We start from the raw sequence: 72,089 nt of genomic DNA, 5'->3' as shown, positions 1-72,089 counted from the left end.
ATAGGAGGCAGTTTCCCTAAAATGACAAGTGATGGGATAGAGCCCTGTAGAATCCAGTACTATTCTATTATGCAGAATGCTCTGGAACTGGGGGTTTCCAGATAACAGATCAGATCTTTCTGTAGTATAGATCTTCACACCATACATCTACTAGAAAATAAATAAACCCAGTAAGCTGGTTTTGCTACCACACGCTATCCAGAAAGTTCAAAATTACGGCAAGGCCATCAATTTTATCCAAATAATCCAAATTTTAAAAAATTATTTCCTTTTTCTCTGTAATAATAAAACAGTAGCTTGTACTTGATCCCAACTAAGATATAATTAATCCTTATTGTAGGCTAAACTAGCCTGTTGGGTTTATTTAATGTTTACATGAGTTTCTATTATTATCTTATAGTATATCTATTAGTATTATTACAGAGAAAGAGGAAATAACTTTTTATTTGCTTAAAATCGAGAGCCTTTTCCGCAACTTGGAGCTTTCTGGATAAGGGGTTTCCGGATAACGGATACCATACCTGTATTTCTAAAACACTAAGAACATATTCAAATGAACATAAAAATACAAATGAACACAAAGCCATGGGGGACTTTAATCATGAGAAACTGGACGCGCTCCATAGCCATGAGATGTAAGCAAAAGGATGGTCGTTCCTAGGCTCAGAAATGGCTGCCTGGAAGGGTTAAGGAATTTAAAATTAAAAAACAAAAAAAGAAGAATTCAACTCACCTTCATGAACAAATGATGATGTTCTGTTGTGAGAGAGAGAGAGAAAAGAAAGGTGAATTACACTGAATTACAGCTGTGACCTAATTAAAGGGATATTGTCATGGGGAATTTTTTTTTTTTCAAAATGAATCAGTTAATAGTGCTGCTCCAACAGAATTATGCACTGAAATCCGTTTCTCAAAAGAGCAAACAGATTTTTTTTATATTCAATTTTAAAATCTGTCATGGGGCTAGACATATTGTCAATTCCCCAGCTGCCCCAAGTCATGTGACTTGTGCTCTGATAAACTTCAATCACTCTTTACTGCTGTACTGCAAGTTGGAGTGATATCACCCCCTCCCTTTTTCCCCCCAGCAGCCAAACAAAACAACAATGGGAAGGTAACCAGATAACAGCTCCCTAACACAAGATAACAGCTGCCTGGTAGATCTAAGAACAGCACTCAATAGTAAAAACCCATGTCCCACTGAGACACATTCAGTTACATTGAGAAGGAAAACAGCAGCCTGCCAGAAAGCATTTCTCTCCTAAAGTGCAGGCACAAGTCACATGACTGGGGGCAGCTGGGAAATTGACAACATGTCTAGCCCCATGTCAGATTTCAAAATTGAATATAAAAAAATCTGTTTGCTCTTTTGAGAAATGGATTTCAGTTCAGAGTTTTGCTGGAGTAGCACTATTAACTGATGCGTTTTGAAAAAAACATTTTTTTTTCCAATGACATGATCCCTTTAAAGAGACATGAAAGGAAAAAAATGTTACATATAAAATATGGCCTTAATGTTAACCCTTTATAGTCGATAAAGCACAACTTGCAAATCTTTCTTTTATCTCCCCGTTGTCTCTACATCCTCTGCTAAACCTCTGCTGATGATATGGAAGTGACAGTGAAAATAAATGAAAGTAATGATACAGATTAACTGATGAAGCAATAAGGAGGTTCCTCACCTACAGAGCTTACAATATATGTAAGCTATTAGCAGTGGATTTTCAATATGTTGGGTGACGATCCACTTTAGTCAGCTTGTAATAAACATAAATGTATCACAGTATCTATCTATGATGGCAAATTTGGGAGGTGACAGCCAGCTTTTGTTTTTAATAGACAGCATACCTCCCAACACTTTGGAAATAGAAAGAGGGACAAAAAGATTTGTGGCGCAGAGCGTGCAATTTTTTGGCCACACCCCCTAGTTGCCATGTTAATTTTATACAATTTGGCAGGTTATGAAAGTTTAAACACATTTCTGTGGTTTTTATGTGTCATTACAATTTTGCTAATGAAGGTGAACTGCCATTTAAACTGCAAGTGACAGTTTCCCCAAGAGACCTGCTTATCTTATATAGTTACAATTGCGTCTTTGCTTATCTTAAATAGCTACAAATCTATCTAAGTGCACCGGCCACTTATTATGGGCTCTCTGCGAAATGCCAAATAAGTTTTAGAAACTTTTTTTGGCCGCTCAGTGCAGGAGATCAAAGAGAAAGTCTGGACAATTCAGTCCCAATCCAGGACTGCGGGACTGTCCCGTGAAAAATGGCACAGTTGAGAGGTATGCAACAGCAACAGGTAAAACTTGCCAGACCATTGAATGCTGCCTGCTGATTGGCTGCGATTGTGTTACTAGACTGGGCTCTTTGCTATTAATACATTCCCACACTGTTTTTCATTTGTTCCTACTGAAAGAGGAAGTTCACCTTGAAACTTTTAATAGGTTACATTTTTTTAGCACACATGTATTTTTGCTTGCACGAGACCTATTGAGAGCTTTACTTCATGGGACTTTATATACACAGTTGTACCTTTCTATTACAGCTCCAAAGAATAAAAGAAAAGACTGCCTGTCTCATAAAAAATGCATAAAGGATTAGACATTTTGCTCCAGTGAAACTAACCAAAATTGTGGACAAGAAGCAGCAGGGACCCTAGCCTACTGACCAAGGAGCATCGTGTCTTTCCATTGAAAGCTTGTGGACAAGCTGCAGGAACAGTACCCAAGTTTGTTTATAGCCTGTGCAGAGAAATACCATAACAATGTGGCAGCATCAGTATTCACCTGTACTAAGCACAATTCAGCAGGAACAACCCCCTAAGTTTGCTAATAGCTTGTACAGAGAGATCCCATAAAAAGATGGCAGCATAAGTATTCCCTCTACTAAGCACAATTCAGCAGGAACAGTCCCAGAAGTTTGCTCATAGTCTGTACAGAGAGAGCCCATAAAATGATGGCAGCATAGGTATTCCCCTGTACTAAGCACAATTCAGCAGGAACAGCCTCCTAAGTTTGCCCATAGCCTGTACAGAGAGATTTCATAAAACTATGGCAGCATAGGTATTCCCCTGTACTCTGCACAATTCAGCAGGAACAGCCAACTACAGTCACGTAACTAGAGGGGGCCCTGGCTCGGGAAAAGCAGCTGGCCCCCCCTGTCCCCCTCCGTACGCCCGGAACTGCCCAGGAATCAGCCCAGAACTGCCCGGAATTCATGCTGCGCGAGCTGCCGGTGGGCCCTGAGGGGGTGCGGGCCCTGGCCCAATGGCACCCCCTGCTCCCCCGGTAGTTACGCCACTGGCCTCCTAAGTTTGCCCATAGCCTGTACAGAGAGATCCCATAAAACTATGGCAGCATAGATATTCCCCTGTACTAAGCACAATTCAGCAGGAACAGCCTCCCAAGTTTGCTCATAGCCTGTACAGAGAGACCCCATAAAACTATGTCAGCATAGTTATTTCCCTGTACTAAGCACAATTCAGGAGGAACAGCCTCCTAAGTTTGCCCATAGCCTGTACAGAGAGATCCCATAAAACTATGGCAGCATAGGTATTCCCCAGTTCTAAGCACAATTCAGTAGGAACAGCACCCTAAGTTTGCTCATAGTCTGTACTTAGCCTTGCCATAGTACTAAGCATACTCCATTCTAAATCCCTTTCTATACAAACAAGCAGAGCAGAAGCTTTTGCACCATCTCCGTGTTTATTTATCTTTATATATCAGTTCACACTCTCCATATTTTGAAGGTTTTCAAGGCAACTGCCCTGAGATTCTTCTTCGGGGTTAAAAACAGAAGTATAAAAAAATTCTATATATTTTTAGGTTTAGTATTGTGTAACCACAGAGATTAGTAGAGAGGCAGGAAGGGCTGACCACGGTATCCACGCTTCTGTTATTTGGAAATGACGAACTCAACGGATGTGGCTCGGTCCGACCTGTTCCTATTTTACAGACAGTGTTGGGCCACAGCATTATCTTTCACATTCAAGTTTACACCGAGACCCAAAGAAGTTCCCAGTTATTAAAACATGAAATTCCTTGGGGAGACAGTAAGGGGCAGATTTTTCAAGGGTCGAAGTGAATTCGAGGGAATTTTCGAAGTAAAAAAATTCAAAATTCAAAGTAATTTTTAGGATACTTCGACCATCGAATAGGATACCACGACTTAGGCTTCGTTTCGAAGTAAAACAGTTTGAATATTCGACCATTCTATAATCAAAGTACTGTCTCTTTAAAAAAACTTCGATTTCAATACTTTGCCAAATCAAACCTGCCGAAGTGCTATGCTAGCGAAGTTTTTCGAAGTTTTTGGAAGTCGAAGTGAAATCATTCGATTCATCGCTGAAATCCTTCGACTCGTTCTTTTACTTAGACCGCAGGATTCGATGAAAAAAACTTCGATATTCGAAGTCGAAGTATTCCGATTCGATGGTCGAATTTCGAAGTATTTTTAACTTTGAAATTCGACCCATGATAAATCTGCCCCTAAGGGTGAACTTAGGAACCAAGTCAGAACCAAATGGGGGGTCAATAGAATATTTGGTAGGACGTCTGGGTGATCAAGGAATATGCTTGAGTCGTCACCCAAGGGATTAGAATGAAGGAACAAGGAAGATCTTTAGCTGTTCCCCAATGAGGAACTGAACAGCATGTAGTACCAGGGGAATACCCTATGAGAAAATTAAGTTCCTGTAGAACTTTATTTAGTATGTGGGAATTTCTAAGTTTGTTTTATGGTACAGGTATGGGACCTGTTATCCAGAATGCTCGTGACCTAGGGGTTTCCGCATAACAGATCTTTCTGTAATTTGGATCTTCTAATAGAAAATCATGTAAAAATTAAATAACCCCAATAGACTGGATTTGCTTTCAATAAGGATTAATTATATCTTAGTTTGGATCAAATACAAGCTACTGTTTTATTATTACAGAGAAAAGGGGAATCATTTTTAAAATTTGGATTATTTGGATAAACTAGTCTATGAGAGACGGCTTGTCCATAATTCAGAGCTTTCTGGATAACGGGTTTCCAAGTAACCTATATCTGTATCTCCACGTAGTATCTGTAAGTAGATTCTGGGGGCTGCTCCTACTGCAGCTATGCCTGTATAATTCAACCTTCTTCAATTTTATACAGCACAGACCAGACCTTCATTATCACTAGTTACAAATATGGTAAATACAAGTGCGCCAAGGGATGTGATGGGGGTGTAGAGATAAACAGAATAATGGAGACTTAGTTAAAAGTTAAACTGCATGTTGCTAGGCGGACAATCAGAGGAAATTAGAAAATCCTTTGCTATAATCAATGTTTTATTGATTTCTTTATTGTTTAAAATTATCTTTCTGCCTGGAATATCTAGGGGCAAATTCACTAACCTCTGGAAATTCGCCAGCGACAGCTTGGCTCTCATCACCACACCACGCGAAAATTTGCCAGGACAACGCTTATTCACTAAAATGCGAAGTTGTGTCCAGGGTGCCGAACGATGGCGAAGTTTCGATAGCGCTAATTCTTCAAGCAAAGCAAAGTTGTGCTAGCGTTGGCTAATTTGCATACGGCGGGAAGTTAAATTTTAATAGACGTATATGTTGCAGCAAATACATTACACTACACAAGATAGAGTTGTTATATTCCCCTACACATGAGCCCAGTGTATAGTTTAGTTGCCATATGTTAGGAAATGTAGGGGGGGAAGCCGGGTACCCTAAAAAAAATTATGATCTTTTGCAGCCTATCACCCTGAAAAATGAAAAGTGGCCAGCGTTTTTTGTGACTTAGAAAAATGTTAGAATTTTTTTTGAGGAACTCCTGTCTACTCTATTGCCTTTGCCTGGTCTAAGGTGGCGAAGGCAAGTCTGGCGCAAGAGGTAACGTTCATTAAAATCTGCATCTTAGTGAATTTGCGTAGTTACATCCATTCGCCTGGTGTTATAGCGCAAAGTATTGCTACAGTCTAATTCCTTCGCTAGCCTTCGCCCGTTAGTAAATCGGCAAAGTTACGAATTTTTTAATATCTTAAAGCGGCATGGTCTTTAAAAGTTGTGACTGTTACAATTTTTTTTTAACCTTTTAACCATTTGAGGGGCATGGCACATTCGTTTTAGGGTGGGCTCGTGTCTAGGGCATTAGAGGATCTCTTTTGTCTTTATTTTGATTCCTTGGACATTTGTAATAATCAATGGCCACTTCAAGCATTTGCACCAACATCTCTAATAAAGACATACTGTATATAGGACCTATATGTACCCTCCCTATTTAAATGAACCTAAATGTAAGTACTAACAAAGTTTCGCTAGGCAGAAACGAACGTTATCGTCAGTTCGCTATGAAATGCTCGACGAATTAACGCTAGTGAAATTTCACCACTGTTCGGCTGCAGAGACGCAACTTTGCATTTTAGTAAATTAGCATAGTGGTGAAGTGGCGCAAAGTGTGGCAAAGCCTTTGCAGTTAAAAATTTACCATTTAGTAAATTAATCTAGTTCCCAGCCTCACATTGAAATATTTGATGAGGGTCTAATCAGACAAAGAAACATATTAAATGAAAATTAATACATTTACAGTATGCTCTTAAAAATTTTCTAAGACCCTAGCAACAGGAATGTAGAAAACGGAATTGTAAACCCTCAAAACCAATACATATAAAATTGCTCCTCTGAGCACTTTTGCAAATTACATTATTTTCTTTTTCTGTTTTTCAAGATATTAGTCTTTTTGCACCTATAACCTAATGAACCACAGCTCCATCACAAGATGTTCCTCTGCTCACTAATCGGATTTTTTGCAGACTGTAGCGGGTTGGGCAGACTGAAAAGCAGGTGGCGGTGTTGCTTAAAAGTCATCACTTTAGAGGTGTAAAAAACTGCTATATTGAAACCTGGAAATAAAATAGTGTAAACTGCAAAAGTGCTCGGAAGATTTAACATTCATTTGTTGATGGCATTTCCTGCAAGTTTAGGCTGAAGAGATGCAGAATATAAAGACATACAGGAAATACAAAATAGGGACCAACACCCAGCTGGCATAGGTTACCCCCGTCTATGACTTACTGTACTTTACTTTTACTGTACCCAATTGGGCCTTTTTTTTTTTTGGACCTGCCAATGCCCAGAATTGACCCCCTGCTACTTCCCACAACACAAAGGTGCCAGCACTTAACTAATTGAGGTTCAGTCACTTTTATTCATTTACCTGCAGGAAAATTAGAGATACAGTCCTGAGAAATCCCCTCAAAATTCATAAATATTCAAAAAATTTATTTTATCTCTCTGTATTATGCCCAATCAAATGACAAGGGCTGATCTGCGCCTGGAGTTCAACATTCATTCTTGAGGATCAGGAGACTCTATCCCCATTTATTCATAGATATACATTTAAACTTACTTCCTTTTCTTAAAACAAACTTCCCTAATACACTTATGACATGTGACTCTGCAGGAACCAGGCTGAATATTAATAGTATCTCTGACTATTTTCTACTCAAAATTTGGGGAAGGTTTGGGAAGAATTGTAACCATTGGCAGGGTGCGGGCAATGGGAATCCAGAACATTTTGTGTTTCTTATTTACATTTTTGTTCTGCAGGTAGCAATATAAACTATAAATCGGTTGCTAGGGTACCAGATCTGGGAGTTGTTTTCCAGCTCCAAATAACATTGGCATTCATGCCCACACATATGCACAATCACATGCACACTCACATACACTTGCACACTCACAAAACATTAGCTATGACCTCTAAGCTTTATTTAGCTTGCAGGAAAATGTTGTTGGCTGTCATGTGATTTAAACTCAGGTGTTTGGCCAAAAAAAGGACAAATCTAGAAAGAAATTTGCATTGGCTGAAACTCTAGGGGGAATTTGGTTGCTCTCAGGTGCCTTTTGCCCAACCGTATTCCCCCCCACTAACCTGGATTTTCTTGGAACGCAGTTTCCCATTCTTCAGCTTTCATGTGTTCTGATACAATGGTCTCTTTATAGTCACAGAATGTTATGGGACTGAATATTCTAAGGTGAATATATTAAAACAGGAAGCTGTTACTGCCTCATAAACACACACACACACACACACGTACCATCACTTCCTGAAATAAACCGCACAGCCTGCAATGAAACTCTCTATGTTCATTGGCTACACACACACTGTACATGAGCAATATGTGCAGGGCTGCAGTCAGAAATCGAATGACAATATTTCACCCCCACCCCACTGATGGCCAGGACCCTCTATACAAGTTGAAAAAAAAAACATTGGTGGCCAGGGCCCCCCACACACACGAGTTAAAAAACATTTATGGCTAGGGCCCTTCTACACATTCAAAAATACATTTTTTAAGAAAAACCTTTAGTACAGAAGTTAAAAAAAAAAAACATTGGTGTTCAGTGGATCTTACCTTTAAATTTCATCATTCTTTTCCAATGTGGCTTCTTCATTCTTTTCCGTTATGGCTTCTTCATTCTTTTCCGTCGCAGCTTCTTGTTCTTTTCTTCATTGTGGTTTTCCAGAGTGGTCTTCTTTGTTCTTTTCTGTCAATTCTTCTGCAGCATGGCTCCCCTGAAATCCCTCGGGCCTTGGACAACAGTCACCCTTGTGCCCCCTGATGGTGGCCCTGGATATATGTGCCTAGAAAAAATATATGTGACAGGGCCCACTGGGGCTGCTGTCCAGGGCCCCCCTGCGGACATCCTGCCCCCCCCCCGTGTGCCAATTCTCTGCACAGATGAGCCGATGCGCGGTGCTTCCATCCCCTTATAATAGTTAATGCTCCATCTCCCACACAATATTTCAGTTGAATAACAATTAGTAACATAAATAGCCTAAATCACTAGGGGGGGGGCAATAAATTAGTGATCACACAATCAATCCTATTGCTAAAGTTTTTTCTCCAGGCTGTTGCTCTATTTAGGATGGACATTTACCAGCTCATGGATAAAAAGTAAGGCAGAGATGCCCACCATGTTTTTTACCTTTCCTCAGAAGATTGGCACATTTGCAGTAGAAAATATATTCTGATGTCTTCTATTGCACTGGGTTATAAGTCGGCGCTAGGTACGCCCTGGAAAGGTAAGGTTGTGTTAACCATAGCCAGGGTTAACCACTTTCTATTTCTACCATGGAACAGTATCCAACGAGTAAATGCTGAAATTACGGTACTTTCTCAATCAGTTTATTCAATATCAGCTGTACTGTCACAACACTCAAGAGGTAGTACTCACTACCTTGGTGAACAATCCCCAGCACAAGACAAAGCTCACACAAGTCCCTCACTCCAAGGATCTCTTTATCCTTAGGGCAGAGACACACAGGCAGATTCTGGGAGATTAGTCGCCCAGCAACAAATCTCCTCTTCTTCCGGCAACTAATCTCCCTGAACTGCCTCCCATGCCTTCCCGCCAGCTAAAATGTAAATCGCCGGGGGTTGGCACTCTGAGCGATTTGTTTTCTGAAGTCAACAGACTTTGCCTCATGAGGAAACTTCAGGTGATTTCGGAAAACGAATTACTTCGATTGCGTTCCTGCCAGTGATTTACATTTTAGCAGACGGGAAGGCAGGGGAGGCAGTTTGGGGAGATTAGTAGCCCCGAAGAAGAGGGGATTTGTCGCCGGGCGACTAATCTCCTCGAATCTGCCTGAGTGCCCTGACCCTAACTCAACCACATTTACACCACAGGTTACTAACCCTTACGAGCCTCTTTGTTGGGGCCTCTGACTGCTCTACTAACTACCCAGATCCTGCCTCTCAATCATTGAGTGACCATTACACATCTATCCTTGCGCTTACATCTCCAAATGGAACCTGCCTCCATCCCAGGCCCTCCAGCACCAAACCTCCTCCAGGGGAGAGCCAAAAGTGCAAAGTACATGTGTCTTCCCTTTTATAAAGTGGAATCTTGACACCCCATGGCCAAAGATAGATGATTGATATATAGATATGAAAGAAAGATAGACTGATAGATCGATAGATAGATGATAGACAGATACATAGATGATGATTGACAGATTTAGTAATGGATATATAGAAAGATATGATACAGTAGTAGACAGATAGATAGAGAGATGATACAGTAGATGGGCCAAGCTTGAGGGCACATGCCCCCGAACGCAGTGTGCGCACAGCATCGGAGGGGAGGGAGTTAGGAAAGAGCACCAGAGGAAAGGACAGAGCGCCGGAGGGGAGGGAGGCAGGGGAGAGCGCCGGAGGGGAAGGAAAAGGGAAAAGCAGCAAATATGGACTAGGGGTAGGCAGAAGACAGATACCTGCTCAGCGCCCTAGGCAGGTGCCTCTTCTGCCTACCCCTAGTTCCGGCCCTGGACAGAGCGATAGATTTAGACAGACAGACATACATACATACTAGAGATAGATAGATAGATAGATAGATAGATAGATAGATAGATAGATGACACAGTAGAAAGAAAGAGACTGCTCTGATATTATTCTACTTATTAAAGTTTTGAGAAAGGTTTTTAATTTCTTCCTAAGCAGAAGAACATCAGAGCAGCCTCTTTCTTCTTTCTGACAACTTCCTTGACTACTTGGTGGTCAGACTGGTGGGAAATTGACCAGCAGGTGATGTTATTGTAACAAAGTTCATTCATATTAACAGTACATGTATCGTTTAATATATTGGAATAAAAACAAAATAAATAATGAATGCACATTGCAAAATTTCTAAGAATAGCCCCATCATCAATTTTACATTCACTTTTTTTCAAAGGATTACTTATCCTTTAAAGCAATATTGCTCAATAAAACTTTCCTCAAATCTCCTGCTTCAAATTGACTGCTTCAAAACGCAAAAAATCTTCCAATGAGAATCCCAGCTGATCTGTAAAATCTGTTCTTTGTTCCTACAACTAGAGTTGGAAATATTAAGCCCAGTTGCCCAGTTTCCCAGCACTGAACAAGTTTGTCCTTTATCCCCGTGTCCAGTGTAATACAATAAAGACAAAAAAAAAAAATCACACAATAATCTCTGTATGTGAGATAAGATGCCTGATATAGTGCTGGGAATCAGCTCATTGGTCGATTCTCTTGCATGTTTTTTGTTTAAAGGGGACCCGTCAAAAAAAAAAAAATATTCGAAATCCTATTTTATCTATTAGTCAAGCAAAATGAACTTTAATTACACTATATAAATTATTTGAATCTTGCTTCCTTCAGTCTGGGAATTCATTATTATAGCAAGCAGGCAGGAGCCATTTTGTGGACACTGTTATTAAGACAAGCCTTGTATCATCTCAGAATCTTGTTTGTGCACCAGAATAGGGGACCTGATGTCCATCCCCATGCCCTGGTTACACAATTAAATGGTTAAGAGTACAGGGGAATGTGGGGAGAGCAGTGACATCTAGGAAGTGCTGAATGGAAAGTGAAAGTAATTGTCTGCCCCACCTCTATGCCACTGGCATAGAGGAGTGGCAGACAATATTTGATTGACAGCTGAGATTTATAAATGAGCTTACAACAGCTATGAATGCTTTAATAAAAAATAGAAATTGGATTTCATGTTTAGTTTGAAAAGGACTTTTATTATACAGATGTTTGTGTCTGGGTGACAGGTCAACTTTAATAGGATTGTCATATGTGAATTGGTTTCCATGTGTAATTATGTTTTTTCTCAACTTCTATAGAGAACTATGGGGCGCAGTGGGACAGCTTTATTGCTGATTTTGTGACTCTTTAAGTTAATTTAGTAGATTATAGAATGATTAATCTAATTCTAAGCAACTTTTCAATTGGCCTTTATCTGATTTAGTTGGTAAGTATTAATTTCTACGGATCATGGCTCACACCTGCATTACATAAATCCCTAGTTATTGTCTACATCATTTATTTGAAAGATTTACAAATCACATAATTTGACCACTGCAGTTTGTTTACCATTACATTTATGTCTGTCAGGCATCCGATGTCAAAACAACCCCATCTCTGCGAGTAATTTGTGATCAGGGAAATTTAGATAAATCATGAAAAAAATCCCTTGTTTTATGTTTGCACACAAAAGTGAACTGATAACTTCATACACTACAGCTCGGGAGATTCCACTGCTAATATTAGTGTCCTAAAGGGCTTTTCCTGCAGTAGAAAGAAGCTTCTGTCAGTCTCGCTGATAGGGATGTAGCGAACTGCCGTTTATGTGTTCGCGAATGCCGTTCGCGAACACCGGCAAAAAATGCGAACAGTTCGCGAACTTCGAACATCCGAAAATCGTTCGATTCAAACGATCGAAGGATTTTAATCGTTCGATCGAAGGATTTTCGTTCGAATCGAACGATCGAAGCCATTCGATCGAATGATTTCATTCAATCCAATGGCTTCGATCGTTCGATTCGAACGAAAATCCTTCGATTTTAGCGATCGAAGGAATCGAACGGTCGAACGATTTTTGACGCGAACGTCGCGCGACGTTCGCGAACATTCGGCGGACGCGAACAGTCGAAGTTCGCGCGAACTAGTTCGCCGGCGAACAGTTCGCTACATCCCTACTCGCTGATCCTTTATGGGGGTGTAATCCCTTTGTGACCAAATACATTAGGAATTTAGTAGGCAGGGAGTCGCTATTTTGTATGTTTGGGGTCCCTAGTTGGTACATTAGGTGGTGCCTGGGTTAGGGTACCAGGGAACAAGAGTGAGTATGTGGGTGAGATGGCAACAATACTTGTGCAGGGTATAGGCTTATGGTATAGAGCTAGGACACTGGTGGCACAGAAAGACATGGAGCCGCTCCATTAACTGGCTGGACATGGCTTCTTCCCTTCAACCGTTTCTCCTGTTTAACATGTCAGGTTAGGATTATTGAGACTGAACTAAGGGCAAGTAAAAGGGTACTGTGATACACAACTGCAAAATGCTATCAAGTTTTCTTGGGGCGGTTCACCTTTAAGTTATCTTTTAGTATGTTATAGAATGATCAGTGCTAAGCAACTTTTCAATTGGTCTTCATTATTTTATTCTTATAGTTTTTTAATTATTTGCCTTTTTCTTCTGACCCTTTCCAGCTTTCAAATGGGGGTCACTGACTCCATCCAAAAAAAAAATGCTCTGTAAAGCTACAAATGTTTCTACTTTTTATTACTCCTCTTTTTATTCAGGTCTTCTACTTTTCATATTCCATACCCTGCATGGGTAATTTTGGACCCCCCCACCAAATGTGAGTTAAGCTGACCATAGACGTGCAGATATAGTACGGATATAGTCGTGCGGGGACGAACAATCCGAGATTGATCGTTCGTTAAATACAATCGATCCACCATCAACACAAAAAGTATGATCTTAAAAGATATCGTTTGGCAGAGAATGGTCGGTCGAAAGTAATCATTAACATAAATACAAAAGTTGTTACATTACGAAAATGTAAATTCCGGAACTGACATAATGTTGTGGGCGGGTTGGCGTGCATTTAAACGAAGGATCGTTTAAACGAAGGTTCTCAGCACAAGGGGAAAAATGAGTTCTTTCTATACTCACAGAGCAGCACTTGCAATTGCACTGGTCCAGAGCCGGGTCAAGCCGGGCAGGCGCCCTAGGCAGCCTGCCCGGCTGCTGCGCCGGCTAGTTGCGCGCTTCTGCGCATGCGCAAAAAGACGCTTCAGTGCATAGATGCTTCTGCGCATGCGCAAATCGACGCATGCGTTTGCCTACTCCCACAGATGGGCGGTCGGCAGAGAGTGACCGGAGTAGGGGTAGGAGTAAGTACGTGCCTGGCGCCCCTCCACCTTTGCGCCCTAGGCACGTGCCTACTCTGCCTACCCCTAGTTCCGGCCTTGCACTGGTCTGTTCTTTAAAAAAGAAAAATAGATGGAAGAGGTCAGTGTGGAGCAAAGAATGGCTTTTAAAAAGAGAAACCCTTTCACACATGGCACTACTGCAAGAACTGAGGGAGCACAACCCTGAAGATTTCAAAAACTACTTGCGGATGTCTGATTCATGCTTTGAAGTTCTACTTGAGGCTGTGTCACCTCTGACCAAAGACAAGACACTGTCATGCGAAAATGTATCTCTCCTGAACAAAGACTGATAGCTACACGAAGATTTTTAGCAACAGGAAGGACATTTGAGGATCTAAAATTCTCTACGGGAATATCTGCACAAGCACTTGCCCATATAATCCCAGATACATGTCGTGCTATTGTGGAAGCCCTCAAGCAAGAATATTTATTGGTAAATAACCATTTTTTTCTACACTAGTTTGATGTCCTAGAAAATGAGCAGCCAAAACAACGTGGTACGCTGTTTTATATAAACAATCCAATAATATAACAACAATATAATAATAAACTAATAATACAAGTGCAACAAAACTAGTAACTTCAGCAATTACAATGGGCATTCATTTATATATATATATATATATATATATATATATGTATATGTATATATATATCTCACTTGCCTCCCCCCCCATTGTATGCAAAATTGCTTCCATTTGTGAATCCAAATAAATATAATAATATAAACAATACAATAATATAACAACAATGTAATAATAACAAACTAAAAATGCAAACTAAAGGTGCAAATAAGGAAATGTAACTTTAGCAATTTAAATGGGTATTTACAAAGTGGTATATACACATCACTTGACCCCCCCATTGTATGAAAACTGGCTTCCAGTTGTGAGTCAAGGATAGATGAAGGGGTAGATGTTCGTGGGTTGTTAATTTGAGGGGTACCATTAGGGAACGGTGGGCAGGGTGGCTAGTTAAGTACATGACGATGGCTGTGGTTTAAGTGAAACAGGATGGTGTTTTCTTTGGAGACCTTTTGCTAGAATGTTGGATATTTATAATTCAGAAATAAGCCTTTGGTCTTCATCCATTCTTCTTAGTTTGGATGCTACTGTGTAAGAAAATGCTTCAACTCATCCCCAGGCTTGTGAAGGAGTGCTTCAACATCTGATAAAATTTGATTGCTGAAATCATCAATCCTTTGTTTTCGCTTTCGATTTTTGGTTTTATTACCGTCAACACCAGAAGAATGGCTACAAGTTGCTAAGCAGTTTGAAGACTACTGGAACTTCCCAAATTGCGGTGGTGCCATTGATGGGAAATATGTGCGAATTAATCCACCGCCAAACTCTGGATCATATTACTACAATTATAAAGGATATTTTAGTGTAATACTTCTGGCAGCAGTAAATGCTAAGTATGAATTCATCATGGTTGATATCGGAAAAAATGGGAGGGTATTTGATGGTGGTGTTATAGAACAGACTTTGTTCTACCAGAAACTGAAGGAGAAGCAGTTACAATTGCCATCAAACTCTAAAACAAAAGAGGGCCTAAATTTTGTTTTTGTGGCTAATGAAGCCTTTGCCTTGCATGGAAATTTAATAAAACCATTCCCACAGAAGACACTGACACCAGCAAGGAAGATTTTCAACTACAGACTGTCAGGTGCAAGACGAGTTGTTGAAAATGCCTTTGGTATTTTAGCCAATCGATTCAGAATTTTCCACACTACTATCAATCTGTCTCCCCAAAAAATAGATATCATTATGTTTGCATGTTGTATACTACACAATTTTCTGAGATGGAACAATGCAAATAGTTATACTCCTTCCAATCTGATTGATCAGGAGGACATACTTGCCAGAAATGTTATTCCAGGGGAATGGAGAAATGAAAACAATTGATTTATTGAACTACAAGGCATACAACAATACTAGAGATGCCAAAAGTAATAGGGACAGATATGTTGATTATTTTACTGGTGTTGGAGCTGTTGACTGGCAATCTGCTATGGTGTAATACTGGTTTTTGCTATACTGTCTGACTGTAAAGCCAAAAATGCACACACATATATATATATATATATATATATATATATATACACAAAAACAAAAAATGCAGCTCATCCATGTGTTGCAATTAAAATCAGTCTGGTGCATGGGTGTGTGGCTTATATCATATACTGAACTAAACAAATTAACCCAGCACTATCATTATACAACTTTAAGGAACAATTGGATTAAAGAGAACTTATCTGAATTTGGCAAAAAGAGACACTTTTGGTTACATGGTTTGTACAAAGTATGCATAAGCTGATGCGCCCCGCCAAGGCAGTGTCCATGCATCAGTCCTACCCAAGTGAAAAAGGGTATTTTCCTTGGGAGGAGAAAGACCATACCTGCTTCTCTCTTTATTTGGCATGACCTCTTCCAAAGAAACATTCAGCATTATGGGCTTTTAAGTAATCTGTAGGACTGTGTTTAGAGGGGTGGGGGTTGGGAGAGCAAGCATTAAAGGGAAAGCCTTTATAGGATATACAAATATATATATATCTATATCTATATCTATATATATCTATATATATATCTATATATATCTATATATATCTATATACAGGGCCGCCATCAGAAATCACGGGGCCCCACACAACAACATTTTCTGGGCCCCCCTCGCCACGCCTCCCCTAACCACGCCCCCACCAGTACAAAAGTCCCATGGACATTTGTGGCTAGTTAAGAAAACCAGGCAGGGCCCAAGAAAAAAAAAACTGGCGGCCTACTAAAATTATATATAAAAACACGCCATTCAGGGGGATGTCGAAAAGCTACATTGGTGGCCGGGGTCACAAAAAAAAAACACTGGTGGCCAGACCCTTCTGCAAGCCAGGGGGCTGTATGGAGGGTCAGGGGCAATCATTGGTGGTCAGTGACTTGCTGAGGGGCCCTGCCACCAGTGTTTTTTTGTGACCCCTGGCCACCAATGTAGCTCTTTGGTATCCCCCAGAATGGGTTAGGTGCCCGCATTGGGGGTTCAGGGGCCCTGCATTGGTGGTTCAAGGGTCCAAAGCCCTGCAAGGGGTTCAGGGGCCCTGCATTAGTGGCTCAGGGGCTCTGCATTGGTGGCTCAGGGGCCTGCGGCCCTGCATGGGGTTCAGGGGCCCTGCATTGGTGGTTCAGGGGCCCACAGCCCTGCATGGGGTTCAGGGGCCCTGCATTGGTGGCTCAGGGGCCCTGCATTGGTGGCTCAGGGGCCCTGCATGGGGTTCAGGGGCCCTGCATTGGTGATTCAGGGGCCCACAGCGCTGGATGGGGTTCAGGGGCCCTGCATTGGTGGCTATGGGGCTCTGCATTGGTGGCTCAGGGGCCTGCGGCCCTGCATGAAGTTCAGTGGCCCTGCGTTGGTGGCTCAGGGGCCCTGCATTGGTGATTCAGGGGCCCACAGCCCTGGATGGGGTTCAGGGGCCCTGCATTGGTGGTTCAGGGGCCCTGCAACCCTGCATTGGTGGTTCAGGGGCCCTGTGACCCTGCATTGGTGGTTCAGGGGCCCTGTGACCCTGCATTGGTGGTTCAGGGGCCCGTGGCCCTGCGTGGGGTTCAGGGGCCTGCATTGGTGGTTCAGGGGCCTGCGTGGGGGTTCAGGGGGTCGCATTGGTGGATAGGGGTAGGCATTGGTGGTCAGTGGCACTTACCTGTAACTGGGGGGTCTCTCTTACACACCCTCACATGGTGACTTCTTCTTCTGTGCGGTCTTCTTCATCTGCGCTGTCATCTTCTTCTGCGCTGTCATCTTCTTCTGCGCTGTCTCCTCCTGCATCCGGCGGGGTCTTCCGCATCATCGCCGTCACCCGGAAGACTGTCCTTCGCCAACCGCGTCTTCACTCTTCTGTCTGCAGGCGGCAGCGTGCCGGCGGTTTAAATAGCGTTGCGCCCGTGCGTACTGACGTCATGTGTACGCACGGGACGCAGCCAATAGGAATAGCCGCTGACACCAATGAAAGTTTCGCCGGGCCCGGTTTCTCTACGTGAAGTGCGGCTCGGCCGGGCCCCCCTCACAGCTTAAAATCCTCCGGGCCCGGGAGAACTGTCCCCCCTGTGACCCCCTGATGGCGGCCCTGTCTATATATATCTCTCTCTCTCTCTCTCTCTCTCTCTCTCTATATATCTCTATATATCTCTCTCTCTCTCTATATATCTCTCTCTCTCTCTATATATCTCTATATATCTCTCTCTCTCTCTATATATCTCTCTCTCTCTCTATATATCTCTCTCTCTCTCTATATCTCTATATATCTCTATATATATATCTCTATATATATCTCTATATCTATATATCTATATATCTATCTATATATCTATATATCTATATATCTATATATCTATATCTATATATCAGCTATACAGTATACAGTATTAAGGTGCCAAAAGTAAAATAGGGAGAAATATGTTTAATATTTTACAGGTGTTCACCGGAGTTGCTCATTTGTTTCATAGCTCGAAAGTGAGCTTCTGGATACCTCCTGGTCAATAGTAAATGTCAGGAGGTCATAGTACCACAGCCGGGGAACATAAACATCGTCAGCAGAGGCCCCGGACTTTTTAGACGACTGTACTTTGTTATATTCTTTTTTAAATACAGTCCTGAGATTGGAAATTGTTTTTTATGAAATCAACCTTGGATGCCGGATTAATTCTTTTACATAATTCATCAAGCTTTGCATATGCCTCATTTCTTTTGTGACGATTAAAATAATCCTGTGATTTCACTTTCCATAAGCATGGCAATGAATGGTACATATCAATAAATTCCTCCAGAAATTCAGGGTTGAGAAGTTTCTCTGTCATTGTACCTATAAAAGAATAGTAAAAAATAGCATTTTTCATTAGTAAAATTCTAATTAGTTTATATGAAAGTAATTAATCTCTAAAATTGTATTAAAACGATTATTCGTTCGTTAATTTACCTTTGTATGAAATAGCGCCAACTGCAAATCACCCAGCACAGCACGCCAACGAACGTTCGTTTGAATCTGCTGGCTACAAGCAGAGCCTTTTGTTTTCATTTGTCTCGCGAGACCACGCCACTGCTACAGCCTGTGTGTGTGAGAGAACGTTCTTTTGTTCGTTCATTCAAAAGCGACAAATCACAGAACAGCTGTGTCGTTCCGTTTTGTTTGTTCAAAGTGCCCTGACCAATCAGAAAATGTAGCGTGAGCCAAAACTTTCGTTCGTAATACGTTTCTTCGTTCCAGTACTTCCGGTTATGTCACTTCCTGTTCGCTGCATCACTGTACTCGCTGTTCCTCTGGAACACTCTCCCACGATCTCTCCGACTTTCTCCCAACCTTTCTGCTTTCAAAAAATCTCTGAAAACGCACTTCTTTCGAGAAGCCTACCCTCACTCTGCTTAACTACCAAACCCAACACCACATACAGTACCACATTTCTCATCCACTTACTTCGATCTTGCCCACTCCCACACCTTGTGTATTACTCCCTTCCCTTTAGACTGTATGCCTATGCATAGGGCCTTCCTCACCTCTTTGTACCTGTATTGATTGTGATGTTTGTTACTCCATATATTCTATGTATGTAATTCATGTGATGTAGTTGTATAATCACAGTTACTTTACAGTGCTACGCAATATGTTGGCGCTATATAAATACATGTTAATAATAATAATACTCAGAATGGAGGTGAACACTGAAGGAGGTAGTGCTGTGAAGGCTGCGTCTGAGGACATGGGCAATCCACTCTCCAGGCAATCCAAAAAACAAAAGTAAGGAGCATCTGCAAGTTCCAAAGTGGACATGGGCACCACACTCTCCAGGCAATCCCAAAAAAAAAATATGAAGCCAGGCAAGAACAGGAGACCTTGGATATAGATAAAAGAAGGGCAAGTCCTACTGTATGTCTCGTGCAGAGATGATTTGCATGGTACAATATTTCCAATGAAAGGATTATGACTGAGTAGCGCTATAGTAAACTGCTTTGTGTGAGGGCAGTTTTAGCTACTTTCTTTTGTGGGCTGATACCACAGATGAGCTCTCTTTCTCAGGGGCAAGCCCTCGCAACGCGGTGGAGGCAGGGATGTAGTGTGACTGTAACTAGGTGCGATAGCACAATGATGGGCGCCAGTAGTTCTTTAACGGTTGAACTGTATTTATTGAACAATAGCACATAGATCATTCAGCACATAGATCCACAATGGAGCATAGAATATACACAGCAGCATAAAGGAAACATATACTCACAGCACGTATAGGCTGAACCCCCACAGGCTAGGGAATATACAGCAGAGAGTAAATTGACAGCATGTGATGGGTATTGCCCAATTTTCAGGATATCTTCCAGTGGCAGACTAGGGGAACTCCTGACATCACTATCTCAACACTTGGTTCCTTACTCTGGGTCAGTAATACCCTGGGATTTTAATCCCTCTAATCTCCTCGGCGGAACCTTGAGCTGCTCAACTAAATAACCTCTCTATCACTCCTAGAGTGATCTATAATTGAGTATAGCTGTCTAATTACTAGGGCCAAGGCGCCTAGGGTCAGCACTACCCATTCCCTTCCAGCCTGCTTGGGCTAAAGTAATGGACCCAGACCTCATGGTTCCTAAACCTTTTATACTCTGGCACAGTGCAATCTGGTGTACACTGTGTGAACTACAGGGGTTACATAAGCACAAGGTCCCCATAAGGACCTTTTAGGCGTCCATATAACTAGGGATGTGCCTGTCTGTAATGTGTAAGGGTGTCTAAGATTTTCACATCCCTACATTTGTAAAAAAAAAAAAACTCACTACAGTCGGCCCAATACATGTAAAGATAATATTTTAAATGAAGTACTTGAAGCTCTTCACGTGAAATTTGGAGTGACTCGTTCCAAGGATCAATTGAGGAAGAGATGGTCAGATCTTAAATTGAGAGAAACATCAGCTGAAAAGTATTATGAGGATCATCAAAAAAAGTGAGTTTGGGTTACTTTTTGTCATGAAATTGTGATTATTTTACTGTGGCGTTTTAATGAATGTTCGTTCATTCGAATACTCACTTATTAACCTATGTTCTTCCTCCATAGAGCAACAAAGAAGGAAACAAATGATCAAAAAGCAGTACGCACCTACCCCAAAGGACCAACATCATAAGATGCCGATGAAACCAGTGATAAATGGCCACCATCATCTCAGCCACATCAGAACAGCCCTGAAACGGTGGATGATGAAACAGCAGAAGTGCCTCACAGTTCCTCACAAGATACAATAGATTTAACAGGTGTGACATGCCACTGGCCTGCACATGCACTTTTATGGGGGAATTAGCGTTTGGTAGGCAGGTAGCGTAGGATTTTTGAGCTTAGAGACAGGGACACCAAGGCTTCAGACAAAAAAAACACAGGTTTATTAAGCACTGGACATTCCAATGAAAAGGCAACAGAAAAATGTTCAGGTTGCAGTTCAACTTCACTGTAGAACATGCAGGGTACAGTTCATTAAATACACTGCAAAACATTCAGGGTTTTCCCCCCTCTGGTCGCTCACCATCCAGGGAAACTCTCACCCTCTTGTACCTTGAAGTATTTGGGCTTCACACTCAGCCCTGCTGGCTTACCCTCCTGGAACTCAGACTCACTAGCCTCTGCCAGTCCTTTCCTCTTTCTTTCCCCACAAGGGATTTAGGCTCCAACCTCTGGAACTCTCTTGCTGGCAGAAAGGACCCTTCTGCCCAGCTCTGTCTCTCACAGCCCCTCACTTCCCTCCACTCTAGGAGGTGTTTGGAGACCTCTAAACTGTGCTCACACAGCTCTTTTACATTGCCAGGTAGCTCCTCTCTCAGCTGCCACTTAATTACCTGGCTGAGAGGGAATATTAACCCTACCTGAGCCAAATATTCCTTTGCAGCACATACAATGCAATTTAAATGCACTCTTTTATGTGCCTTTTGCTCTAAGACAGTGGTGTTTCCCAAACACCCTGTCACATATCCTCCCCCTCTGTTTCGACCCAGGGGCGGAACACATTGCCATCCCAAAAGAAACTCTCTTAAAGGGATTTCTACCTCCAGTCTTTCTTTGGTTGAAGGGCTAGATTGCCGCTTCTTAGTTACATAACCCTTTAAACATGATTTTGACCTTTCTTTAGCATGTGAAAGATCCAACACATACATGTCAATCAGAGTATACAGACACATGCTCTCTTGTAAACTTGCACCTTTTATCTTTAAAGGGCTCATTCTGCCTTTGAAATGCAAGGTTTCACTCACTTTGTCTTTTACTAAAGGGCTAGGGACCCGTTTGTCCATAGCGCATCCCTTTAAAAGGGATCTTGGCCTTTCTTTAACCTGCAAGACATTTAACACATGTGTTCCTATGGAAGAAGTCACACACCATTCAGTCTCCTGCTTCTGATCCAATAGGGCAAGATCAGACACACATGCTTCAGTGTCTTTGTCCACACCATGAACACTTTGCATTTTACATTCATGGGTTGTAGGGTGCTTTTTACCAGAGATTTGTGTCACAAACTCTGACACACAATCAAACACACATTCTGTGTTAACAGGCAACCCACACTTGACCTCTTCTGTATCAGGTCTTAACTCACATGCCTCTTTAATAGACTCAGCTGGTGCTGAATCAGTCACTTTCACTTCTGTGGGGACAGGCACACATTTTGCTAAAGGACTTTTAACTTCCCCTTTAAATATGCCTTCACTTACATTTTCCTCTCTAGAACACTGTGTTTCAACTCTCACACAAATGGGCTCACTGGAGAACAGTTGTGTGGTTGGCACCTGCACACACACAGATTCAGGAGGCAGTTGTACATTTTCATCACTCACCGCCTCAGACACTCTGTCTGGCTTATCACCATTAACACTCATGGTACTAGTTTCTACACCATCATTTGCACTGGCTATGTTCACACACACAGCTTGGCAGTCAAAGATTTCAGGTCTCTCACTTAACACACTTTTAGGTGTCTCATTCCCACTTTTAGGTGTCTCATTCCCACTGTTCTGCTTGCACTTTTGCCTTATTTCACTCTCCCTGGGTATCATGCCTGAACCATGGGAGTCACATTCGGATGGACACTTTAAGGCCAACTTATTATTGCTACTACATGAATCTGACACATGTGTCTCTATGGAAGCAGCCACACACACTTCCAACTCCTGAATTTTATTTACTAGGGAAGACACACACACTTTGGCATCTCTGTTACCATCATGCATGCTTTGCATTTCATTTTTACCCACTGCCTGGGATATAGGGTGTCCTTCCACCACTGGCAATGATGGGATTTTAAACACACCGAGGCCTTTCACTTCAAACCCATGGCCAACAGTTTTAGTTTGCTTTCTGGTTGCATCTTGCTCACAGACTTGTGTTATACAACCAGACACACACTCGGTCACACACTTAGGGTTAGCAAGCAACTCACATTTGGCATCACTTGTATTGGGACTCAATGCATCCTCTGTCAGACAGACCAATTCTGACTGCAAGACACCTTCCAAGGAATGTAACACAGGAGTCATGATTTCGCTTTCAACCACAGTCACTCCATGTGGCTTATCCCCATTGACAGCCATGTTACCATTCTCCATATCAGCACACTCAGGTCTGTTCTCACTCACTACACACTCAGTGAGCCGGACATATCCCTGTCTCTCTAAGGGTTTGCTCTTAGTAGACTGGGACTCTCCACCTGAGTTCAGTTGCAGACACAACTGGTCATAGACTTTGATCAGCTCGGTTATTGCCGCAGTAGACCTTTCAATTGTGCAATTATCAGCCATATGACCTGGGCCAGAACAACTACTGCACTTTACAGGCTCTGTTTTGTACACAGTTGCAGATTTGTACACATTCACAGACAAGTCACACAAAGTGCAGGGCTTAGGTTTTGCCTCATCTTTAAGACATTCACACTTGGAAACACAGACATGCCTCAAAGAGTTTTTCTCCCTTTGCTTTAACCCTTCAGGTAGCAAAACATTAAGGCACATTTTACTCAAGACATTTTCTCTCTCACTTGAGCTACTTTGTTGCAGACACACCTGCTCTGCTTTTTGGTGTTCCCCACTGCGAATTACCTTATTCACCTTCTCTAGGGACACATTTACATTGGGGGTCCCCCTTATACTTTTTACTATGGGTGTTACCTCACACCCCACAGTCACACACATAGGATTCCCATCTGGACATTGGACAGCAAAATTACACATAACATTTTGCATAACCCCAACATTATTCACCACCTGGTTTGATTGTTCCACATCCATTGGGTTGTTGTTTCCCCACAACTCCCAGAATAGGGGAAAGTCTGTACCCAGAACAATTTCCTCTTCACCGTCACTCGCAACCATAAGTGAGTGGATAACAGTCCCTTTGGTGGTTTCAAAATTTAGACATACAGTGGGGTTTGAGTTCTCTTGCATCTCAGGGACCTCGTGCGGTAGTAGAATAAACATTAACAGTTCATGCAACACCACTGACTTAGTTGAGTTAATGTCCAGTGTGACCCACAGTGAAATCCCATTCACTTTCACCTCTACTGACTTTTCAGCAATACCTTTAACAGGCACAGTGCATTCTGATTGCGCACTTAACTCTTTAGGTCCCAGGACCTCGCCTTTCCTCCCACAGTCCCAGTCTTTTATCCCCCCAGCCTGCCGTTCCCTTTCAACCACCCCTTTAAGAACAGTCTCACCATTCCTGTAGGGCATCTGGTGTGGAACCGCTGGGGATGACCTCTGGCCAATTATGCCAGACCGGACTTGGAAATCAGCATAGCCTCTCTCCTTGGTATTCTGCTGGGAGCTCCAACTTTGGGGTACCACCTCTTTGGAACCAGTTTCCTGCCTTGGATCCAGATGTAGGGGTCTCCTTTCGTACAAGCAAAGTTGCTCTCACTTCCTTGGCAGTCTGTTGCAACTCCACAGGCCGCTGCACCTTTAAGGAAGCCTGTTGGTAGAACTTTCTTTGTGGTAGACAGAAAAATTTTGTCTGTTTTCCTACAGACTTTACAGGAGCTGCCACTGCTGCTTGCAACTCACAGAAATGCTCACCCTTCACTTGTGAGGCATATCTCTTTCCCAGACTTGGCACACTGATTCTTTCCCAGTCACAGTGGAACTGCCTCCACCAGTCGCCATCTTGTGGTTCCTGTTGCTTTCCAACAGCACACACAGCCTCCTGCTGAACAACTGTAGCATGGGGATTTACAGCACCAGTTGCCATATTAGTACAGTCTCTTAAGGGTAATGCTTACCAGGCTTTTAAACAGGTATATGTCTCTTTAAAGCTCTGCCCGCATCCGAGCACCAATTGTGACATGCCACTGGCCTGCACATGCACTTTTATGGGGGAATTAGCGTTTGGTAGGCAGGTAGCGTAGGATTTTTGAGCTTAGAGACAGGGACACCAAGGCTTCAGACAAAAAAACACAGGTTTATTAAGCACTGGACATTCCAATGAAAAGGCAACAGAAAAATGTTCAGGTTACAGTTCAACTTCACTGTAGAACATGCAGGGTACAGTTCATTAAATACACTGCAAAACATTCAGGGTTTTCCCCCCTCTGGTCGCTCACCATCCAGGGAAACTCTCACCCTCTTGTACCTTGAAGTATTTGGGCTTCACACTCAGCCCTGCTGGCTTACCCTCCTGGAACTCAGACTCACTAGCCTCTGCCAGTCCTTTCCTCTTTCTTTCCCCACAAGGGATTTAGGCTCCAACCTCTGGAACTCTCTTGCTGGCAGAAAGGACCCTTCTGCCCAGCTCTGTCTCTCACAGCCCCTCACTTCCCTCCACTCTAGGAGGTGTTTGGAGACCTCTAAACTGTGCTCACACAGCTCTTTTACATTGCCAGGTAGCTCCTCTCTCAGCTGCCACTTAATTACCTGGCTGAGAGGGAATATTAACCCTACCTGAGCCAAATATTCCTTTGCAGCACATACAATGCAGTTTAAATGCACTCTTTTATGTGCCTTTTGCTCTAAGACAGTGGTGTTTCCCAAACACCCTGTCACACAGGTATAGTTGCACATGCATGTGAGATAACCGGACTTGCTATAAAATATTCTGCTCACTTTTAATTATTATTGCAGATTCGGAAATACCCAGAAGTCCAGCATCATTTGAAGCCAAAGATTTTCCTGGAGCCTACAAAACTGGAGCATAAAAAGCAATTAAAAAATGCATTGCACAGTTGCAATTACTTAAGGAGGCAGTTTCGTCTTTGGAAGAAAACCTTCATTCGGTGCTTCAGGAAATTTAAATGTTAAAAAGTTTTAAAAATACGTAAAAGTAAAAGTTTTGGCATATTTGCCTGAAGTTTTATATTTCTGTTTTTTAAACAGGAGCATAGTGCAGATTAAACTTGATTAATAAAAACTGTACACGATTTTGTCATTTTGTCACCCTGGGCAGTTGTCGCATGGGGGATAACCCTACCCCAGTAAGAAAGTCAGAAATTACAATCTTACTGTACCTGCAAAAGGGGGGTAAAATCTCCCTAAAGGAGAAGGAAATTCCCTGGGCACAAAAACCTTTCCCCCCTCCCCTGTGTTGCCCCCCCTCCCTCCTCCCCCCTGGCCTAACTGTCCCGCCGGGCAAATGCCCCTAACTTGTTACTCACCTGTCTGCGCAAGTCCTGTCCACGGAGCTCACAGGCGCCATCTTCTCCCAAGCGGTCTTCTTCCTGCTTTGGTGCATGCGCAGTAGGAGCATTTACCGGGTACGGATCTACTGTGCATGCACCGAATGTCACGAAGTGAAATTGTGAAATTGGTAAACTTCGTGACATTTCCTCTAAGACAGCGGAGTTTCCCGAACACCCTGTCATAATTTGTTATGTAAGGATGAAAGTGAAAGCATTAAGGAATATATATATATATATATATATATATATATATATATATATATACAGTATTTCAGTGCAGCCTCACAGTCTCTGTCTGGACTCTTAGGCACCACACTCCCTGCCGGCTCACTGCTGTAACTCCCTGCCGGCTCACTGCTGTAACTCCCTGCCGGCTCACTGCTGTAACTCCCAGCTGGCTGCTACCAACATGAATCTACTGGATCTCTGCCTGCTGTGCTCTCTCAGCTGGAACCTGACAGGTAAGATCTGACATGTACCCTATAGTATTTCTTACACACTGTCACTGCTGCACAGCCTGATCCACAGTCTAAATATGAACTGTATTTATCTGCACTGCGCTGAGAAGCTCATAGGTCAGTCATTGCCCCCCATTGTATTTATTTATGGGAGCGAGCAGAACTGGATCAGTTAGTGACTATTTAATAAGCAGGTATTTCCTAATGTATGACACTAATACTGCTCCTGGCTCCTCTATGGAACTTTAGGTAAATATACATTAACCTAAAATGTTCACTGGTCTTAAGTAGGGATGCACTGAATCCACTATTTTGGATTCGGCCGAACCCCCGAATCCTTTGCAAAAGATTCGGCCAAATACGGAACTGAATCCGAATTTGCATATGCAAATTAGGGGTGGGAAGGGGGAAACATTTTTTACTTTCTTGTTTTGTGATAAAAAGTCATGCGATTTCCATCCTGGTCCCTAATTTGCATATGCAAATTAGGATTCGGATTCGATTCGGCCAGGCAGAAGGATTCGGCCGAATCTGTATCCTGCTGAAAAAGGCCGAATCCCGAACCAAATCCTGGATTCGGTGCATCTTTAATCTTAAGGTTACTTGTAAATATAATTGCTCCTGAAACAATTTAAGGGCTCTAACACACGTAAGCATTTTTTGCTGCGTTCTGCTTTCTTCTGTTCAGCCGCAGGGGAGTGCAGGAGTAAAAGCACTCAATTATTGCCAAGGGGGCTGTACTCACACAAACGCATGTAAGCGCCAAACGCAGGTGGAATGCACCATGCTGTGTCCCACCTGCGTTTGGCGCTTACATGCGTCTGTGTGAGTACAGCCCCCTTGACAATAATTGAGTGTGTTTACTTCTGCGCTCCCCTGCGGCTGAAAGGAAGAAAGCAGAACGCAGGGGAGCACAGCAAAAAAACAAAAAAACGCCCGTGTGTAAAAGTATCCAGCTGACCAAGAGACCTGGACGTCTGCTTCTAAAAGTTGACGTGTTTTTACCTACAATGCAGCCTTTTTCCGCCATATGTACGGCGTAATTGCTCGCAGTACAATCATGGCCGATATGTTTTGACAAATTGGATGCAATTGTGCTGAAAATGTTGATTGTGACATTTCTGGCCCTCGCCATTAACATAAAGACTGTGCTATTGTGCGATAATATATAATTGAGAGCAGACGCAGAGAATTGATTTCTGGCAATTAGAGCTTCAAACTCCATCTGTGCAGTTGGTCAGGAGGAGCTGGGACTGCCCCTAATAATTTGGGACATGTAGCCTCCAAGTACTGTGAGAAAGAAAATGAAAGAATGAGAAAATAAAAAAGTGAATGTGCAGGGGTCCCACAGAGGCAGTGTATGAAGCTCCTGAATATTTTATGTTTAGCCAGAATTAAACACTGTAGTAGCAGCACCGGTGGTGGAATGCAGAACAACTCCTGGCTGAAAGGGTTTTCTGTTAGCTAGCAAAGGATTGTGGGGGATGTAGTTAAAGGGGTTGGTCACCTTTTAAGTTAACTTTTAGTATGATGTAGAGAGTGATAGTCTGAGACAATTTGCAATAGTTTTTTATGGTTTTTGAGTAATTTAGTAATTTTAATTCAGCAGCTCTCCAGTTTGCACTTTCAGCCGTCTGGTTGCTAGGGTCCAAATTACCCTAGCAACCATGCATTGATTTGAAAAAGAGAATATGAATAGGAGAGGACCTGAATAGAAAGATGAGTAATAAAAAGTAGCAATAACAATAAATGTGTAGCCTTTCAGAGCATTTGTTTTTTTTTTAGATGGGGTCAGTGAAAGCTGGAAATAGAAGAAGAAGAAGAAAAATAATGCAAAAACTTTAGAAAATAAATAAAGAAGACAAATTGAAAATGTACTTAGAACTGACCATTCTGTAACATACTAAAAGTTAAATTATAGGTAAACCAACTCTTTAACTAATGATGAGACTGATTTATCCTATTTATGTTTTCCCTGCAGCTGGCAGCCAAGTCCTGTGCTCTGCGGATAAGAGTACCGCGCCAGTAGGGGGCAGTGTAACCATGCAGTGCAGACTGAACTTAAACAGCGCTAAACCCGACGTCCTGCAGGTGACCTGGAGCAAACAGTCGGGGGAGTTTGCCGGTACCATCGCCACTTCCAGCCGGAGCCACGGGCAGAGGTTCTTGGGCCCCTATTCCCAGCGGGAGGTTCGATTCTCAGAAGAAACACAAGATCTTTCTGCCATCACCATCAGCTCAGTGACCCCGGGGGACCGGGGATGTTTCCAGTGCATATTCAATGTCTACCCACTGGGAGCCTCTATGGGCAGCGTCTGCTTGGACATCACAGGTGAGTGTCATGTGCTGTGGTACCTGCTGCCCACACGATACTCTGACACTGAGAAATCAACTGATTGCTGGAAGTTCCACTGGCTCCACCCAGTGTAGGAAATGCCCACAGGCTGACTTGGCCAATATCAGGTTAAAGCGATACATCATCATTTAACCCTTTCTTCCTCTTTTGCAGTCATTGGGCTTTCCTGGTAGATTCCTGGGATTATTAGTTAAAGGAAACCAGACAAGTCCATGTGCATTTCCTTCTCAGGGACAACACAGTCTGCATCTGTCTGTCTGTATGTAGATCTGTCTGTATCTGTTTGTCTGTATGTAGATCTGTCTGTCTGTTTGTGTCACTGCCTGTCTGTGTGTCTATATATGTAGATCTGGCTGTCTGTATGTAGATCTGTCTGTTTGTGTCTCTGCCTGTCTGTGTGTCTGTATCTGTAGATCTGTCTGTCTGTTTGTGTCTCTGCCTGTCTGTGTGTCTGTATATATAGATCTGTCTGTCTGTATGTATATCTGTCTCTGTATCTGTCTGTTTGTGTGTCTGTATATGTATATCTGTCTGTATCTGTCATTCTATATGTGTTTGTCTGCCTGTCTATATTTATTTATAAAGAGTTATTTGTGTACACAATGCTGCACATTTTCTAGGGCCTCATGCCTAACTCAAGATTCAATACCATCTTTATAATTACAATATCATTTTTATATTTCCCATTCAAATACTTTTGTCACTGGAGACAGGCCCGGATTTGTGGAAATGCCAGCTAGACCCGGGCCTAGGGCGGCAGGATTTTAGGGGGGCGGCATGCTGCCCAACCACACCCACATTGGTTCAAAAACCCTGGGGATGGGCTGGAGATACAATAATTTTTTAAATTTCCTGTGCGCAAATCCACATTGCTCCAGTCCAGATGATGAAAATTTGCACGAATAAAGCGGAGGGGACAGGGGCGACAAACGGCAGTGGACCTAGGGGCCCCACTATGTAAATACAGCCCTGACTGGAGGTGGCAGTGCTCTGGCCACTTTGCCATGTGTGCTTTGCCATCTGGCAGGGAGAAACCGAGAGTGGGCAAGAGTTGGCAGTAACAAAACTATGATAACAGGGGCCCGGGTGCAGGCAGAGCAGCCTGCCCCCCATCCCCCAAACATCAGTTTCAACCCCCAATGAGTATGATCCCAGGTGCGCTCCCCTGTACCCCAGGTAGGTATTGCTGTGCTCCCCTCCAAAGATTTATTTTGTGCGGGAGGTTGGGCGCTGCACACACTAGTTACCCCAATGGAGGCAGGTATAGGGGCAAGTTGGTGGATCAGATCACAGGTCTCAATATAAGCAAGTTTTATTACTTTAAAGTTTTTTTGCCCCCATCCATTTCTGATGTCCAAGCAGGTAAGAAAGCAGGGGTGGGTCTGTTTCAGGTCCAAGGCTCAGATATTGGACCTAACAATATGGATTTTCCTAATTTTAGGTTACCAGATTTACCAAGTGAAATCTGCGGACAGCGATAAAAGTCTGGGGTGCAAAGCGTATCCTGTAAATCTTTAATGAAAACTTTTTAACTATTCCTGCTTGAGCACGCCCACCCAAGGTCACAGCCACAAAGTTCCTTTTTAATAAAAAAAAACCAAAACATGGTAGCACGTTATTTTATGTTATACTTAGCAGCTGCTGTAACACTGCACCCTACAGCGGAGCCATTGGACAAGCAAGCAAAAAAAATGGGGACGTTGGGCCAATTAATCCAGGCGGTGACTCTGTACAGGGACATTTTCCATGGGGACTAAGATTCTAAAACAAGGCTTTTCTCCCCCGAAATAGGGACTGGCAGTAACACTAGCCTGATGTAGATTTAAGTGACAATAGGTATAGTAGAGTCCTGCAGCTGGTTGGGTACCCTTGAGTTACCTGCAAAAAAGCAGGTAAAACTTCCAGTAGGACTTTTAAGGTGTGGGTATAGATGTGGGTCTGCTGGTTTGTGAATTTTGTATTTTCCTTATAGAAACCAGAATCTCGGATCCCAAGCTTGATGTAAACAGTTCAGCAGAATATCATGTTATCAGCTGCTCAGCGACAGGGAAACCTGCCCCAACAATCACATGGAACCTAACAGAGACCCCCAAAAAGAACCCTCAGAATTACAGTATCATTCACCCTGACCAGACAGTCACAGTCATTAGCAACTTCACCCTCGCCACCTTGAGGAGGATGGAAAGAATAAACATCACATGTTTTGTACATCACTCCGCTCTCGGCAGCGACATTGTCCTCTCCAAGGCTATAGAGGATTCAGGTAAGTGGTGCAGTGTTCTGAAAAGTAAAATATACCAATTCATTAAATGAATTGTTCCCTTTAAAGCTAATGAGTTACAATCTATCCCAGTGCCTTGGTTCTTTAAAGTAATTGTGGTGTAGGAGAAGGTAGTTGTCATTCCTAAATGAACCTACTGTATAATGAACTCCTCCTTATATGTGAGGCAGAACTGCCATTTTTCTGCTTAGAAAAAATCTTAACCTTTCTCAAACCTTTTCTAAGCAGAAGAACATCAGAGCAGCCTCTTTCTTTCGCCTGACAACTTCCTTGACTACTTGGTGGTCAGACTGGTGGGAAACTGATCAGCAGGTGGCGCTGTTGTAACAAAATTCATTCATATTAACAGTACATGCATCCCTTAATATCTTGGAATTAAAGAAAAATACAAAATAAATGTACATTGCAAAAGTTCTTAGAATAGCACCCTTATTAATTTTACACTCCCTTATTTTCAAGGTTCTCTACTAGCTAATCCTGTGCTCAAAATCCTGCAAAGAACAGTGGCTTTCAAAAGGGTACCATAAAAAAATGTGGGGCCCTGTACAAATTATTTGTCTGGGATCCCTCCATTTAAACAAGCATTTAGTATCCCATGCAGGAAGGAACTATACAGGACCCAGTGGGACTTGTGTATGGAAAATATCTTGTTCACAGAGTTTAGGGGTGTCAATAATCTTGCCATGGGGTCCAATAACCAACCAGTCATTGCCACTGCTGGAAAGTTCATGTAGGAGACTCATATCATTCAGTAAATAGATCCCAATAGAAGCATGTGACTCTATAATAACCAGTCATTCCCACTGCTGGAAAGTTCATGTATGCTGAAAAGCATTGTCCTGAACAACTTGTATTTCTATTTACAGATAATCATTCTTTTGGGAAGGAAAACACATTCACAACTAATGTCGCTGTGTTGGTGATTGTGGTTATTATAGTGACAATCAGTTTAGTTTTCATAATTGTCCACCAAAGATGGAAAATGTGCAAATATAACCAGGTATGCTATATGCAAACGTTGCTTTTCTGTGCATTTTACAAACAGTAAGTTTGCTTTTGGTACAACCGACTCATCTATGACTATTACAGGGTCACTGTTAATTGGTCTGTTTTGTTAAATTTATAGTATCTCTCTGTATAGGGTATATGCAAACATAGGGGGCTGTTCCTGCTGAATTGTGCTTAGTACAGGATGACTACCTATGCTGCCATAGTTTTATGGTATCTCTCTCTACAGACTATGAGCAAATGTAAGGGGGCTGTTCCTGCTGAAATGTCTTTAGTACAGGGAATTTAGTACATGGTTTAATGGGATCTCTCTGTACTGGTTATGAGCAAACTTAGGGGACTGTTCCTGCTGAATTGTGCTTAGTACAGGATGACTACCTATGCTGCCATAGTTTTATGGTGTCTCTCTCTACAGACTATGAGCAAACGTAAGGGGGCTGTTCCTGCTGAAATGTCTTTAGTACAGGGAATTTAGTACATGGTTTAATGGGATCTCTCTGTACTAGTTATGAGCAAACTTAGGGGGCTATTCCTGCTGAATTGTGCTGCTGACATAGTTTTATGGGATCTCTCTGTACAGACTATGAGCAAATGTAGGGGGCTGTTCCTGCTGAATTGTGCTTAGTACAGGAAAATACCTATGCTGCCATAGTTTTATGGGATCTCTCTGTACAGACTATGAGCAAAGTCAGGGAGCTGGTTATTACAAATGAACACCTAAGCCGGCATAGTTATGTGGTAAAAGTACCAGGCCCACTGATGAGATGATTTCTATGTCAGATTAACAATGAATGCACTAGGCAATGGGCAAACAGAAATAGCTTATAGTATGATAAGATGTATCTGCTCCATGCATGATATCTATGTTCTCCTTAAAATAAGTATCAGCAGTAGAGCTCTAAACAGCCTTTTACCCTAGTATCCATATCTTATGACTAATGGATGCCCTTCCTTCCTTTTAGAACAATGGAATCGGCACTGGAAACCACCAAGTAAAAGAGAAGCCTAAGGATCAAAAATGTTTCAGAACGTTTAACCCAAGAAACCATACACTGGTATGATAAGCTAAAGCAGGTCTATACCACTGGTGGTGGTGGCCCACAGGCTAGATTTGGCTCTCCAGGTATTTTTTTTTTACCCCCCTTCCTTACAATCTGCCCAAAAGCTGCATAGACATCATCATTTCAATTCAATCCATCCCTTGAACTTGGGGATATGAGTTCTAATTACCAGTACTGAGCTAAGGACAGATTCTCAGCCTGCAGACATCACTCAAGAGGGACTCCTGGAGATAAAAATCAGCCTGTTGGATGTTTCAGACAGAAGATAAGAGGTAATCATGATTGTTCATAGGATTCTGCTCCTCTTCCTCATATTATTACCATGGTCAAGGGCACAAGTTTTAGACTCATGCCAAACGGGGCTGATCTGGCCAGTGGAACGCTCAGGCCAAGAATGAGCCCCCACGCCAGCATCAGCCTTCTCCCTTGTCTGCACCCTGGAACCATTGTGTTGGCCTAGAAGTAGGCACTCGAGTAGGATTTCGCCAAAGAAAAATCTGCTGTGAAATCTGCTGTGTGGAAGACTTGTGCTGTCACAGGACTGATCCTCGGTCTACGTTTTTCCGCTGGCTGAGATCAGCCCCCGCCAGGCATTATCTTTAATGTTATACTTCACCCAAGACGCCAGGTCCCACATGCTCTGTGATTTTCCTTCTTTTCAGGTCTGTTAAAGGAGATGTACAGTTTAAACCACTGGTCAGAGGTGCAAAATGTTGGGCACCATCTAATCAGGGTCATTTATCAACACTGGGCAAATTTGCCCATGGGCAGTAACCCATGGCAACCAATCAGATTGATGCATTCATTGTTATATTTGCAGCTGGCTTTAGAAAGCTATTCACTGATTGGTTGCTATAGGTAACTGCCCATTGGCAAATTTGCCCAGTGTTGATAAATGAGCCCCACTGAGTCAAAATCACTAGTACTGGTAGAGTTGGAGCAAGAATAGAGGAGAGAGAGAGAAAAACAAATAGAAGGAAGTGAGTAGGGGGCAGTGGAGAATCAAGTGTGAAAGTAATAATTTATTGTGTCTAATATGAATGTTATTTATATGTATAGATATATATTTTTATTTGGAAAGATCAGTGAATACAGGTCCAATGCAAACAGACCACTGGATCAGCATGTGACTCCTAGAAAGCAATAAAAGCACCTTTACCCCATATTATGTGAAATACCCTTCCTGTTGAATGTGCCTCAGGCTGCGGCAGGTAATCAGCATTGCAGAGTGTCTGCCATATACTGTCATGTGCCCCTATAAACCAATGTCAGATACCAGTGGTAAAGAGGTTGTACATGTTGTAAAATATACCCCATCAGTTCATTCTGTTGGGATTTTGTAGAAAAGTTTCATAAACACTAAGGGGGTTATTTATCGAAGTCCGAATTTATCTCAATATTTTATGAAAAAAACTGATTTTTTTGGGATTTTTCATCCAATTTTCAAGTTTTTTTCACCCGAAAACTCCAAATTTTGCCTGAAAACTCGTAAAACTTCGGGTATAGCCAGAAACCCAGTGCACATCAAAAAATCCTTGGGACGTCTCCCATTGACTTATATACAACATCGACAAGTCTCAGATGCTGGATTTTCTGACTTTTCCATCTTCGGGGTTTTATAAATTCCAAAAAAAATCTTTTTTCGTGATTTTTGCATTCGGAGTTTAGTAAATAACCCACTAATTTAAATAAAAATGTTAGTTTTTTGTTCTATTCCTGATTCCACAGATGGAAAGGAAGCCATTATAGTCTGTGTGTGTGTGCTTTGTGAGATAAGTTTTTCCACCCCTTAGGCTCACAGTGTAATGTTTTCCCTCCCTTGCAATGTTTCATTGTGAAGTGATGGATTCTGACACTAGTTCTAGTGATGGGCGAATTTATTCGCCAGTCGTAAATTAGCGGGGAATTCCCGCGATTCGCCTCAGACGAATACATTTGCGAAACCACCGCGAAAATTCGCCGGCGTCAAAAAAAAATGGATGCTGGCGTCCGTTTTTTTTTACACCGGCGCATTTTCGCCAGCAAATTTGCGCCGGCGTAAAAAAAATGGACGCCAGCGTCAAAAACGAGACTCAAATTCGACCATCACTAACTAGTTCCTCTGCTTTCCATCGAATCTGCACGTCCCTGACTATGGAAAGTCGCAGAATCCATGTGACAAGCTGTTTTGCTGAGTTCACACAAACATTCCTATTTAATTTATTGCACTTTTTTTTACATTGACATTGTTTCCAGCTCCTTCTGTTGTACCAATAAAAAGGCAATCTGATGATGTGATTTGCTAGTAGCGTTGCTGTGTTCAGTCATCATAAACCAGCCCATCCTGCTCTATTATGTTCCATAAAACTTTAAATACATTATGCCAGAAAGCACTACAAACTGAATGCAAATATAACTTCACGATTCCCCTAATTTAGCACTGGAATAAAATGCAAGAAATTATCTTTATGTTTTCATTTTATGGAATGCACCCAATCCATAAGTTTTGGATGTGGCCGAATCTTCCGCAAATTATTTGGCTCAATACTGATCCCTAGTTTGCATACTTGTATTGTAGAAAGACAAATAATTGCATCACTTTTAAACAACACATTTACCTCATTTAAAGGATAAGTAACCCTTTAAAATAAGTGAATATTAAATTGATGAGGGTGCTATCCTAAGAAATTTTTCAGTGTACATTCATTATTTATTTTGTTTTTATTTCAAAATATTAAAGAGGTTGTTCACCTTCCAAACACTTTTTCAGTTGAGTTGTTTTCAGATTGTTCCCAAGAGATAAATACTTTTTTCAATTACTTTCTATTTTTTATCGTTTTTTCCAAAATCTAAGTTTGAAGTTGAATGTCCCTGTCTCTGGTGTTTCAGACTGACGGCTCAGTAATTCAAGTGCAGCTTCTGAACTGTTACAATTTTGCAACATTTCATTGATACATTTTTCACAGCATCTCTGGAATAGGAGCAACTATTGTATCAATTGTATTAATTATATCAATAAATTATAAAACAGCTGCCTTTAATGAAACTCAGGGATTCTGCTCAGCAGGGACAAAGATAACAAATGGATTAACTAAAAGTATCAATTTAGAACCGTTAATGAGTCGGCGACCCCCCTCCCAGAGCTGCTTTAGAAGGTGAAAAATGAAACTTTATGCTTCAATATTAGAAGAACAGTCACTCATAGAAAATAAAAAGTAATTGGAAAAAGTCTTTATTTCTGGTGAACTGTCTGAAACCAACTGAACTGAAAAAAGTGTTGGAAGGTGAACAACCCCTTGAAGAGATCCATGTACTGTTAATGAATGCATTTTGTTACAACAGCTCCACCTGCTGGTCAGTTAACTACCAAACTTGTTTTATTATTTTTTTATCCTGCTGCAAAAAACTCATTCCTTATCTGATTCCCAAATGGATTTCCCTGGTCTTACAAGTTGAGCATGAATGTCCAACCAACATATTTCTATATTTGATACAAAGCGGTGTAAAATGATTTATGCTGGTTTAAAAAAAGTGGTGCAAAATAAATAGCATATTTATAAAGTTGTATTACTTGTCACTTTCCATTGTTGTTCTTTGTCATTCCTCCAAACAGCCATTAAAGTCAAATGTGTGTTTCCTTTTATCATCAAAAGGAAATTCACTGGCACACAGGTAATACTAGCAGGGTAAACCCTTGCTATTTTATTCAATGGTTTGCAGCATGCAACGTTTCGGGGTAACCCCCTTTATCAAGCATACAGACCCATTATGCACATACCAATTTATAGCGTGAAAAGACAACGTGACCAGTAGTGAGGGCGTGGTTAACAATAATTAATTAATTAGATAATAATTCGTTAGAGTACAATTAATCTAAACAAAAGTGCAATAGCCAATAAATACATATAATAGGATAAAATATCCTAAATATCCGGTGTGTAGTTGCTGAATAGTCAGGGTGATAAGATCCAAACTGCAGCGGATCTTATCACCCTGACTATTCAGCAACTACACACCGGGCAGAAGGAGCTGCAACAACAAATACATGTAGCAGAGGACGAATACAAGGCGAAAGCTGGGACAGCAAGCAGTGCAACTGTGCAGGAGTTGGACCGCAATATCGAGAAGCTACAACAGGAGATACTCCAACTCAAACTTCGCAAATTCAGGAGGTACACCAGGGATTACGAAACTGGAGAAGTCTATACATGGAGGGACGCCAGACGGTCGTTTCGCTATCAGCGCTATTCCCCCACTGGCTCATCACGGAGACCGGCTACACAACAATCAGACTCCGAACTCTCTTCACCCGCTTCCTCCCAAAGTTCATCGGCTTCTTTTTTTAGGAAAGGACCGGAAAAAAGACAAAGAAAGACCAGGAGAGGCTGTAGAAGGCAGGCCCCAAACAAAATCACGAACGGGGAGATACTACCGCAGATAATCAGTTGCTGGAGCTGTAGCAGGGATAGAACCCCTCCACATTTAGGGTAAGATAGTGATCTAGCTCTATTACCAATATTGTTTCATTCACTTGTAAAATGTGTCTACTTCAATGTTACCTGCGGTCCTGGATACTTTTTTGTAGCGATACTTCCTTTCCTGGATTTTGGATACTTTGTATAAGTTTTTATCTCCTTTCTCGGATGCTTATAATAAAGAAACCCTTTCTTTCCTCTCCAGATTGTTTATATTTACATAATCTCTTATATCAAAGCTATTTTTTATAGGATGTTCCTTTTCCTATTGGATCTTTCTAATGGACTTTTCCTTGGATTTTTCTAAAGGGGAATTTTCCATAAAGACTCTTTCTATTGGACTTTTTCATAACGATTTTTTTAAATCGATTTTTTTAAATCAATTTTTATCCTATGGACATTCACCTGTTTCACAAATGATTTTATTCACTAATGAATTTATTCACAAACGTATTTATGGAAAAATGTTTTATTGGGATATTCCACTTATTATGATATTTTATCCTATTATATGTATTTATTGGCTATTGCACTTTCGTTTAGATTAATTGTACTCTAACGAATTATTATCTAATTAATTAATTATTGTTAACCACACCCTCACTACTGGTCATGTTGTCTTTTCACGCTATAAATTGGTATGTGCATAATGGGTCTGTATGCTTGATAAAGGGGGTTACCCCGAAACGTTGCATGCTGCAAACCATTGAATAAAATAGCAAGGGTTTACCCTGCTAGTATTACCTGTGTGCCAGTGAATTTCCTTTTGATTCATCATTTCAAGGTGGGACGCTGATTCTACCATTGCTGTGCACCAGGGACTATCTTCTATCCAAGGCCAGGGTGTGCGAGTGCAATTTGCTAATTTTCCTTTTATCATACCTGAGTGCTGTAATTTACTGCAGCAGAGTGCACCTATAGAGTAAGCAGACCCTGCGACTGCAGGGGGAGGGGTCAGAAGTGAAGGAGACCCATGGGGCCCTAGTTAATATAGTGAATAAAGTACCCCCTCTTGTAAATTATAAGGATATTATAAGTTAACGAGGAGTTTCATGACCATATAAAAACACGAGGCCGAAGGCCGAGTGTTTTTATACAGGTCATGGAACTCCGAGGTAACTTCTAATATCCTCATATTTTGCAACTGGGGGTACTTTATTTATTATAATACACAAATTTCAGTGAGTCATGTGACAGAAATGACATCACTACTAGCTGTTTATAACTGATGACATCAGAACTCACCGTTTATAAGGATATCATTTACAAGATATTCATAGCTTTTGTGTACTATAAGCAATATTACTACATATTGGTAAATCTGGAAAGCTTCAAGAAGTTTAATTTTCTGTGGGGCCCAGTAACATGTAGTCATGCCACACCTTAATGTGTTATACATAAAAAACCCTTTAACTGTCGAAAACCTCTGAGCAAGTAGTCCCTAACACATATTACTGGTAAAAGAAACAACATAGTCAAAAGAGCTGCAGGTGTGAAATGTACACATTATATTGCAATACTTCCCAACTGTCCCGCTTTCTGTGGGACATTTTCAATTTTGACAGCTCAGCCCACAGTCCTGAATTTTTATTAAAATGTCTTGAGTTTCTCTTTTGATCTCTCTCTCTCTTGGTAAGGAGTCCGGACTACTCAGCACCTGCATTTTAATACAATTGTAACTAATAAGATCAACAAGTCTGTGGGAAACTCACAGCTTAAAGACAAGGAAAGTTAAACTAAAAAAGTAGGCTAGAAATGTTGTACATTATGTTTTGGGCTTCTGTACCAGCCCCAGGCAACCACAGCCCTTTAGCAGTAAATATCTGTGTCTCCAAAGATGCCCCAGTAGCTCCTCATCTTCTTTTCTGCTGATTCACTGCACATGCTCTGTGCTGCTGTCACTTACTGAGCTTAGAACTCACAATAGACAGTACACATAGAATATAAACTGTCACAATACAAGGCTGATTAGTAATTAATATGAATAATTACTACATGGCAGCACAGAAACACAGTGGCGGAACTACAGGGGGTGCGAATGTTCAGACATTCCATAACCTGCCAAATGTTGTAAAATGGATGTAGTGTCTAGGGGGTGTGGCCACAAAACATTTTCCAAATGTTGGGAGGTATGAAGCAGGTTAAATAGAAAAAAGTGAGTATTTTTGTGGGAGTCTATGGGGCAAATTCACTAAGATCCAAAGTTGCGCCAGCGACAGCTTTGCCGCACTTCGCCAGGCGTAGTTTCGCCAGGGCTACACAAATTCACTAAAATGCGAAATAACGTCACACTGGCGAATTTGCGCTAGCGTTAGCCGTTTCGCACTTTAGTGAATTTGCCCCTATATGAGGTGACCATCCTGTCATTTGCAGCTTTCTGGATAATGGGTTTACAGATAATGGATCCCATACCTGTATAGGGCCCCGTTGTCTGCTGTCTAAATGACACACAATTTAGGGGACGTCCTCTCCCCCTGTCCCTCGTGAACACAAGGCTGCTGAATGTAGGCAGTGGAGTATTAAAGGACCAGTCACAGGTCTCTGAAAAAGACTGCATTGTCATTGCTGGAAGGCAGGGTGCAAAGTGCCAAAAAATTGCAAAGGGGCTGTTACAAGGGTGGGCCCAGGTGCAAATGTTGCTCCAGGGCCCTTGAGGCATTACACAGCACAGTTGAAATGACGCACACATTCTAGCAATACGATAAAGCCAAAGCTCTACTTGTATCTTTAATACTTAATCTTTAATGCAACTGTACTTTGTATTTATTTGCATTTATTATTGTTTTTATTATCAACCCCCTGTTTGCTTTCTTAAAGTTTAAAACTTCACCTTTAAATGAACTTTTAGTATGATGCAGAGAGTGGTATTTTGAGAAAAATTGCAATTGGTTTGAATTTGTTATTATTTGTGGTTTTTGAGTTACTTAGCTTTTTATTCAGCAGCTCTCCAGTTTGCAGTTTCAGCCATCTGGTTGCTAGGGTCCAAGGATTCCTGATTAGAAAGACGAGGAATAAAATATAGCAAGAACAATACATTTGTAACCTGACAGAGCATTTGTTTTTTAGACGGGGTCAGTGACCGCCATTTGAAAACTGGGATGAGTCAGAAGAAGGAGGCAAATAATTCAAAAACTATAAGAGAAAATTCCAATTGAAAAGTTGCTTAGAACTGGCCTTGCTATAACATGCTAAAAGTTAACTTGAAGGTGAACCACCCCTTCAATTTATTGTTCTACTGTACAGTGCTGTGTACATAAGTAGTGCTATATAAAGGTGAAGGAAAGGTGCCCTTAATGATGGGCGAATTCGGGCTGTTTTGCCGAAAAATTAGCGAATTTCCAGCCTGCCCCCAATTCGCACAGACTTACCTTTTTTCCAGCGCTGTGGACATCTCTGTGATGTTGCTCCGCCCCTTGCGCGGCACACCGCGTAGCTAGTCTGCCCCCTTTTTATTTCACGGACCTCCCCTTTTTTGTGCCCGCCCCCCACTGGCCAGTAATCTTTTTGAGTAAAGGTGGCAACCCTACTCACACCCCAGGCCAGTGCTCCTATCAGCAGAAAACTGCACCGGCCCGGGGTTCTTCCAGCGAGCAGCACTGAGCGATTGGCTTCCGGCTTCTTCTTTCTTCAAATGTGTGCGCATGCAAAGTAGTGCGAAAAGCCAAAATCTAATGAAGAAGTCGCCTATTTCATTCTACTGAGAATGTGTCTGCCCTGGGAAATTTGAAGAAAGAAGAAGGAAGACGATTGCTCCGTGGTGCTCGTTGGAATAATCCCCGGACCAATGCAGTTTTCTCCTGATAGGAGCTCTTTGTGCAAATGGACATTCCTTACTTTTTTGAACGTTTTTTTTTCCTTACTTTTTTGAACGTTTTTTTCCTTTAGGCTATTTAAGGGCTGTGATTAATGTCTGCCACTTAACCTGACGAAGGGGCCAGCCCCCCGAAACATTGTGTATTACTTGACACATTAAACACTTAGGGGTTAATCCGCTTTTGCATTCAATTCTGTGTGCCGGCTCCTTGTTTGTTATTTCAAGTATATATATATATAATCACATGGCGGTGCCTATCTTTTGACACCCCCAATTAAATATGCCTTTCCATCTTCTTTAAATAAAAATATACGTATATTCATATAAATCTATCCTTTCAGACTCTCAGCAATCCTGGGCTTGGTCTGGTTTTTTATTTTGGACCTTATTGAAAATCCAGTGGTCAAAATAATGAGATTTACAGGACCAGTAACATCAATTTTTTTAAAAAAAAATCGTTAGTATACAACGAAAAATCAACACAAAGACAAATTAAACTTTGAAATCGTTAAGTCTTTATTCAGAAATAACTTATCGAAACTCTGCCTGGGCTGCTCTTCAGAAAAGGCGATAGGGCGACGATCCATCGTGCGGCGCTCGATTTCTCCTCCCTGGCTATTTCCTATAAAGAGGGCAGGGAGGAGAAATCAAGCGCCACATGATGGATCGTCCAATCACCTTTTCTGAAGAGGAGCACAAGTGGAGTTTCGTTAAGTTATTTCTTAACAAAGACTTTTTGTTAAGATTTGTCTTTGTGGGTATATTAACGATTTTTTTTAAAAAAAATTGACTGGTTCTTTAAGTAAAAAGATGGGGTAGCTGGTACTTCCTACAGACCATAATGTTCATGGAATATAGTACAGATATGGGTTCCATTATCCAGAAAGCTCCAAATTACGGGAAGGCCATCTCCAAAAACTCAATTTTAATCAAATAATTCACCTTGTGATTTCCTTTTTCTCTGTAATGATAAAACAGTAGCATGTACTCAATCCCAACTAAGACATAATTAATCCTTATTGGTAGCAAAACCAGCCTATTGGGATTCATTCGTTAATTTAATTATTTTCTAGACTTAAGGCATGGAGATCCAAATTACAGAGACACTAGTGATGGGCGAATTCGTGGCGAATTTGCGCGATTCGTCGCGAGCGAATAAATTCGCGAAACGCCAGCGAAAATTCGCGGCAAAAAATTCGCCGGCGTCAATTTTTTTTTTAAAAAAACAGACGCCGGCGTCAAAAACGGGTGCCGGCGTCAAAAAACCGGGCGCCGGCATCAAAAACGGGCGCCGGCATCAAAAACGAGACGCCAGCGCCGTTTTGCGAATTTTTCGCCGTTTCGCGAATTTCGCGCGAAGCAAAACGGCGCAAATTCGCCCATCACTAAAAGACACCTTAACCCGGAAAATCTCTGGTCCCGAGCATTCTGCATTACAAGTTCCATACCTGGGACCTAGGGGCCTTCCGGATAACCAATCTTTCTGTAATTCAGATCTTCATACCTTAAGTGTACTAGAAAATCATGTAAACATTAAATAAACCCGATAGGCTCCAATAAGGATTAATTATATCTTAGTTGGGATCAAGTACAAGCTACTGTTTTATTATTACACAGAAAAAATAAATCGTTTTTTACAAATTTGGATTATTTGGATAAAAAGTGAGTTTATCGGAGTCAGCCTTTCTGTAATTCAAAGTTTTCTGGATAACGGGTTTTCGGATAATGGATACCATACATGTATATGCAGTTTAAGTGAGAGTTAACGATTTTCTTTTGGTTTAAAGCTGAAATCTAAAACTCTCACAGCAACGTCAACACCCCACCTAGTGGGCTATACAACCAGTAATATTCAGGGGGGGAAAGTCTGACTCGGAACACAAGGCTGGTCATTCAGTGGCTTTAGGCAGCTCGTTTCCAATGGCTGGTGAGGTAGGAACTGCTTGTATTTTCTCTGTCTCTCACTGTATATTCACAAGGCTCAGCTATTCTATGGTAGCGCTGTTTGTTCTGGTTTGGGGCAGCTGGAGATCCCACTTTAGCAGCTGAATTCTGTATAGGCTGAGTAACTGACTGCTCTGCTTGCACTTTTTGTTTGTATCTCCCCCAGGGCTGTTGCAGTAGCTAAGTGAGAGGGGCAATATACTGGCAGTGGGGAGTGTAGAAAGGTCTGTGATCTCTGAGGCTTGTTTTAAATGTATAAATGAGAGATAACTAGCTCAAAACATGTGCCTGCTTAATCCAAACTTCTACAGCTTTTTGTGATCCTGATTAAAGGGGACCCGTCACCTAAAAAAATTATTCAAAATCCTATTTTATTACATTAGTCAAGCAAAATGAACTTTAATTAAACTATATAAATTATTTAATTCTTGCTTCCTTCAGTCGGGGATTTCAAAATTATAGCAGCAGCCATTTTGTGGACACTGTTATTAAAACAAGACTTGTATCATTTCAGAATCTTGTTTGTGCACCAGAATGGGGGACTCGATTTCCATCCCCATGCCCTGGTTACACAATTAAATGGTAAAGAGAACGGGGGAATGTGTGGAGAGCAGTGATCTAGGAAGTGCTGAATGGAAAGTGAAAGTAATTGTCTGCCCCGCCTCTATGCCACTGGCATAGAGGAGCGGCAGACAATATTTGATTGACAGCTGAGATTTTTAAATGAGCTTACAACAGCTACGAATGCTTTAATAAAAAATAGAAATTGGATTTCATGTTTAATTTGAAAAGGACTTTTATTATACAAATTTTTTGTCTGGGTGGCAGGTCCACTTTAAGCAATAGGTTTCCATTGGAACACTCTGAATGATCCACACCAAGGTGCATCTTCATAGAGTTTGTTTAAAAACACATAGGGGTATATTTATCAAAGAGTGAACTTAGAGATCACCTCATGCCGCTAGAATGAAATTCCGCCACTCTCCATTCATTTCTATAGGATTTTGAAAGGCGTATTTATCAAAGGATGAACTTTCACTTTCACCCATTGATGAATACTATTTTAAAAATCCCATAGAAATGAGAGTGGCGGAATTTCATTCTAGAGTACTATGGTGACCTCTAACTTCACTCATATACCCCTTAGACTGTAAGCTCTACCGGGCAGGGACCTCCTTCCCACATCTCTTACCACATAGCTCTTAAGCTCTTTGTCCTGATATGATTCTGTATATATTTATCATGTGATTTGTCTTCCCTGTGTATACTGTTATAAATATATATTGTACTTTTATACACTGTACAGCGATGCGGCTCCTTAATAGCGCATTACAAATAAAGTTATATATACAGTACATACATACAATACTGAATGGAGGAGGAGGGATTCACACAAGTAGGAGTTAAGGCAGACTTTGGCATTAAATTAAACTTAAATGTTGGTTTATGCCTTAAAATAATTTAGCAATAAATTCACAGTTGCCTGAACTCCAGAATTTTTTTTTCACCAACCCCAATCGGAAATGGGGACCAAAGTATAACAGCAAAGTATAAGCTCCATATAAGGCTTCTGTGAATCTCATCCTCTTTTAACAGAAGTTTAACTCCATTAGTATTTGTTATTCTGATACTCCACTTTGTGAACGTCGCCCCTCCCTTCCCAGTGTGTTTAAGTGACTGAAGTAGGGGGTTACGGCTCTTACACACGGACATGTTTGGGATCCATCTGGAAACCCTTTATCCAGAAAGCTCCAAGTTATGGAAAGGCCATCTCCCATAGACTCCAATTTCTCCAAATAATCCACGTTTGTAAAAATTATTCCTTTTTTCTCTGTAATACTTGTTATACTTGATCCCAACTAAGATATAATTAATCCTAAATGGAAGCAAATGCAGCCTATTTAGTTTATTTAATGTTTCCTGGATTTTGTAGTATTCTTAAGGTATGAAGATCCAAATTCTGAAAAGATCCATTAGCTGGAAAACCCCAGGTCCTGTGCACTTTGGATAACTTTGGCTAAACTGCGCACTCTGGATGTCAGTGTTCTATTTAAAACATATTATTCCTCAGCAGGGTAAGCATCTTGGCAGTCCCCCCCCCCCTCTTGCCAATAACAAAAAAGAGATCAAAAGTGCTCTGTGCATTCTAGGTGTCCCTGAATATGTTCCAGAATGGAAAATCAAAGAAAACCATATTGGATACATTCTGTAAATTCTGGTTTTGCAACGATAATCTGTTACATGTTGATTGAACAAAATACAAATGGGTGCCTTTTTTTTGTCAGTTTCCACCTCATGGGAATGCAGAATTAATTGACCAAGGCTTCATTATGGGGACTGTGTGAGACGTAGAGAGGGATATTCTGAGACAGATTGCAAATATTTTTTTTATTATTTGTGGTCTTGAGTTATTTATATTTTTATTCAGTAGCTCCAATTTCAGCCATCTGGTTGCTAGGGTCCAATTTACCTTAGAAACCATGCATTGATATGAAAAAGAGACTGGAATATCAACAGGAGAGGGTTTGAATAGAAAGATGTGTTATAAAAAGTAGAAATAACAATACATTTGTAGCTTTACAGAGCATTAGTTTTTAGATGTGGTCCCCCTTAGTGACCCCTACTTGAAAGCCGATAAGAGTCTGAAGAGTCTTTCTTATGAGGTTATGTTTATAAAAGTTGCAATGGTTTGACAAGGGTCTACATCAAGAGGAAGCAGGTACCATTTAACTGAAAAAACGTCATTTTATGTCTTGCTATGGGTTACGGCGACTGGGCAAAATGCGTGCTTTTTATTACACATGGGGGTAAGTCTCATTTTGCTCTCAGTACTTCCTTGTTACCTCATAACATATTTACCTTCTCTCTCTTATTTGCTGTAAATACTTCCTGGTTCCCTCAGGGACAATTCCCCTCGCACTGACTACTTTTTCCCTTCTACCATTTTTTTTCTTCTGTATTTTCTCATCTGGCTACTTCCAGTTCAGGTTCAAATGTGTGCCACGTACACTATCTGACAGGACTTCCCCCTTTAATAGGACTGTGTACAGACTTCACTGTGGCCAGTCACTTTCTTGGCCCATCATCTAAGATGATGCCAGTGAGCGTCCATATTGGTACAGAGTGTTAGCAGGCAATTTACCATGGATTAAGCCTAGGGTTGCCACCTGTCTGGTTTTGACCCAGACAGACAAATTGTTCTGTGGATTCGCCATTACATTGTCCACATTGGCGGAATTTATATCTTTCAGCAACCACATTTACTCTTGGCACGAAAAAGTTCTTTATAGCAGTAAGAGCAGTTTCATATGTATCATCAGGTAATGGTAATGTATAGAATATACGCTGTCCCTCTGCTCACAGGCAGTGAATAAGTAAAGCACGCTTTCTAGCAGCAGAAATCTCCCCTTGGTCAGCAGCAATAATGTAATTTTCAAACATTGGGAAATAGTCATAGTAAAATGTATGGTAGGCTCACCAGGGTTTGGAAGAAAAGGTGCAGGCTGCTGCAGAGGTAGAAGAGCCATCCTTGTCACCATTTGTTATGTTTTGGTAGCTGAGGATGAGTATAGAGTATAACAGTGCTTTATTACAGAGTCATGCAGGCATTACACAACAGTAATTTTCACTTTTAAGCTGACAAGGTAGTATGCACAGTAACTCATGTAGACAGTGACACCTGCAGGCCATTTGTATAAACACCACAAAAACCACAGAAATGTGTTCAAACTTTCATAACCTGCCAACTTTTGTAAAATGGACATGGTAATTAGGGAGTGTGGTCACAAAATGCCCATGGTCAAAAAAAATCAGCAAATCTTTTTGTCCCTCTTTCTGTTTCAAAATGTTAGGAGGTATGCTAGAGTTACTGTAATAAATTTGACAATCATTATCTGGCCTAATATAAACTTAAATTGCTGAACCCTGGACCTTTATCAACCTCATAGAGAGATGAGGTCCCAGGAAAGACCTTGAGCACATGATGCTGTACCCTTTTCTAATCTCACATACTACCCCCTAGTGGTCAACCCATAACCTAGAGTAATTCCAAGTGGACCCAGAAGGGGAGACATAGCTGCCTATTATCTACTGTGTATCCTGTGCTTGAATGGCTGCCCCCATGGCTACACAGCAGCTTATTTATATAAACTATAGTAGTACTTATCTGTTATCTACTGTGTATCCTGTGCTTGAATGGCTGCCCCCATGGCTACACAGCAGCTTGTGTATATATACTATAGTAGAGTTTCTGAAGCAAACACACCAGTTTTACCAGTACAGAGCAACAGTAAATCCTATTTTAATTTGTTTGATACACTCAGTTTTTGGTGTTACTGTTCTTTTAATAAATGTATGTTGGAGTCAGAGGCCATACCAGTCTAACGAGGGCCTTCTTCCTGTTACAGTTAGAGCTGCAGTATTTCTGGTCAGGTGATCTCTCAGGCAGCACACAGACCATCACGAAATGGTGGTCCAAGGCAAGAGATGTAAAAGGACAATATTTACTTAAATATATATATACCAGTTTGGTAAGATTTTTTAATATGCCACTTAATATGATATAAACTGTTGCTTAAATATTCATTTTGGGGGTATAGTTTTCCTTTAATATGGAAGAAAAATAAATATACAGGAAGGCCAGTGGGAAGCGTGTTACAAAGCCCCCTTGGTGGAGCTACCCAGAACTTCCACTCTTTTGTACGGCAATGGAAAGGCCAGTTACAGGGGGCTTAATTAGGGTTGCCACCTTTTGGCCGCTTAAATCTGGGCAGGAGGCGGGGCTGTGACACAATGGGGCAGGGCTGTGATGCTGCAGGGGGTGGGTCATGACATCAGGGGCGTGGCTATGACATGGCAATCATAGGGAATACTTTTCTAATTTGGAAAACTGGGCAGGCAGTTTTGACCCGGGCAGCAATTAAAATGGCCCCCGTGAGCTCCCCGATGCGTGCATGAGCGAGCATGTGCTGATGTCGATGGGCCAGCTGATTGGGGAGCAGGTCTAGGCTAGCAGGGGCCCATGAGGGATGGGGACCACCGGGTTTTTTCCCGTTGTCCCGCCGGCCCAGTCCAACCCTAACTTTTTTTATATATGGAATCTGAAGCACTGTCATGTAACTTTTACATTATATGTCATTGCAGTGGGCTGATATTTAATTCAATATTATTGTATAAGAAAATGTATTGAGTGTATTGGCCCCTAACTCTTAGTGCCAGTAGACTCTATTGGGGGTAATGTAAAATGTGCAAAGTTTGCATCAGTTCTTGTAGACCATCACAACTAAGATTGAAACCAGAAAATGGCACTTTCTAATTGATTACTATAGGTCACTAGACCTCTAGCAAATTTTTTTTTGCTTTTCATATTGTTGTGGACTGGCTCCGCAACCCCTGATCACTTCTAATTTTTTTTAAAAAAATCTATTTTTCTCATCTCTGAAAACAATTAGGGGATTTACACATGGCTAGTTTAAAATGATAACACTCCAGAGCACCCCCTTACATTTGTCATTTTTAGGTACCGTACATGTTCAGTAGCCCTCTGTTCCAGTTAATAAAAAATTGCAGGATTTTTCCCCCTAAACCATTAATCACTTCACAGACAAAGCTTTAGTCATAAGTTCCTAATTCTTATTCATTAAGTTCCTTATCGGATATGCAGCCACAAAATACTTACAGTGGAAACCAGTGTGTAGGTGATATTCACATTAATGAATCAACACATTGTCATTTCAGTAGAAAGAGACAAGCAGCTGCTAGCAAGAAGGAAGCGTTTGGAGCTGGTACAGAGGGAACAGATAAAGAAATATTCTAAATGTTGTTTAGAATTAGCTATTCTATAACTTACTAAACATTAACGTAAAGGTGAACCACCCTTTTTACATACTGTACATCATGTTGATAGATTTTTGCTGATAGATCTGCTTTTGTAAGTAATTGTTGTTTAAAATTCGTACACCTGACTGTTTTGACAACCCCATCTCACCCTGTCAGTTATAGTTTCTAATCCTAACAGACAACTGCTGCAGAAATATGGCAGCCCCCTATAACAGAACACAGAGGATCAGAATCAGTGGCGCAACTATAGAGGAAGCAGAGCCCGCAGTCGCAGGAGGGCCCTGACTGCAGGGTCTGCTTCCTCTATAGCTAACAAGAAAACACCCTCCCCAGCCTCTCCCTTACCTGTGGCGGGAAAGGGGTGTGCAAGTCGGCACGGGGTGAAGAGTGGGCAGAGTAGGGTTGCCACCTTTTAGCCTCGGTGGAGACCGGGCAGGGGGCGGGACTGTGACATGGAGGGGGTGGGCTGTGAGGCATAGGGGCAGGACCCTAATGAGGAGGGGGCAGACTGTGACATTGGGGGCGGCTGCGGGGATATGATGCGGAGATCGGCTATTGCCCGACCACCGCGTCAATCTTAGAGAATCATGCCCGATTTTCCTAATTTGGAAAAACAGGCAGGCAGTTTTGACGAGGGCAGCCCTTCAAATTACCTGGCTGTCTGGGTCAAAACCGGAAAGGTGGCAACCCTAGGGTGTAGGTGGGGCAGCAAGTGGGTGGGAGGGTTACTAGGATGGGGATCAGAGTGCTCCAAGCCCCTCTGAAGATTTTTTTTGCAGGCGGCGCATTCTAGTTACACCACTGATCAGAAAGTTGATGTAAGAGCATTGGGCAAATATTTTTATGGCAAAATTATAAATAGCATGCAAACATAATGTTATGATCGATGATAAAAAAGGTTTCATTTCAGGTGTCGGTATCTCTTTAAGGTGATTTTGGGCAAGCTAACGGTTAAAAGAAATTCAGGTGCAGCTAAATTTGAGGAGGGAGACTGGTCTGTTACTGTGGAAGACAGGGTGACGGGCAAAATACAAGTGAGGCCCGAAAACTGTGGAAGATTTATCTCTTTTACTCTTTGCTCTAAACCCGGTCAGGTGTTGTCTGGCGAAATGTGGCATTGCAGGAAGACCAAACTTCTCCAGCAGACTAGGAGTTAAACAGAGTGCCTTATATATAGGATTGTTTTATAGTATGAGGAAAAATAATGTAACCATGGAATGTTTTTGACCAACATTTGGGCTGATCCAGGAAACAGGAAATGACTTTGTGACAGGCAGAGTGCAGGACGGCCAGGGCTCTGAGACTTTGGGGATTAACAGTGGAGGGGACTGGTACTTGCTGTGTAGCTGAAAGACTGCTCAGAGATATAAAGGAAGAAGCTCTCTGCTTGCTGGCCTGGGAACATTACAATACATCTGGTATTACACCCTTCCATGAAAAACATTGGGGTATATGTGCGAATATTGAAGAGAAAAAATGTTTATTAGACCCGCAATTAGGGAAAAACTCCACAATTCGATGCACCACATCGGATCGTGGAGTTCAAGTGTAACTTAAGACCATTATGGAAAACATACTGGGGATTTTCTTTACACTTTAATTAGACAGATCATTTAAAGTTTACAGAGCATTAACTGATGAGGGGGAGGTAAAGTTTGAAAGCCGGCATATGATTGGTTGCTATGGGTTACTAGTGTGGATCAAACTGTTGTGTATTTTCACTTCACTGAACAGTAAAATATCTTAATATATTCGCTATAATTTTTCCCAGGCAGAATCCTTAGAAGAATCCATGTGTCTCCTGCGCCTGTTGTGTGTGGTGTGTATAGTATCCAGTGTCCATGGTAAGTCTGAGGAATACACAATGTGTGCGTTTATAGAAACTAACGGGATAGAGAAACCTTGGGAGATAGAAACAAGAAAGGGGTTAAAAATCAAAACAAAAAGGCGTCCCTGCCTCCCAGTGCTGGGGTCCTGGCTTTGATTCTGACTAGGGCATCAGTTTACTAAAGTGCGATAACAGTCTGCAACAGAAAAAGCGTCAGAGAATCCGTAAGAGAAACTTTGCTAAAGTACGAGCACTTCTGTCATTGCGAATATTCTGGCAAACATATCCTATTATCGCATTCATGCTATATCAAGGTTTTTTAAACATTAACGCCAGCATTTTCACCAAATATAGAAAAAAATTTCGCCGAGAGTGGGGTTATATTAAAAAAAAAGACAGTAATTGTATAGTAAAAGAGGAGTATCGTCAGTTTTTTAAAATATAAGCAGCAAAAATTAGTGATTGCACTGGGGAAGAATGATACTTATAAGTCTATTTTTAGTGAATTTATTAAGAAAAATGTATATAATGGGAAAATGATTTATTCCTGATAGTACTTAATTATATTTAAAGTATATTTAATAATACATTATAAACTGGTAATAAATACAATTTTATATAAACGCATTCATATATATATATATACACATACACATACAGGTATGGGACCTGTTATCCAGAATGCTCGGGACCTGGGGCTTTCCAGTTGATGGATCTTTCCGTAATTTGGATCTTTATACCTAAACTCTACTAGAGAATCATTTAATCATTAAATAAACCCAATAGACTGGTTTTGCTTCCAATAAGGATTAATTATATCTTAGTTTGAATCAAGTACAAGGTACTTTTTTATTATTACATTGAAAAAGGAAATTTATAAAAATGTGGATTATTTAGATAAAAGGGAGTCTATGGGAGATGGCTATTCCGTAATTCGGAGCTTTCTGGATAACGGGTTTCCAGATAACGGATCCTATACCTGTATGTATGTATATATATATATATATATATATATATATATATATATATATATATATATATATACATACAGGTATAGGATCCGCATACATACACAGACACACACACACACACACACACACATATATATATATATATATATATATATATATATATATATATACACACACATATATATATATATATATATACACACATATATATATATATAGTCAGTCTATATTACTGGCACTCCCAGGATTTTCATAGAAAGTCAAATAGTTGATGTTTGTGAAGAAAAGATCAGGTTTATTAATCCAATGTTTCGGTATATATATAGTCAGTCTATATTACTGGCACTCCCAGGATTTTCATAGAAAGTCAAATAGTTGATGTTGTGAAGAAAAGATCAGGTTTATTAATCCAATGTTTCGGTTCTCGAGGACAAATTTATAATTAATTAATAATAAACCGGATCTTTTCTTCACAACATCAACTGTTTGACTTTCTATGAAAATCCTGAGAGTGCCAGTAATCCTGCACCCACCGTTCTTTATATATATATATATATATATATATTTTTTTTTTTTTTTCATTAGTGTGGCCATTGGCATTGGTGAAAAAAAATCTACAAGATTTAAAGAAGATTATGCAGTTAACCTAAATGAATCGCAAAAAACTCACAATTAGCCAAAAATAACGCTGAAACAAACTGCTACACGTGCCTAATTAATGCCGCTTATCACAAGGCAAATTTGTCTGATCGCACTTTAGTAAACATACGAGCGGCATTCATTTTGTCAAAGGAATATTCTCAGTAGGAAATTTTTATGAGTTTTACTAAACAAACCCCTAAGACTCCTATATGCACGTTCTGTGGGTTTCCCTCATGCACAGTCCAAAACACATACTAGCAAGGTATTTGTTTTAGTGGCTACTTATGTGCCTGCTAGTTGGCAAATAGATTGTAAGCTCCAGTGGCAGAGGAACTGATGGCAGTAACTGAACATAATAACAAAATAGACGGAGCTCTGTATAATTTGGTATTGTAGATGTGCAGTGAATACAGGCACAGGAATTGTCAAAGTTATAAAAATGTGGTGAGTCACCTTTTAAGAGGTGGTTCACCTTTAGGTTATCTTTTAATATGTTATAGAATGACCAGCTCTAAACAATTTATAAGTTAATCTTCATTATTTTATAGGTTTTTAATGATTTGCCTTTTTCTTCTGAATCTTTCCAGCTTTCAAATGGGGGATCACTCACCCCATTTAAAAAAAGAAATGGTCTGTAAGACTGAAATTTGTTTTATTGATACTTTTGATTACTCATCTTTCCATTCAGGCCTTCTCCAACTAATCTTCCATTTCTTGTTCAAATCAGTGCAAGGTTGCTAGGGTAATTTGGACCCTGGCAACCAGATTGCTGAAACTGCAAACTGTAGCAGCTGAATAAAAAGCCAAATAACTTAAAAAACACAAATAATAAAAAATGAAAACCAATTGCAAACCAAATCACCCTCTACGTCATACTAATATTTAACTCCAAGGTGAACAACATCTTTAAGTTAACTTTTGATTTGTTATAGAATAGCCAATCCTAAGAAAATTTTCAATTGGCCTTTAGTTTTTCTTTGTTATAGTTTTTGAATTATTTGTCTAAAATGGGGGGGAGGTCACTGACCCCATTTAAAAAACAAATGCTCTGTAAGACTACAAATGTATTGTAATTGCTACTTTTTATTACTCATCTTTCTATTGAGGACCTCTCCTATTCCTAGTCCAATTCAAATCAGTGCACAGTTGCTAGGGTACTTTTGACCACAGCAACCAGATTGCTAAAATTGAGAACTTGAGAGCTGCGGAATAAAAAGCTAAATAACTCAAAAACCACAAAGAATAAAAAATGAAAACCAATTACAAATTATCTCAGAATATCACTCTCTACATCATGCAAAGAGTTAATTTAAAGGTGACCAATCCCTTTAAGTGGAATCTATGCCAATTCTAAGTAGCAGAGAATTCTATTTGCCAAGGAGGAATTTACAGTTTGGTCACAGCTGCTTACTGTACAGAAGCACACAGAGCCACCACTGTAACCCTTTTGTTTTATCCTTCCACCCATACTACTGTATTTAACTAGTTCTTTCAAGGCAACTGCCAACAAACACAAACACACATCTGAATTATCCTCTTTCTGGGAGTCAGATCTCAATTTTCCATGCCTGCTCTTTGTCGTGTAACTTCTGTTTTCTGTAGCCTCTGCATTATCTCTTTTTTTTCCTTCCCAGAGTTAAGGGGCCATGTGAGTTGGGACACTTAAATTGGGAGGCACCCTGCTTTCATAGATATCATCCTTTTTTGTATACATTTGCCTGTGTCTTATTTCCTTTAACACTTCCTGTTCAGATATCTTCATTCATTGTCTAAAGGGAAACTTACAGAGGAAAAAACAAGTTTATAGCCCCTGTGGCACAGGACTGCTATAAGTCCACAGCCTCTGCATTTCACCAGCATGTCCATTTCTGTTTTTAGATTGCCATTCGGGTCTGCCAATGCAAAGCATCATAACAATAACAATAATAATGCCATAAAAAAGTAAATACCCCTTGTCTTGCTTGGGCTCTAGTTACCCTTTATAGGCAAAGTTCATCTGAAAGTTATTTGTAAATAGTTTTGCAGACAGAAGTGATTGAAACAGCTTTGGGGAAAAAAATGAGAAAGAACCATTAAAGAAAACAAGTTGTTAAAGGAACAGTAACACCAAAAAATGAAAGTGTTGCCCTGCACTGGTAAAACTGATCTGTTTACTTCAGAAACACTACTATAGTTCATATAAACAAGCTGCTGGGTAGCAATGGCGGAAATTGAAAAACGGCTATATGGCACAGGTTAGCTAATGGATAACAGATAACACCAATAGACAGAGCTTATTGGCTATCTGCAGTGTAACCTGAGCCTTTTCTCCTTTGAATGGCTGCCCCCATTGCTACACAGCAGCTTATTTATGTAAACAATAGTAGCGTTTCTTAAGCAAACACAGCACAAACAGTTTTACCAGTGCAGGGCAACACTGCTTTATATTACTTTAAAACACTTTTATTTTTTGACGTTACTGTTCCTTTAATTGTTTTAAAAAACATTTCACTTCATGGATTTGAGTAACTCCAAGTGCCTTAAGGGTGCACCATTCATTGCAGAAGGCTATACAAAACAAAGTGAATCCACTAAAGTATCTTTTACTTTCTTGATGTAACAGGTGGAGTCTTAACCGAAAATGTAACGCTGGCAAAATTGGGTGAAAGTGTGACTCTAAGATGTAAGCTACAAATGCCAGCAGCAGATGTTAAGCAGGTGACATGGCAGAAGATTGTAGACAAGATATTGGTACAGGTTGCAACCTACTCACCAAAAGATGGCTCAAAAGTCCAACCACCATATCAAAACAGAGTGAACATCACCATGTTGGGTTTAAATGAGACCGCCATCACTATTAGGCTCACCCAGGCTGACGATGAAGGAATGTACCAATGCGTTTTTAATGTTTTTCCAATTGGTTCTGTAGAAGGGAAACCTTTTATCAACTTTGGTAAGTATTTACCCCCCCTCCCCGGCTAGTGTAGTATTCCAAAACCACGCAGGATGCTATTTGTATAAAAAAATGAAGATACATTTTTATGCACCTTCCCAAACACTCTCCAACCAAAAATAATAGATGTTAAACCATTATAATGGGCAATGCCTTTTAACAGTATGGTTAAACTGCTGCTGCTTTAAACCCTGACCTTTGTTACCTTTTCACACATACAGTTTTACCTCTATGATTTATACCTCACTCCCTGTCACCCATTATTTAGTTTTTTGTTTGTTTTTTTTTGCTTTCTTAACGCTAAGGTCAGCGGCACACACAACATCAATGTTTCTATATATTTGTAACCTTGTTATGAGCTAAGGGGCCCAGTCTGAAGGCCAGTTAGGGGGAGATTTGGGGTGAGTGCTTATTTGTGTCCTCGGTACTCCTGGAAATATAGCAGGGTGACTGTTATCCCAATGTTTTTATATATCTGTAAGCTTGTTATGAGCTAAGGGGGCCCAGCCTGAAGGCCAGTTAGGGGAGATTTGGGGTAAGTGCTTATTTGTGCCCTATGTACCCCTGGAACTATAGCAGGGTGACTGTTACCCCTATGTTTCTATATATCTGTAACCTTGTTATCAGCTAAGGGGACCCACTCTGAAGGCCAGTTAGGGGGAGATTTGGGGTGAGTGCTTATTTGTATCCTAGGTACCCCTGGAACTATAGCAGGGTGACTGTTACCCCAATGTTTCTATATATCTGTAAACTTGTTATGAGCTAAGGGGCCCAGCCTGAAGGCCAGTTAGGGGAGATTTGGGGTAAGTGCTTATTTGTGCCCTGTGTACCCCTGGAACTATAGCAGGGTGACTGTTATCCCAATGTTTCTATATATCAGTAACCTTGTTATGAGCTAAGGGGACCCAGTCTGAAGGCCAGTTAGGGGGAGATTTGGGGTGAGTGCTTATTTGAGCCCTGGGTACCCCTGGAACTATAGCAGGGTGACTGTTACCCCAATGTTTCTATATATCTGTACCTTGTTATGAGCTAAGGGGGCCCAACCTGAAGGCCAGTTAGGGGGAGATTTGGGGTGAGTGCTTATTTCTGCCCTGGGTACCCCTGGAAATATAGCAGGGTGACTGTTACCCCAAATGTTTCTATATACCTGTAACCTTGTTATGAGCTAAGGGGACCCAGTCAGAAGGCCAGTTAGGGGGAGATTTGGGGTGAGTGCTTATTTCTGCCCTGGGTACCCCTGGAAATATAGCAGGGTGACTGTTACCCCAAATGTTTCTATATACCTGTAACCTTGTTATGAGCTAAGGGGACCCAGTCAGAAGGCCAGTTAGGGGGAGATTTGGGGTGAGTGCTTATTTGAGCCCTGGGTACCCCTGGAACTATAGCAGGGTGACTGTTACCCCAAATGTTTCTATATATCTGTACCTTGTTATGAGCTAAGGGGGCCCAACCTGAAGGCCACTTAGTGGGAGATTTGGGGCAATTTTCTTTTTTTTAATTGAGAATTTAGTCGAATATGTTTTCTTGATTTAATAGGTGATGTGCTGACAGATAAGTCGAAAGCGGTAAGACTGGGTGAAAGTGTATCTCTAAATTGTGTCTTCCGGAAACCTGTGGAAGTTACTCAGGTGATATGGCAGAAAACTGTAAAAGACAAACAAGTCAATATTGCAATAATCCGAAAGGAAGGGGCAGAAGTTATGGAGCCTTACAAAGACAGACTGAAAGTCTCCATTCTCGGTCTGAATGTCACTGAAATCACTGTGTGCAAAGCACAGGCTGGTGATGAAGGTGCCTACCGCTGTGTATTCAATACTTCCAAGTCTGGTACTATATCTGGGGAAACCTCTATTGATGCATACGGTAAGAAGGGGAAGCAGAAAGACAAGTTGGGCAAGTGACCAATTTCAGAAGTAAATAAACACAGACAGTGGGGTTTATTTACTAGTACTGGGTAAAATTGCCTCGGGTCAGTAACCTATAGTGACCAGTCAGAAATCAAATCAGAGCTAAATGATGATTGGTCACTATGGGTTAAAGGAACAGTAACACCAAAAAATGTTTAAAAGTAATGAAAATATAATGCAGTGTTGCCCTGCACTGGTAAAACGTATTTGTTTGCTTCAGAAACACTACATAGTTCATATAGAGGGGTGATATCACTCCAACTTGCAGTACAGCAGTAAAGAGTAATTGAAGTTTATCAGAGCACAAGTCACATGACTTGGGGCAACTGGGCAATTGACAATATGTCTAGCCCCATGTCAGATTTCAAAATTGACTGTTTGCTCTTTTGAGAAATGGATTTCAGTGCAGAATTCTGCTGGAGCAGCACTATTAACTGATTCATTTTGAAAAAATTTTTTCCCATGACAGTATCTCTTTAAGCACTAAGGCAAATCTGTTAAATATATATCAGTAGTGAGGTTTTGGAATTATTTGACATGTTTGTTCTGCAGCTGTCCATTAGTTGCCAGGCTGATTGCTCTTAGGTTATACTTTGCAAACCTGATTAGATAGCCAAGCTTGCAAAGGTCAACGAAAAATCAGTGGTACCAGAGAAATACCACATACATTCATCCTATAATATACACAGTACATTAACCCTGTAACAAACAGACATATATTATTAAATTCAAACCACTTCCAGTTTCTGTTGTCTTGGGCCCATAACAGCCAGAAAACATTTTAATTGTGGAAAAGCTGCAGAACAAATATAAAAACCACACAATATATAATATAAAGACCCAATTGCACATTGTCTTGTATGTATCACACATGCATTACACACATTTCAAGGGTATCTTATGTTTGCCAGATTACCAAACCAGTACATCTTTATAAGTGATGGGTCTAATCAATTAAATATGACCTTTTGGCCCTCCGATGACTGTCATGGTCACATTAGAAGGCCTATTTAATGCTGATACCATAGATCATACACACTGGCTGTAGAACTTAGTGTCCCATGTGATTTGGTACCTTTCCCAATTAATACTGGAATGAACCCTGATAAAAATTGATTAGCAATCCTTTTGGCTACATACATGGGAAAATGGCTGCCAAATAATCAAGAATCCTGGTCATGTTTGGTTTGGGCTTTTATGAACAGTCTCATATACTCTGCTGTATTCTTCCTCCCAGAACCTCTCAGTGGAAAAATGGAAGTGAAGTCATTAAATGGCAAGACAAACGTTACCTGTGTGGCTACCAGCTATCCACGACCTAATACTTACTGGATTGGAGTGGGAGAAGGAAATCTAAATGGGAGTGTGTTGGAAACACACAGTGGCATTGTAACTGTAAAAAGCTGGATCGTTGTAAACGCCACTGTAAGTGAAGTGAGGGAGAAGCTGGAATGTCGAGTTCACCACGCAGAAAAGGAAGCAGTCTTTAAAATACCAGAAAAGTCATGTAAGTACACAGAGAATGGCTCTATAAGGGTGTTCAAATTTATTTATTTGGGGTTTTTATCTTAAATGGGTGGTTCACCTTTCAGGTAAATTTTAGTATGTAATAGAATTACCTGTTCTAAGCAACCTTTAAATTTTCATTGTTTATTTTTTTATATTTTTTTTTTATTATTTGCCTTATTCTTCTGACTCTTCCAGCTTTCAACTGGGGGTCACTGGCCCAATCTAAAAACAAATGCTCTGTAAGGCTACACATGTGTTTGCTATTATTACTCATATTTTTATTCAGGCCCTCTCCTGTTCATATCCCAGTTTCTTATTCAAATCAATGCATGGTTGCTAAGATAATTTTGACCCTAGTTCCCAAAATTGTAAACCAGAGAGCTGCTGAATAAAAAGCTAAATAACTCAACAACCACCAATAAGAAAAAATGACTCAGACACATCTGGCCTAAAACTGGACTTCCTAATGCATCCTAATTCATTTAATGTCCCCAGTAGTGTCCCTATCATCCAATCATCACATCAGCAGCTAGGCTGATCTGATAGGGGACTGAAGCCTGTCTTTGCTTGTGTGACTGCAGGGCTGTGATTGGCTGTCCCTTTCCTACTGTGCTTCTGGCAGGGATCCAGGACATGCCCAATTTGAAACAGGGACAAGAGAACTTTTAGGGGCAAATTCACTAAGATCTGAAGTTGCGCCAGCGACAGCTTTGCCAGGTGTAGTTTCTCCAGTGCTACACAAATTCACTAAAATGCAAAGTTGCGCTCAGGGAGGCAAATGGTAGCGAAGTTGCACTACCGTTACTTCTTTAGGTAAAGCGAAGTTACGCTAGCGATGCCTAATTTGCATACGGTGCAAAGTTAAAATGTAATGGACGTATATGCTGCAGCAACTACATTACACTACACAAGCCCTGGAAACCTTTAAAAAATAAAATGAAGATGTTCTATTGCCCCTACACATCTGCCCACTGTATCGTTGAGTTGAGATATGTTAGGAAATGTAGGGGGGAAGGAGGGTACCCCCAAAAAAATTTACGCTATTTTTCATACTAACACCCTTAAAAAAGTAAAAGACCCCAGCGTTTTTTGGGACTGAAAAAATTTCAACTATTTTTGGACAAACTCCTATCTATTGTATTGAACTTCACTTGGTCTGACCTGGCGAAGTAAAGTCTGGCGCAAGAGGTAACATTCAGTAAAGTGCGCAAGTTAGTGAATTAGCGTAGTTACGTCCCTTTGCCATAGCGCAAGTTCGCCTGGCGTAAGGGTGCAAAGTAGCGCTAGAGTAGGTCCACTTCGCTAATGAATTTACGCCAGCACCCGTTAGTAAATCGGCAAAGTAACAACATGATGTCAGGCTGGCAAATTTGCGCTAGCATTAGCCGATTCGCGCTTTAGTGAATTTGCCCCTTACAATCTATGAGGAGCTCCAATAAAGGGGTAATTTTTTTAAAACAATATTAATTTACAGTCAAAAGTAAAATCGGCACCATATAGTATACATTTTTTGCCTTAAAAATTCATTTATCCTATATGTCTCCTTTAAAACGACTTCACCTCTGAATTTTTCCTTCTGCATACTTGGACAAAGCCCTAAATAGTTTTTCTTGGCCTGCTAATAACCAAGAAAAGCACTAATAAATGAAATAAATCATTAACTATTAAAAAACAAAAAAGATTCCTTAATTGCTGTTACAATATCCACATATGTAAGACAACCTGAAGAGAGAAATATATTTTGGTTGCAGTACCTTACTTGATAAAAACATTGCAGCAGAGGGCAGGTGACTTTACTAACCATCAATGGGGAGATACTCGATACTCGAGTATAAGCCGAGTTTTTCAGCCCCCAAAATATGCTGAAAAACTCTACCTCGGCTTATACTCGGGTCAAGCGCAAAAACGGTCGCTGTCACCTAAGAATAGTCGCCAGGGCCTAAGAATAGTCGCCGGCGCCTAAGAATAGTCTCCAAGAATATTTGCTGGCATCCAAGAATGGTTGCCGGCATCCAAAAACGAGACGCCGGCACCTCCAATGGGAACAGAAACCCTCAATTTTTTGATTGAAACTTACCAGAAGCTGCTGCATTTCTCACCCAAGGCTTATACTCGAGTCAATAAGCTTTCCCAGTTTTTGGAGGTAAAATTAGGTACCTCGGCTTATACTCGGGACGGCTTATACTCGAGTATATACGGTATCTCCCTTATACCACCCACTCCATACCTAAACACACAGAGATATATAATACTAGATTTCTGCTTATAACATTGCCCAGAATCACATAATGATAGGTTATAACTGATTTTTATTTCATTCCTCAGATCCCCAAACAACCATAATAGTGCTAACTGTAGTGTTGCTGATGTTGGTCCTGGCACTCGTATTGTTGATCTGTCGGGCCAAGAAAAGAAGAAAGTCGCAGCATCTGTAAAGGTGTGTATAATCTAGGGATGCACAGAATCCAGGATTCGGTTTGGGATTCAGACAGGATTCGGGCAGAAGGATTCGGCCGAATCCGAACCCTGCTAAAAAAGCCCGGTTCCTGTCTGAATCCCAAACCGAATCCTGATTCTGTGCATTTGCAAATTAGGGTTTGGATTCGGTTCGGTATTCGGCCAAATCTTTCACAAAGGATTCGGGGGTTCGGCCGAATCCAAAATAGTGGATTTGGTGCATCCCTAGTATAATCGAAGCTGAATTGTGTGACTTTTTATACACCCAATGGTTCCTACACTGGTATAAATGTTAATGCAGATATTAATGGGAGAACAGAAAAGTAAGGTAAGAAATGTTACATTTGGTCACATGTTTCTTATGCTGTCCAGCAGGGTTTGAGACATTTGAGACTAGGCAAAATAACAGTCCCCATGATGTAGCTTCTTGCATATTTATAACAGCAGATCAGAATGAGGGTAAAATGACATTTACCCTCATTCAGCCTTTACAAACTCAATGTGTAGACTGGGCAAGCCAAAGAGGATTGCCTGCTGTATAATGTGTACCCGTCTGCCTACAAGTCTCACTAGGTATATGGGGATAATGTAAAATCTGGGAAAAAATGAACGCAAATAATCCGGGGGAAATGGAGAGTATATAGTCAGGGTTCTGTTTAGTGTCATCACTCTTTATTACCGGGACATGGAAGCCCGGGAGGTCTTAACATAGGATGAAGTAGATACAATTAAACATTGAAAGATTAAGATTGAGGGCAATAAGAGCCATATTGGGGTGAGAAAGAAATAAGGTGTTATTACCCTCAAGCCTAGTTGTTGTCATGTCAAAATGGCTGCCGTTATGCAGAAAAAAAATGCCATTCATTAAAGTTCACCTATTGTCACAAAGGAACCTTAAAGGAATTGTATAAAAATAACAACCAGGTAACTAGGCTGTGTAATGTAAAAAATGTTTTCAATATAGTTAGGTAGAAATGTAATGTATAAAGGCTGGAGTGACTGGAACAGAACAGAACACTACTTCCAGCTTTGCAGCTCTCATGGTTTCCACTGATTGGTTACTAGGCAGTAACCAATCAGTGACTTGAGGGAGGGCCACATGGATCATAAGTGTTGCTTTTAAATCTGAGCTGCATGCTGAGGATCAATTGCAAACTCCATGAACAGTAGTGTCTGGCTATTATGTTAGAAATCAATTCACTCCAGCCCTTATTGATTCCATTTTTGGCTAACTAGCTGTATTAGAAACATTTTATTATTTTGCACAGCCTATTTACACAGTTTTTATTTTTACACTGTTCCTTTAAAACTGCTGCTGCCCTTGAAGGTACCAAGTGCATCCTGCATCCGTTGCGTCTAAAATAAAATACCTAACCCGGTGGCAAGTGGTAAAGTTTAGGTTTAGGCCATGCCCCAATCCACCCTGGCCACATTCAGACATGCCCCCAATATTTTCAAAGCCCTGCCCACTTTCTGATAAGCACTGCCCCTTTTGGAATGTTCTGCCTAAATTGAGACCAGTGACATGTAGCTGGTAAACAGAAGAAAATGTTACAATGATTATATATTCAGTCCGAATTTTCTGGGGGGGAAAAAAATGTAGAATTTGTGGACAGTAAGATTAGTAACAACACCATGAGCCTCGGGCACTTTGTCCATATCCCCTTTGCCTTTTTTATTTAGTTTTTTAGTTTCGGACATGAAAAAATGGAAAATGAAACTGATAGAGAATACGTAATAAATGTGTTTCATAAACAGGATGGTACTTAGTTATTTTGTTTCTAAAATATTGATTGTTTTTGTTAGTTTATTAGTCATGCTCTTTGGCAGCTGGGAAATCAGCCTATTTTACTTTGGTAGAACCAGTTGCTGCTGCTGTCAGTCTGGGACTAGGGATGTAGCGAACTGCCGATTTGGTGTTCGCGAACGCCGTTCGCGAACACCGGCAAAAAATGCGAACGTTCGCAGACAGTTCGCAAACTTCGAACACCCGCTAAAATCGTTCGATTCGAACGATCGAAGGATTTTAATCATTCGATCGAAGGATTTTCATTCGAATCGAACGATCGAAGCCATTCGATCGAATGCTTTTCATTCGATCGAATGCTTACAATCGTTCGAACGAATGGAAATCGTTCGATTTTTAGCGGTCGAAGGAATTCGAATGGTCGAATGGTCGAACGACTTGTATTCGAATCGAACGCGAACTCAAAATGCGAACGTTCCCAAACGTTCGCGAACATTCGGCGGACGCGAACGGTCGAAGTTCGCGCGAACTAGTTCGCAGCAGAACAGTTCGCTACATCCCTATCTGGGACTCACAGCAAGTTGTTGGCAGCACGAATTAAAGGGTAGGTTGAGGTTCCAAGGGTATTCCCAGTTTAGGAGAATGCAATAGATTGCGAGATAACTTTAACGTTAAATGTATAAACACCCAACTCCTCACCTGCCTTTCTAGACTGTCAGTGACGGGCACCTGCCTGGAGTGGGTTCTTGTTCATCATTGACTGGTGGGATGGTGGGTGTTTTAGAAAAATACATGGAGGATCACAGTTGCCCATACCATATGGAAAGTAAGTAACATATTGTATTTCTTTCATCAGGTTCGGGTTTGAATACCCTGGTTTGAGAGAACCAGGCAGCTGCTGTTCATAACCTTTTGTGGAGCAGACCACACGCAGAGAAGACGTTATTTCCGTTGGTGTTAAATGTTTGCTTTAAAATGGAACCACTTTGTTCCATATATTTCATTTTTTTTAAGGGCAAGTAAAGTTTGTTTCATCACGACAATATGCATTTCACTTGCCATAGGGCTGCTGAAATTTTTTTCAGGTGGAGGGGGACCAGTAAGTAATATTCACATGGAGGGGATTGTGTGTCCTGTACCTGGTTTTTGGGGGGCATGTGCTCCTAATGATTGCTCTTTTTCTCCTCTGCTGTCTTCTACAGCCCTACTAGACTTGGGCCCCACCCCTAGTGACCTGTTGTAAATGTGCAGTCACACACACATGTACACACCAGTATCCTGAAGGCCCTGACAGTACACAGCAGATCAGTGGCACAAATACTGGGGGAGCAGTGGGTACGATCGCACCTGGCCCCCCCCCATTAGGGCCTGCCGGAGTCATCAAGCACACTACAAGGAGATCCAATGGTAAGAGTGTGTGCCACCCATCATATATCCTGCTGGGTGGGGCAGACTTGCGGACTTGCAGGGGGACCCAGGGGTAATCTTTGTACCCAGACCCTTAACCCCCTAGTTAACCCCATTGCAGCAGATCATTTTGTGTGGCCACAAGTGAGAAAGAAGGGCAGACAGCTGGGGTGTGTGGAAGGCAGAAAATTGATAAATCTTTAGTTTCTCTTAAAGAAGATTTAAAAATGCTATTATTTAAACAAAAATATACCCCTCTTTTTGACATGAGTCAGTTGGGCATCTCGAAAAGGTGCATAACAGCTATCTAAGAAAAATAGACATACCGAATTCTAAGACTGAAAGGAGACCTTGATAGCCTAGTACAGAAACCAGCCCCCCCAACCACCTTACGCTCACAGTGTAAAGCAACCCCTCTATCGCCTTGTTCCATTGTAATGTGACGGGTTCCAGGGTCATTCCTGCCATGAGGCAAGGTGAGCACCTTGCCTCAGGCGGCAGTGAACGGTCAGTTACAAGGGGCGGCAAAAAGCCGCATCCTGTAACTTTAACAGCCGAATTTCTAGTTTTTAAACCGGAAATTCGGCTCTGCTAGGGCAGAAAGCGCAGTACGCATTCTTGAGCTAGCAATGCAGCCCCTTTTGACCCGCTCCGACTAACTTTTAAGCGCGGAGCGGAAGAGGGGGGCAGCATCGGAGTTGCTGCCTCAGGCGGCAGCAGCCGACGCGATCACCCCTGCAACTTTTTACTGTGGAACAAGCTGAGGGAGGGGTTGTATTACACTGTGAGCCTCAGGGATGCTGGAAAAAGCTTAATCAGAAGTTTTAAATCTGTAGAACCATGTCTGAACTTTCAGGAATAATTTGCTTTCTGCCTAAGCTCAACTGAATGACCTCATGTCAAAAAGACATAGGGTATATTTTCCCTTTAAGCTTCTGTTATTTATGTGTGTGCCATACATGCTAATGAATGTATAGGGAATCTCTGTGCTTGATTCATACTTTTGGTTCCTCTAATTGTTCCTATTTCCTGTTTTAACGACCGGAGCAAACTGTGCCAAAAACACTGGACAAATACAAGTGCCTTAAGTTTTATTTCTGTTCTAAAGATATACTGTATATATATATATGTGTTTTGCACATAGGAAGAAACAAATGTTACTGAAATGTGTAATAAGCATAAAATAAAGTTGTTTGAGAAGCCATTGTTTTGAGCTAATGGCTGTGAGTTTTGTTAGGGTAAAGGAAACTTTTTTGTGCGCACAATGAGGGTAAATATAGCATTTCTGGGGCTGGGCCAGTTCACTCGGAGAGGAAACTCTAGTATGTTTGACTGAAGTTTAACAATTAAAGGAATATTTTCTCAAGAACTTAGCTATGACAAATTACCCTAGATTTTAATATTTTTTCCTAGAAGGTACATAAAAATCCCTGTGGGCCTCTTTTGGCCCTTACTAAAACGGGAACTATCCCGAAAATAAAAATGTAATCTAAGCTTTAGTATACTGAAATAAGAAACTTTATTAATACAATTATATATTCTGTATTCATTTCTGAAATAATCAAGTTTATCTTCACTATTCCTCTCTCAGCATCTGTTTCTCCTCATTCTCTCTACATGCAGCAATTGGGTGTCAGATATTCATTGACAGTTACCGGTAGATCAATATATGTTATTGGGGGATTCCTTTCCTAGGAGATGAATTAGAGCTCACTCAAATAACTGATTCCAGTACAAACAAAACAAACAAAATAACTGCCTTTTGCACAAATTCTGCATGTAGAGAGACATGATGTCTGGTGATTTTAATAGAATGAGCTCCCCTATAAGATTTATTAGATCTAACTGTCAATGAATATCTGACACCCAACTCCTGCAAGAAAACAGAAGGAGGAGAAACAGAGGCTGAGAGAGGGATAATGAACATAAACTTGATTATTTCAGAATTTTTAATTGATTGTATTTAGAAAGTTTCTTATTTCAGTATGATGAAGCATATATCGTCTTTTTTAAATTTTTGGATATTGTTCCCCTTTAACATTAGGCCCACAGCAAAATATATTTCTGGGCCAACCACCACCTTGGCTGGCGATCCCCCTTGGAGGGGGTTGACCTGCCATGCTCAGGTGGGTGACAAGAGGCCTAAGGGTACAGAGAAGGCCCCTTATTCCATTACCCTAGAGTTAAATTTGATAATTTTTTGCACCTAACATATGCCAGCCAGTCCAGATACACCCGTGCTTGACGGTGTTGAAGCAGCAACAAGGATTGGGGTCGCAGTGCAGATATAAAGCTGCTGTATAAGTAAGAGGTGTGGGAGAATCAGAAGGGAACAGGCAGTGACGGAGTGAGGAAAACAGGTCAGACAATACCGACATTGCAATGAGCTGGCTGAAAGAAAGGCCACTGTAGGTGGAACAAATAAATGAAAGATTCAGAAAAGCTGCTGAGCGATTTGTGTCTTTACGGAAACAATAGGCCATTGTACTTTTGTATGAATTTGTGCATGGTTCCTACAGCTCTTTCAGCACTAGTAAATAATCTGCCCATCTAACTCTGTTGCATATGGCTGTCTCAGATGAAGCAGGGGTACAGAGCTGTCAACTCCCCTAGTTTTCCTGTAGGGTTACCCTTTTAGAACCCCAGCTTCCCATCACTATAGCTCAGTCCCTCGGTTTGGAAATTTCCCAGTATCCCCTGAGATGCTCATGTGCAGGGAGCCCTCTTTGATGTCATAGGACCCAGTGTTGTCACTGGGTCCACGCAATTGGCCGCACCCATAATTCTTGGTCTCCGCCCCCAGGATGCACATATTACAGGTTCAGGTCTCTGGAGATATGTAGGTTTGGGGGCTGACTTGGAGGCAGCTGCAGAATGTCCTGGATCATCTGTCTATCATATATCCTCTATCATCTATCTGTCCAACAATCTAGCTATCCATCTATCTTTCATCTATGACGCTCTATCATCTATACCTGTCTTTGTTTGTCTGACTTCCTTAAATGTACAGCAAATGCTTAAAGTCACATTGTTTACATACCAGTGGCAGAAGGTGCTATATAGAATACAGGTATGGGACATGTTATCCAGAATGCTTGGGACCTGGCATTTCCTGGATAGTGGATCTTTTCGTAATTTAGATCTTCATACCTTAAGTCTACTAGAAAATCATGTAAACGTGAAATAACCTCAATAGGCTGGTTTTGCTTCCAATAAGGATTAATTATATCTTAGTTGGGATCAAGTACAAGCTACTGTTTTATTATTACAGAGAAAAGGAAACAGTTTTAAAAAAATTCTAATTATTTGGATAAAATGGAGTCTATGGGAGATGGCCTTTCCTTAATTCGGAGCTCTGGATAATTGGTTTCCTAGTAATAGATCCCATACCAGTACAGGTATGGGACCTGTTATCCAGAATGCTCGGGACCTGGGGGTTTCCGGATAACGGATCTTTCCATAATTTGGGTCTTCATGCTTTAAGTCTACTAGAAATTCATTTAAACATTAAATAAACCCAATAGGCTGGTTTTGCTTCCAAGGATTAATTATATCTTAGTTGGGATCAAGTACAAGTTACTGTTTTATTATTACAGAGAAAAAGAAAATAATTTTAAAAAATTCTAATTATTTGGATAAAATGGAGTCTATGGGAGATGGCCCTTCCTTAATTCGGAGCTCTGGATAATTGGTTTCTTAGTAATAGATCCCATACCAGTACAGGTATGGGACCTGTTATCCAGAATGCTCGGGACCTGGGGGTTTCCGGATAACGGAAACGGATTATTTGTGTAAAATGGAGTCTATGGGAGACCATTCCGTAATTCGGAGCTTTCTGGATATCGGGTTTCCGGATAAGGGATCCCATACCTGAACCGAACATTTTTAATGAATCAAACAAAGTTTCATCCAAATAAACAAGCTATATATCACCAGAACAAACATATATATATATATATATATATATATATATATATATTTTTTTTTATCATTTCTGTAAAACAAAGTAGTGTCACAAAAAATCTAATCTTGATTTTCTGTCCTTGAAAAATAGCTGATTTTACAGTTACTCAGCAAAATGAGAGAAGTGATGAGGAGTGGGAATAGTTCCGCAGAGCTCTGTATGTATATAAATAACAATGGGAGAAGTGCTTCTTTTCTTCAGAGATGCCCTATAGATTATTTCTGATCTCTGAGGGGGAACCAGAAGTTTGCAGATTGTTGTATCAATTCAGAAGGGAACATATTAACATCATCAGATTAAATGCAGTGACTCCCTTCCCAAATTCCAGGGACATTTTAAAGTGACAGTGAGTGCTTAAATACCATTTCCAGCAAATGCTAGCCGAGATACACACTGACAGATATCCTAGATGAACACATATCCATGTGCTACATTTTGGAAATATTGAACTGGGGAATTCAGAGAAATCCTTAATGGTTTATTTATTAGTAGTTTTCTGGCTCTAAGGAAAATTCTCCTAAAGAAAACTATATTTTAAGGAATAATGTACCCCTACTGTAAATGATAAGGATATTGGAAGTCACTGAGGAGTTCTGTTACCATATAAAGGCACAAGGCTGCAGGCTGAGTTAAACAGGGAACTCTGAGTATCACTCATGTATTATAAGGTATAATGTACCCCCTACTGTAAATGATAAGAATATTAGAAGTCACTGAGGGGTTCTGTGACCATATAAAGGCACAAGGCTGCAGGCTGAGTTATACAGGGAACTCTGAGTATCACTCATGTATTATAAGGGATAATGTACCCCTACTGAAAATGATAAGGATATTAGAAGTCACTGAGGGGTTCTGTGACCATATAAAGGCACAAGGCTGCAGGCTGAGTTATACAGGGAATTCTGAATATCACTCATGTATTATAAGGGATAATGTACCCCCTACTGTAAATGATAAGAATATTAGAAGTCACTGAGGGGTTCTGTGACCATATAAAGGCATGAGGCTGCAGGCTGAGTTATACAGGGAACTCTGAGTATCACTCATGTATTATAAGGGATAATGTACCCCTACTGAAAATGATAAGGATATTAGAAGTCACTGAGGGGTTCTGTGACCATATAAAGGCACAAGGCTGCAGGCTGAGTTATACAGGGAATTCTGAATATCACTCATGTATTATAAGGGATAATGTACCCCCTACTGTAAATGATAAGAATATTAGAAGTCACTGAGGGGTTCTGTGACCATATAAAGGCACAAGGCTGCAGGCTGAGTTATACAGGGAACTCTGAGTATCACTCATGTATTATAAGGGATAATGTACCCCTACTGAAAATGATAAGGATATTAGAAGTCACTGAGGGGTTCTGTGACCATATAAAGGCACAAGGCTGCAGGCTGAGTTATACAGGGAACTCTGAGTATCACTCATGTATTATAAGGGATAATGTACCCCCTACTGTAAATGATAAGAATATTAGAAGTCACTGAGGGGTTCTGTGACCATATAAAGGCACAAGGCTGCAGGCTGAGTTATACAGGGAACTCTGAGTATCACTCATGTATTATAAGGGATAATGTACCCCCTACTGTAAATGATAAGGATATTAGAAGTCACTGAGGGGTTCTGTGACCATATAAAGGCACAAGGCTGCAGGCTGAGTTATACAGGGAACTCTGAGTATTACTCATGTATTATAAGGGATAATGTACCCCCTACCAGGTCTGGACTGAGAATTAAAATAGGCCCAGGCATTTCAGGTACATAGAGGCCCAAACAGCCACCACCAGCCCACTAAATACTGACTTTCTATAGCACCTTATAGCAGCCCCTCTGGCATTTGCCAAAACCCACAGATTGCCAGTCCGGGCCTGCCCACTACTGTTAAAGATAAGGATATTAGAAGTCACTGAGGGGTTCTGAAGCCATATAAAGACACAAGGCTGCAGGCTGAGTTATACAAGTCACTGAATTCTGTGTATCATGTGTATTTTTTTCCCTTTGTAGTTCTGTTTTTTGGGCATCTGTGTTCATATGGTCTTTGTGGGTTTTTTTAATATACACAATATTCAATGTGTTTTATGGCAAAATCTACCAAGTATCCATTAATACAGATTTTATAACTTGGCACCATTGACAAGAAAATATTTTACAGTTATTTATGGACCATGTGTATAACGGACACTAGAGAAGATGATAAGGCAGTGCGACCACTCAACGGACCATAAGCCACTGAACCAAAAGTCACATGGGTTCTGTATTGGAATCTAGAGGTTTATTACAGTTTAAAGTAATTAGAGTGGTTTGTTTATTCAGATCTGTCAGAGTGAGCAGGAAAGTGAGCAGATTCCAAAATATCCTTTCAAAACAGCCATCTCAAGATGTTTCCTGTGAAGTAAATTCTAGTAACGACAGGGAGGAGCTGTCTGCCGTTGTTTAGAGCTGCTGTGGGCAACCAGCCATGTGGGAGGCCACCACTTGCCCATCAGGGGTGTAGTGAGTGTCTGAGTGAGTAAATACTGCCTGGTCTCCTTGTCACAAGAACCTGTCTTTGACTCTAAAATTGCATATAGTGATTAGAGAGTTAAAGGGAGAAGAGTTCAACGGTGAAACAAATAAGTGTAGGGGAGCTAAAGGGTTGGTTAACCTTCCCATACCTGTCTCTAAGTCCCCAATTAGTAACAGTCGGAGACAGATATTGTCACTGGCCCAGAGGTATTACATCATTTCCCATTTGTAGAAATTGGGAGGGAAATCAGGGAATCATCTGCTCAGTCTGGGTGCTAGAGGGCCTGAGGTGAAGCTTCAGTAAACAAGGAGAAGACCAAGCCTTAAGTAATCTCTAGAAGTTGGGGTTTATTGGAACTCCATGGATATGGTTAGCAAGTGCCAGACTAGGGTCTTGTCACAGGGCACCCCAGGCATATAAGATAGATGGCCCCACTTCTATTAACTTATACAAATCCTTCCTGAGGACAATTCAACCCTGGTGACTCTCATCCTTTCTCTTCCATCTGAAGGATCATTTGAAATGTTTTCAAGAACAAAAAGTCCAGTTGCTTTAGACTTAATTCTACTAGATACTGCAACTTCCAAAAT

General features: G+C 41.0%; 2 protein-coding genes across 4 annotated transcripts; both read left to right on the top strand.

The window, feature by feature from the left end:
* Window positions 1-26,679: 26,679 nt before the first annotated feature.
* LOC108709082 (OX-2 membrane glycoprotein) lies at window positions 26,680-34,371 on the top strand. Its single transcript, XM_018248711.2, has 5 exons — window positions 26,680-26,869; window positions 28,848-29,198; window positions 31,195-31,485; window positions 32,370-32,503; window positions 33,474-34,371. The coding sequence occupies exons 1-5, from the start codon at window positions 26,818-26,820 to the stop codon at window positions 33,570-33,572; spliced, it is 927 nt and encodes a 308-aa protein (XP_018104200.2). The 5' UTR covers window positions 26,680-26,817; the 3' UTR covers window positions 33,573-34,371.
* A 9,325-nt stretch (window positions 34,372-43,696) lies between these two features.
* Window positions 43,697-66,226, top strand: LOC108709264 (OX-2 membrane glycoprotein). 3 transcript variants are annotated; one of them, XM_018248952.2, is made up of 7 exons: window positions 43,697-43,772; window positions 51,394-51,466; window positions 55,666-55,995; window positions 57,532-57,858; window positions 59,140-59,409; window positions 61,737-61,848; window positions 64,472-66,226. In XM_018248952.2, the coding sequence occupies exons 1-6, from the start codon at window positions 43,761-43,763 to the stop codon at window positions 61,844-61,846; spliced, it is 1,122 nt and encodes a 373-aa protein (XP_018104441.1). In that variant the 5' UTR covers window positions 43,697-43,760; the 3' UTR covers window positions 61,847-61,848; window positions 64,472-66,226. The 3 variants fall into 3 exon arrangements, with proteins under 3 accessions (XP_018104441.1, XP_018104445.1, XP_018104443.1); XM_018248956.2 differs by having other exon boundaries at window positions 43,751-43,772; window positions 51,398-51,466; XM_018248954.2 differs by lacking the exon at window positions 43,697-43,772 and adding an exon at window positions 50,923-51,040.
* Window positions 66,227-72,089: the final 5,863 nt, after the last annotated feature.

This window comes from Xenopus laevis, chromosome 2S (assembly GCF_017654675.1).
Source record: "Xenopus laevis strain J_2021 chromosome 2S, Xenopus_laevis_v10.1, whole genome shotgun sequence".
NCBI classification, from domain to species: domain Eukaryota; kingdom Metazoa; phylum Chordata; class Amphibia; order Anura; family Pipidae; genus Xenopus; species Xenopus laevis.
Note: the sequence above shows the minus strand (reverse complement) of the source record. Positions and strands in the feature narration are given on the sequence as shown.

Bases quoted from the DNA above. Each gene is read 5' to 3' on its own strand.
- LOC108709082 (XM_018248711.2), top strand. From the start codon at position 26,818: ATGAATCTACTGGATCTCTGCCTGCTGTGCTCTCTCAGCTGGAACCTG. The intron at 29,199-31,194 runs GTGAGTGTCATG...TTTTCCTTATAG, and splicing joins CGTCTGCTTGGACATCACAG to AAACCAGAATCTCGGATCCC. The intron at 31,486-32,369 runs GTAAGTGGTGCA...TTCTATTTACAG, and splicing joins CAAGGCTATAGAGGATTCAG to ATAATCATTCTTTTGGGAAG.
- LOC108709264 (XM_018248952.2), top strand. The intron at 55,996-57,531 runs GTAAGTATTTAC...TTGATTTAATAG, and splicing joins GAAACCTTTTATCAACTTTG to GTGATGTGCTGACAGATAAG. The intron at 57,859-59,139 runs GTAAGAAGGGGA...TCTTCCTCCCAG, and splicing joins AACCTCTATTGATGCATACG to AACCTCTCAGTGGAAAAATG.